At 44.9% G+C, this 59232-nt stretch overlaps 1 protein-coding gene across 1 annotated transcript; it reads right to left on the bottom strand.

Annotated features, from left to right (window-relative positions):
• Positions 1–5458: 5458 nt before the first annotated feature.
• taf1b (TATA box binding protein (Tbp)-associated factor, RNA polymerase I, B) lies at positions 5459–44217 on the bottom strand. The gene is made up of 15 exons (XM_088626581.1): positions 44084–44217; positions 43590–43688; positions 43160–43253; positions 42062–42159; positions 40926–41009; positions 37661–37778; positions 35954–36122; positions 34640–34739; positions 26913–27060; positions 26375–26552; positions 25819–25862; positions 16442–16532; positions 14810–14880; positions 13879–14104; positions 5459–5863 (listed from the first exon to the last, which is right to left on the bottom strand). Exons 1-15 carry the CDS (start codon positions 44099–44101, stop codon positions 5662–5664), a joined length of 1740 nt encoding a protein of 579 aa, XP_088482707.1. The 5' UTR covers positions 44102–44217; the 3' UTR covers positions 5459–5661.
• Between the last annotated feature and the right edge of the window lie 15015 nt (positions 44218–59232).

The raw sequence follows: 59232 nt of genomic DNA, 5'->3' as shown, positions 1-59232 counted from the left end.
TGCCAGGTTAGATTGAAGAAGGCTCCACAGCCGAAACGTTGTCTTCCGTTTCCACTGTTCAGCGCGAAATGAACCTTTACGATATTCATATTACACGGCTATTTGTGTAATTGAATACGGATTCTTTAACCTTTAAATGTCAGTTTCCACAAGTGTTATTGTTATTCATTGTTTATTTTTCCAGTCATAAAACCAAAATGTTATCCAAAGGTTATCAAGCTATTGTAAGTGAAATATTCCTTGGTATCTAGTCCTCGCAAATCTTACCTAGACTACAGCACGCGTTATTGGTAACTATCGGCTATAGTGCTGAAACTCTCTAACACCTTGCTCCTCCTTAAGACAAAAAGTGAGCCCATATACAGCCTTGATGCTCAAAGAGGAAATATGCGTTTTTGACTAGACTGGTAAAATATCATATTTGTCCCCAAACAAGAGGACGCAAGTGGAAAAGTACGTTGAAGTGCATTGAGACTAGAGAGCAGGGGACACTTCTTATCTTTACCCAAAGGGTTGTGGGGTTATGAGAAAGTTGCCCGCCATTTCAGCACATTGATGAAGCCGATACTCTGGCGTTGGGTCAATTAGTTACTATCAAGCATGATGTGCCTGGCCTCTTCATGCGTGTCACTTTTAATATGTGAACTCATTTTAATAAAAAAGAGTCTCGAAATCCGTGACCTTATTTCCAGATGGAAATGCACTGGTTACAGGTGCGTGTTGTTTTAGGGTCGCCCGACGAGCAGGACTGCAATGCCAGACCTTACTAGACCTACTAAAACTGGATACCTTATGGGTGCGTTGTGCGTACTGTAGGTCCTCACATCGATGCTGTCTTGTGAACTTTCTGGACGGGTGCTGTGACCAAGAAATGTTGCTTGAATGGAGATGATTCATCGGCAGGAATTTAAAAATACCACCACACTGGCGTAATGTTGCAGCGTGCGGTGAGTTTTCGAAGATAATCTATAAAACAATCTTAACGTGTCACCTGCACGCCGTTTTAGAATAGCACACGGTGCGCTTTGCGTGCTTCATACGGTATTATAAAATAACCAAAAAATGTCCCTGAATTTACCCGTAGTCCACACACACAACTCCATTTCCCGACCTTGTTTCGCGAAAGGGAATAGGGCCTGGGTTCAATCTGAGTGATTATTAAACACACAATCTTTATCCATGTCCGTCTTAGACTTTGATGATCTGTTTCTAAACGTTTTATATATACTGTATATATATGTTTAAGATTCGCTTTATGCAAAACAAGATGATCGGAACCTATGAGATAAATCAAATGCAGGACAGAACCACAATGTATTATCAGATTTGGCAGTGGAGAACTGTGTGAGATGCAAAGGAACAAGAAGGTAATTATTACATGCTGAAATGTGTGGGAATTAATATCAAATATTGAAAATGTCAAGATACCATGAGGCTACTCTTGAAAACGACATTCCCTATCTCGGAAAGCAGCCTGACTGTACCTTCATTCTCAAGAACACCGTCTCTTTCAAAACAACCCTGATTTAGAATAGATGTTTTGAAACACGACAAGCTTTGGATTCTGCATGTTTGATATTGTTGGAGAAAACTAGCTTTGTTTTCAAATAAAGCATTGTAGGACACATATTTAGTTTTTTTTACTTATAAGTTGTGAAATACGAATTTATCCGGTTGAATAATGGGCTCTACCCAACACTGTATTAATAAATGAACCTTTTGAGTGGAAAGCACACTAAATTGTTGATTTCAATTGTACACCGCCAGATTCTCTTCCACGACACACGTGTCGGCGCGCTTTGCTGGGGATGCTGCCGATACCTGTGCAGCTGGGCCTATTCACTCACAGCCCATTCACCTGCGCGTATCGGGCCTGAAGTGTTTCGGCCATCGAAACCCAGGGGACCCCCAGCCGCCTCGCGCTTTCTCCGGGGTCGGCAGCCTCACAGCTGCAGATGAGGCGCGAACGAGGGCATTTCAATTCAAACTATCAGGCGTCTTAAACCACCCCCTCGGGGTAACTGTGGCCATCCCAACCTAAGGGGATAACGAGCTGTATTAGGACTCGTTTTTACTTTAAACGATGTAATACAATGTATCCCCCCCCTTCTTCGACACCAAAGACGATCAAGTAAGGTACTTTCAAGGGAAAAAAAACACGCTAGTTTTTGAACGTTTGATTCTAGTTTTGTTGATTTAGCTCTGCCTTCGCGTACTCCGTTTTTACTTTTTTAGTCAAAGACGACCTCCACCGTAAACAATCAAAAAATCAAAGGGAGAAACGGTACAGCGGAGGAAGACAAAATTCTCCGTTGATAAAGAAAGAATCGTCGGAAAGAATCGAAAATCGAAAGAATCGAGTTCGCAAAAATATAATTTTCTTTTTAATACTGAAAATATTTGAAACACGTGAAACAAAAAGCTAACATTCTCAGTTTCGTTGTTTAAATAATACAACTTTTGAGGTTTACAAAGCACAGGCTGCCTAGGTTCTTTTTTGTTTGTATTTTGCACCTACACGCCTGTTAACACCTGCTACTGTACGGTAGGTGTTTGAATAATAAGACATTTGCATTTATATAGCGCTTTTCATCCCAAAGCGCTTTACATATGGGAGGCGCTGCAGTAACTGCAGTGCGTGACATGCGGCAGCTTTTAAATATGCCGAATTGATATTTGTTTTTTAAACAAGAAGGAAAACCATAATTTAGCATAATTAGACTTAATAATGCACCTAATCACCCCGTTTACTCTGGTGGTTAGATAAAAAGAATAAGCTCTGCTACTAGTTCAGGCGACACCTGAAGAAGGGTCCACAGCCGAAACGTTGTGTTTTTTCTTATCATTTCAGCATGGAATACACCTATGACTTGTTTCTTTGCAGCCCTGCTATTATTCACCCTGTTCTAAACCGATGAAATAGAACATTTTAAATACTAACACAACCCATTTGACCTTCAACACAAGCAGTGTATAATACACGCAACAATAAAAATAATGCTGGAGAGGGGAAAAAAACGTTTAACCTTTTGGTTCTATATAGCCAGCGATTAAATTATAATTGGCATTGTAACGTATTGTTTCGTGTCCACAATAAGACCAGAGTAGACCTCAATGGATACCGTATAACGACCACAAATGTGTTAATTAAACGGTATTGTAATGTGCTCAAGATCGCACGTTCAGATGTTCTCACTGGGAAACCGCATTCAATTTAATGCTTTCCACAATTTCAGAAGAAGACGGAGGCAAAAGTGTATTTTAGACGGCACAGGACGTTGCAAACTCTCGCCAGCTATGGTGTGCAAAGGTCCCACTGCGGTGATCAAAATAGTATGTCATGACCTACAGAAAAGCAGAAGTCTACCTACTGCCGTTTTGGACCCACGTTAAGATACAAGATAATAAATCGGGCAGAGCAGTGGCTCTGTGGCTCAGGATCTGTGCCTGTGGCTGGAAGTTTGCCGGTTCAAATCCTGCTGCTGCCAGAGGAATCCTACTCTGTTGGGCCCCTGAGCAAAGCCCTCAACCCCAACTGCTCCAGGGGTGCCGTATAAATGGCTGACCCTGTGCTCTGACCCCCTGCTTTTCTCTGTCTGTGTGTGTCTCATGGAGAGCAAGCTGGGGCATGGGAAAAGATGAATTCCTAATACAAATTGTATAGGGCTAATAAAGTGATCTTATCTTAAAAACAATCCAACAGGATGGGCTTGCCTTTCTCACATCTTTTTACAGATTAGGACAATAGGTTCTGGGTCTTTAAACTCTGGGATAAAATAGGTTTAGCCGTAATTATAAAAAAATCTATAGTTTTGGTAGAGCAGAGTTAATGGTAATCTCTCCTCAGTTATAGTGAAATAGGTTTTAGCAGACAGGCTAGATGGGCCAGCAGTCTTCTTTTATTTATAACATTTCTTCTGTTCTCCAACAATGCACCACGGCTTTTTCCACATTTCGTCTTCGGCTAGGTTCATTTCAAACGGGACCGTGTTAGGAATCGGAAATCCTAGTCTGGGTTCTTCTCAACACAGTTGTAAAAGATTCGACTTTTCTTTCAATATTTAATAATTACAATGAAATAAATTGACAGATTTAACCCCCCCCCCCCCCAATAAAATCAAACTCAGCCCTTACTGAACCGACAGCCTGCGCTTGGCTCAATAGACACGAACACGACCGGTGGTTTCTAACGGTCCCAAACAGGTCTGGCAAACAGAAACCTTTTTGTGAGACTGACTGGCAAGACGGCATTAGTCCAGCTACCAATTCTGCAGTAGCCTTGGGTTTCAGTAGGGGCAGTCACAACCCTGGCCTTTGCTACTACAAGCCCTCTTCTGGTAGGGCCCTGGGCACAGCCCAACTGGGACAGTGCCTTCCAGAGGTCTACAGCCACATCCCCCGAGCAGAAAGAGGATCTCACAGAACGATGGTGTTATGATGGATAATGAAATCCCTTATGGGTTTCTGAAACCGTGAACTTCCTTTTTTCTAAATACATGTTTGGGAGAAAGCTGCTCTTGTGAATAGTCACTAAACCAAATCCAGAAACCACATCATCTGCGTTGGCATCGGCAGGTTCCTACTGATCTCCGGTGACCGCGCTGACGACAGACCGATATACTGTAACTTCCCTCTTGCAAGCTCCTTAGGCCTGCGATTCCGTTGTGCCTACGGCACGTTTCAGTACACGAAGATCAGGGCGGCCCACCCACTCAGCACCCGCAGTGGCTGACGGAGCTGGTGGAAAACCGGACACCTGTAAAAGGGGCCAATTTCATTCGGGTCACGCCTCAAAAAAGCATCGCCCTTTCTGCTGCTCAAGGAACCCCTGATGGAAACTGGGCAAGAGAACGGTCAAACTGGAGAGCGGCGAAACCAATGCAGTAACTTTCATCCAGAGTCATAAGTAACATCAGACTCCACATTTTATTCTGCGTCAGCACTGCATCTGCTCATTCACACATGCGTCTCTCAGCTTTTCAGTGGATAAACCCTACACGCGTAAACAGATCTTCCACAAATACATGATGCCTCATTGGACTGGGAGGTCCATTCAGTCAAAAACTAAGAAGATAAGAATCATATCGTGTAATGATGAAACACATGCTTGGGCAGAGAGCCTACAAACCAATACAGTTACGGAACAAACAATTTCCTGTCCTTCAAAATGTTCAGTGCAGACTGTCCCTCCCTCATTCTTCATTGGCTGCACCTGGAAATTAATCTGTATTTTGAACCAGAGGAGGAAATCAATGATTGGTGCCCTGGGTTCAATTACAGACCTGGGGTGCTGTCTGTGTGGAGTTTGCATGTTCTCCCCAGGTTTGTGAGGGTTTCCTCCCACTGTCCAAAGACATACTGGTGGTATAATTGGCTTCTGAGAAAATTGGCCCTGGTGCGAGTGTGTGTGAGTCTGTGTGAGGGGTTAATTAGAATAACAAGGGTCCAGTCAGTAACATCTTGTTCAAAAGCATTTAATTTCAAAAGTCAATTTTCATCTATACACACATATAAAACAACTGCATACAATCCACAGTATTTTATACAACTCAATTAGTCCCATTTTCTGAGCTTCCATAAAACAACAAAATCTCAAGCACTGAAGTTCAGGTAAAACAACTTTAAAGTTGCGTGGAATTATAACAGTACCGTTCGTGGTTTTTACAAGGTATATACTTTCTTCGCCCGGTGTCTTCTAGTCTTTCGTGGGAGATGTTTTTTCAGTAATCTGCTTTCGACCTCGCACACCTCTGCGTGGATTTTAGCCACATCCACCTTCAGCAGGAAGGAGAAGAGACTGAGAACAAACAGGTAGCTTCTGGGCAGAACGGGCTCTTCCATCTCAAAATGAAGACCACATTTTCTGAAAGAAAAACCCAAAACAGACAGAGTTATTTCACGTAAAGCAAGAAAGAATTTAGATAATGAATCAAGAGAGACAGCTCACTGCTACATTTATTACGTACTACATTTGTTGCTGTTTTTTTATATAAAGGTAAGTTTAAGAACAAAGAAATCTAAGAGATTCACATTTTCAGTTGTTAAGCACTTTAGAAGCAGCTACACAATAATCAATAACAAAAATAAAGTTTCACCACTCTGGCGCATCAAAGTCAGAAGACTGATCTTTTTAACTGTAACGTCTGCATCGGGCTGCGTGGTTCAGGTGTCCTACAGGACAAACCGTCCCCATGCTGGAGGAGCTGTTCAGCTGGACTGAGTCTATATTCTCCACTGGGATCGCAATCTTCCACAGGGCACTTCGGAACAGGAAAGATCGAGAGTGGGAAAGAAGGACTACCCGAGCTGAGCTTAGAAGACACTAACAGCCGAATTTGGTTTTTAGGTATTGACACCCTTAAGAAAGATTTCCAGTTCCATTTTCCCATTCCGTACACTCCTTTGACTTGTTTGTTTTACTTCCCAAAGGACCTGTAACTGTAATACCGGGATCTTTGTTTATGTGTAAACTCAGTCGTAGGACAGTGCCTGGTTTTAAAAGGTTAGGGGATCAGAACCTCTTATCCTCTGACAAACACTAATCCAGTGTCTGCTCACCCAAACCAACATCTTAGAATATAAAGGACCAAATTATACTCTCATTTATTAAAGACCACAACACTTGTACCGAGCTGAAGGATGAACCATAGCTTATCTATCATACAATACCGAGGCTTCTGTCTTCATCCGGATAGGTTTTTGTGCAAAATCTAGAACAAAACTGTTCAATTCAATTTGTTATACGGTTTACTGACAACTATGACTTATACGGATGACTGACATTTTGCTTGCAAAACGTTTTCACCACACAAAAAAAGAGACGTAACGCTTTGTTTTGTGAATTACTGTCATAATCAACTTACAAACTGCATTTATTGCTTAAATGTGGGGTTAACAAAACTTATGCATCAATGTTCTTTATAAGTAGAGTTTTGCTATTAAGATCCAACCACATGTACTCTCTAGCATACTGTATACACAAAAGAAAGAAGCTCAGAAAGAAAAGGCTGACAAAAAACTGCCAGCCTATTACAACTTGCTCAGAGCAAATTAGCTCAACCAACACCCAACATGCACATCCAACACACAAGCAGGAACACAAGTGTATACATACACACCTACAAGCCCAGAGTGCCTGGAGCACTGATAGTCATCTTAAACCTGTGTTTTAGTGGAGGGGGATCTCTTGGCAGTTAGAGACCTTTTTTAAACCTTTCTGTCCAAGAGGTATGCTGCAATAAAAAGACTGCCATCAAGTGAAGAGTGTGGTTTTACAGAAACCGTATGCTCTGAGCACACGCAAACAGATTCAAGAAACACCCAGCTAAAACAGTCGCCTGCTTCAGCGGCATGTCCTTCTGGAGAGCGGAGGCACCGACACGATCGCTCGAACCAGATGGCCCGAGAAGAGTTGCAATGATCAACCCTTTTCCCTCTCGGCATCGTCCACAGCTCAGTTAATACAACACGGTGTCTTACTGGCCTCAGACGTCCCACACACAAAGCCACAGCTGATCCCCGAGACGTCTCTATTCTCTCTGCAGGCAGACAGGATTCACCCCACACACGCTCACTCCTGACAAGAGCTTTCCACGCGTCAAGGTGTCTCTCTACTGCACGCATCCAGCTTGAGCTGTGGGCGGAATGAGGGATTCTCCGGGGACACTGGGTTGTGCCAGGAGAATCCCTCATTCCGCCCACAGCTCGATGCGTCTCATCCATCCAGCTCTACGCCTTACACCTCTTGTGCGTGCCTCACCCACGAAACTGTCTCACAAACAGGGTCATTTCACTCTCTGGACATTTGAGGGTCTCAAACCCTGTTCCTGAAGGGCGGCCTTGTGTCCACCTTGAGCAGTTGATTAAACATTTATAAACCTAATTACTTTATTAAGTCATTAAGTCATATTTTTTTCTTATTCTCTTTTACAGTTGTTTACACAGGACGTTCACTTCATTAAAGGTAGATACCTAGAAATCACCGTGTAGACTGGTTAGGAGTATTACAATTAAGTAAACGAATTAAATAATGAGAGATTGTGGTTGGAACGAAAACCACAAGACATCAGGCCCTCTAGAAATGGCCATATCCCCCCTGCTATATCTCTTCTCCTTCTCATGAATGATATAAAGAGAGGTCCCATTAACCAAAAGGTATCGTCCAAGCGATCCAATCAACCTACAATGTCTCAGTTCCTAATAACCTGTTTCTATAGCTCTTACACTCCATTTTTCTTTTTTTCAAACAATGTTAATTGTTTTATTAAGGTACAATAATTTTGTACCTTATAATAACAATTTATTATTATTATTATCATTCAATAATTTAAATATAACAACAATAATAAAACAATAAGATAATAATTGCACCACCCCGAATATACTTATCCCCCACCCCTAATCCCAGAGAAAGAAAGGATTTAACATGATCAAATAATCAAATGTTTTGTAAAATTATTTCTTTAAAGGACAAGAGAAAAAGCCCGAACAAACTGAAATAATTACAAGATGATGTACAGCACACTCTAGTTGTAGTGTTCCTAATATTCAGACTGGTGATATAACTTCCTATCTGACACCTGAAGAAGGCTGAGCAGCCGAAACATTGCGTTTTCGCTCTTCTCTTTTCAGCATGGAATAAACCTATTACTTGTTCCTTTGTAGACCACACATGCTACCAACCTGAACGACTTCCTATCTGCTCTTACTGTCAACGTAAGGTACACACACAGTACCTCACATTACTGCTCTGCATCCACACTGTCTCTACACTGGCCGAACTCTTGCCACATCATTTCATGTGTGCGACATGCACAGTATTTTATTAATCCAGCTTGTGCTCATTTTATTCATTTATTTTGACCAAAATGTATATGCTTGAATTTTTTTTTGTAGCTACATCTAAAGCATAATCTCTGTATTTTCAGTCCCACTTGATAGAGGTTTCCACTAAACGACCTAAGAACAATTACATTAACAATTACACACGGTACTGAAGGAATTTTCTTTTCAATCGACAAACATCCGCATTTATACAGATCATCAGCTGCATTGCCATTTTGCCTAACAGTTAAAAATGTCCTATAGTGTGGGATTACGGACTGTTTGGAGTGTCTGTTTGCCTTTCCTGATCCAGGCGTTTTGTGAGGGAAAAGTTTTTTTCCTCTCCAGGAGATGTGGCCGTTAGTTTACCTGCGTGCACCACACTTTAAGTACACAAACACCACCAGGATGCCATGAAAATGAGATGCAAATAAAAGCCTCTTTTTTCCTCAGACGGCAGTAGTGCTTGTTAGCTATGACTAAAGTATGCTCAAGCTTTAAAAATAAAACATGTTCAAAGCTGTCTTGGGCTTTGTATATACTTTAGGCAACTGAAGGTAGGGGTGCCGTGTTGTTTCTGGCTTTTATTCCAGCTCAACCCTTTGCTGAAACTAAATATTCGTTTCTATGCCAATTTCTTAAATTATAAATCACCTATGAGGTGTGAGATTTTGACCTCCGAAATATTGATGAACTGTAAACCAATTCAAATGCATTGGACTAATTAAGGGCAGGAAAAAGACCCCAACACGTTTGTGGCCTCCAGTCCCAGGACTGGGAACCCCTGTTCGAGGTGAACGGTTCAGTTACACCCCGATCTCCATCCAAACTTCACCAATAGCAAGCTGCTCCCAGACGTTAATGCTCACTGTTGAATTACAGTTGAATTAAAACACTCCTGTATAAACAGATGGTATAAATCACCATTCAAAGAAAACACTTGATGCCAATTATGTCCTCTATACTCTACATTGGTTTGTTATGAATTTGAAACATATTTTACGTGACAACAAGAGAAGAAATCCACCCATTGCAGGCCCTAAAATCGATTCCAGAGAGGATTTCTATCACGGAAGGTTCTCTAACAGCAGGTTAGGCATATTCACTGTATGCGTTTCTGAATTAATTTTAAGAAAAAGCAGTTATATGTGTGTCAATCTTAACTGCACTGTGCCCATTGCTTCACTTAACCTTTATATTTTAAAAATGGATACATGCAGGTGATCTAATACTGCTTTCCTCCCTAACCTATTTTAAACACTGCTTTGCTATCAATATCCCTTATTTAGTTTCTCAGTTTTACAGCAGGGAAACAGGGATTTTCTTAAGAAAACATTTTTTTCCCCCTCAAAACAGGTCACTTCACTGCAGAACTAGAGCAAAGCAATTTCTGGTTTAAAATGTGATATGGGATTTGAACTATGAGCACGTTTACTTAAAAAAAAAAAGAATCCCACAGCTGTAAAATAATGACCCATTCTCCTCTGTTACGAAACTAAGCAATTCCAGCTGGCAGGAATGTATAAAAATACCCGAGGGTGGATTTGTCACCTCCCGCAACACCAAAGCTAAAAAAAAAAAAATGCTGCTTGATTTTTTTTCATTCTTATTGTTAACATTTCAGCTCAACCACATTGGCCCTTCCAGAGATTAAAGTCTAATATTTTATTTAATGCTATTTGTAAAATTGTAATTTAAGTTTTAGGTGGATATTTCTTTTTATAGAACGTATACAGGTTACCATCAAAAGTTTCAGACTGTACTGTTAGATGGTTCGATAATTTGCAATGCATAAATATACCTATTTATGATGTTTAGAAAAGACACGGCGTTTTGTGTTGATGTGACCAGGCAGGTCTTGAACCGGCCAAGGTTCGGTATTCTCAGCCTGCATGATCATGCACATTTAGGGTAAGGCATACCCAGCCCTCAACTCTCCTGCAAGGGTTTAAGTAGTGAGCCAAGCTGATTTACAAACGGCAATTACACATTTAAAACGTGAGGTTCTTTATTCTTTGCCCTTGTGCATATCCCGGCTGTGCAGGGGCTAGATCGCACCAATAAGTCAACAGGCTTTGAGCTGGCCGCGCCTCATGACTCCCAGTCTAACCTCACAAGATCAAGTATCACCGACCCACAAGACGGATCAGCATGATGTATCGTTTACATTTCGACCTAGATGAGAACCTCATGACACCCCCTGAGCAACGTGTGAGGGGCGCAGTGATACAGTACATTCAGTCTTCTCTGCGACCAATGAAACAGAGACAGTGAGGCTCTGGGTGCAGAGCAGCCCAATAGGCCCCTTGGTACAGTGGGTTGGTCAACAGGGCTCTATCCAGCAGATCCGGGTTCCAATTCCCTAAAGGTCCCTCCTGAAAGGCCCGCGTGCTGCAGAGCCCCTGCTAGACAAACGGTGGGCACAGTATTCACAGCCCTGCGCAGGAGAAAGAACGGAGAGGGTATCTGTTCCAGGAAAACACCACCGCCAGTCCAGGGGAGGCGGTCCACCACAAAAAGTACAATGAAAGCGTGCGTGCAGAGTCCGAGATGAACACCTTGGGCCACGAGGACCTACGTGGTGTTCAAAATTGGAGGCACCAGCGTCAGGCAGGAACACTCCAGTTGAAATCGGAGACTTTTTAAACATCTGCTAAATATAATTGAGGCTAGGATATGTATGTACTGGGTTATTGGTAGGAAACATAACTCCAAAGCATGTTTTACTTTATGCCGTTCATCGTCATTATTATGTAGAAACATCCATCCATTTTCTAAGCACTTGGTCTAAAACAACGGTGCGGGGCGCCTGGTGCCTATCCCAGCAAGCAATGGGAGAAAAGCAGGGTGCACCCTGGACAGGACGCCAGTCCACCGCAGGGCAAACAGACACAAACATGCTTTTGTGTGCCACCGCAGGGCAAACAGTGAAACATGCTTTGGAGTTATGTTACCTACCAATAACCCAGTACATACATATCCTAGCCTCAATTATGCACACACTCACTCCAGGGCCAGTTTTCCCAGAAGCCAATTGACCTGCCAGTATGTCTTTGGACTGTGGGAAGAAACTGGAGCTCCAGGGGGAAAGCCCCAGTGAGAACATACAAACTCCACACAGACAGCACCCCAGACCTGAACCCAGAGCCCCAGCATCGAGAGGCAGCAAATGCTGAAAAATGTACACTTTTATATTTTTTACATTCCACTGACCATGCACACCTTCAGAGTGATCTGGGAGAGCTGCACCGATCACACATGTGCCCACTGATACACTAGGTCAGGCCAGCTCAACTCTGCTCTGTTGGTCTAGAACTCCTACGGCCGAGTTCAAGCAGGTGGCTGGATAACGCACTACAGAAAAAGGGCTGTCCTGTGGAAACCCAGCCAGAGACAGATGGTAACCTGAGGTTGTCACAGCTGAGCAATAACCAGCCCTTCCACCAACAGCGCATGGACAAATATGTACCACAGACGTCATCTCCAGCACGCAGCCTGGGTCCTGCCCAGCCACCTCCAGGCACTGAGGTACAGCCTATCCTTCAACAGGAAACTGTGGAGGCAAACACCTGACACTGTTCCTTTGTATCTGTAATCAGAGTTTGGCCTTAACATGACAGCAATCTGTCATGTGGAATCTCTGTATGCTACAAAAGGAAATTCACAAAACAGAATCAAGGAATAACAATATTATCTTACAGTTTCATTATATGCTAGACACAGCTTTGTCCTCCACGAACACACCAATTCAACTAGGTACTTATCCGATACTTTTTTAAATTACCTCACTTTGATATTTCTGGTTTTAGATGGAGTTTTAGTGATTTTATTGTCGTGTTCACTTGGGAGACTGCAATATGACAGATTTCACATCACGGCACTGGAATATATCGATATATCCATAACATTACGGATGTTTGTCTTTTTATTCTTGGCATTTAAGAAAAACATCGGAAAAAAAATCTTTTATATAAGATAGAAATTGCTGGGGAGATATTATCTTTTTTTTAACTGCGTACACTACAAATATTCCCAGGCACAGTGGTTTAAATTGGCCCTCATTCACACAGATAGTTCTTTGTTTTTAACCCTCTTAGGTCACCGGTGTTTCTAGTTGTTCTGGGATCTGAGAGCTTTCCTTGAGAATCTTCTGTAGTTTATATAGCGCTTTAAATTTTATCCTGCAGCTGAGCACATATCCAACAAGCAATTTCTTGGAAGAAACCACGTTGCTAAATGTCGTAGTAAGGAACCAAAAAGATCTCATAATTATTCACACCAAGCAAATGATTTGCCACAATTGCAAAATGCTGGATTAGCATTGCGTCAGACGGTCAAGTCTTCAAAACAAAAAAGAGAAAAAGAGAGCAAAAAGACACAAGAGGAATGTCAAGCCTCAGTAAAATGACATAAATTGCAACTTTTTTTATCATGAATTTTTGTCCCTTGTTACAGAGATTTAGATACATAACCCCAGGCCAAGTGGAGTGAAATTCTGGCTCTGCCAATCCACTTCACTGCAGAAATCTTGTATATCCGGCTTGTTTAAGTACTGTAACACGTTAATTATATAATCAAGCAGCCAGCTATAACAAAGACTTAAAGCTGGAGTGGATTGGCAAGGCCTGTATTTCATAATCCCAAAGTTATCCAAAGTGGACATAATGCTGAACTGCTCACTACCCATCTTGAGCAAGGCAAAACAGGAGTTGATGTTTAGTCTCCACTATGTCTCCAAGCGTGCATAGAAATGCCTAAGTCATTTAAGATTTTTCTGATTTTTTCCAGGCGGTTAGGGGCGAAGAGAAAAAAGAAAGGAGTTAAGAAATGGACACGTCTCCGGGGCAGCGCCACCTGGGTTTGTCCACTTCAGTCGTGTCGGCGGACCAGTGAGGGCGGAGTTCACACTGGCTCCTCACAAACGTGTGTGTGTGTGTGTGTGTGTGTGTGTGTGTGTGTGTGTGTGTGTGTGATTTCAAGCGTTACATGAAGGAAAACGACAAAGACGTGGCTAATCCGTGCCAAGAAATACCCCCCCAAAAAATCAAACCTTACTGGGGTTCACAAGACTTGAGCGCGGTGTGCCAGTACTTGGTGTTGGAGACTCTGGAAGAGTCTGGCCAGTCTCTGATGACGGCGTCCACGCGGTGGCGGTGGAAGCAGGGCTGCTCGGCACTGTCCTCCCCCCACGAAAACACGAAGCTGGAGCCGCCGGGCGCCGGGGGGTCTGGCGCCGGGCCCGACAGCCGCTGGAAATGCTGCTGCAGGTGTTCCACCATACCTGGGGGAGACGAGAGCCCCGCGTCAGCTCCGCCGCGGCAGGAGAAGGGCGCTGTTAAAGCTCACAGACGCGGCCCGTGACTCAGCAACGTCCTGGACCGCAAATCTCCCCTCCGTACTGCTGCTGTGCAAAGATCACTTTAAACAGAGTTACTGCGGCTTCCACTTTTTAAATAAAGGATGAACGTAAACGGAGGTAGAACACTAGAAATGAAGACTCTACAATTATATGTAACACACCTATTTAACAAGGGTATAACAACACACCCGCAATAAGTCTCACTGACTGATAACCTTGTACAAAGAAGGATGTTTCAGTAGTAACTGAATCACCACATGTGATAGTGTTAAGCACACCGAGAAGTCACATAGAGACTAGACCGAAAAGGGACCAGGTGTAAAGAATTCACATTTCATGTTGTCTCTTGTTTTCCAGCTATGATAAATGCAATTGGTATCGCTGTGCGGTTTGGTAATTTCAATACATTGACTTTCCGCGTCGTGCCGTTCCTGCCAGCGCAGGTGTTGTCATTTGCAAACAGAGCCTGCCGAGACATGCCTCTCTCGACAGCCTCTGTCGGGGACGGGCTGAGTGTCGAGTCGAGTCGGCAGCGCCCGTCTTCTCCTGACCTCGTGCCGGTCAACCCCGGAGTGGGTTAAGAAGCTGTAAGCGGGGGGTGGGGTAAGGAGGAAAAATGTCACATACGTCTTCGCTTGAGGACGACTGCTTTCTCTTTCAGGGAGGGGTACAGCGGTTTGTAGGGTTTCCAAGACTGTCTGCGGGAAGAAAAAAAAAGAGGACAACCACCACCGACAGATTAGATTTCCTTACGCCTTGCCGGTTTCACGCTCACAGACATGGCCCGGGAGTCAGCGGCGTCTTGGACCGCAGCCTTCCCTCTGTACAGCGGCAGAGTCGCTTGCCGAGGGACTGGGGTTAGCTGCAGCCGTTGCGGTCTCAGGCCCCGTGCAGCTGGGGGGCCCGGTCTGGCACTGGAATTCCTGCGCTGCTAGAGGCAGAGCCACCCCAAGGGTTACAACCACCCTCGCCACAGGGGGCGCCAGCTGGAAAACTGCTACACAGAAAGGGTTTCAGAGAGGGGGGCGGCACGGGGGCGCAGGGGCGAGCAGTGCTGCCTCGCTCTGCCGGGACCCCGAGTTCAATTCCAGACCTGGGGGGCTATGTGCATGGAGTCTGTATGCTCTCCTTGCGTTCAGCTGGGTTCCCCTCTCGGGGACTCCAGCTTTCTCCCACCGTCCAGAGACGCACTCGGGTGGTCGGCTCATTGGCTTCTGCTAAAATGGGCCCTGGTGTGGGTGCGTGTGTGTCTGTGTCCGTGTGTGCCCTGCGATGGACTGGCGTCCCGTCCAGCGTGTATCCTGCCTTGCACCCACGGCTTGCTGGGATAGGCTTCAGCTTCCCTCCGGACCCCGAATTGGAAGAAGCAGTCAGAAAAAGGGTGGATGGATTTTAGAAAGGGGGGGGGCATTGATACAGTTTCAATATCTTTAATTAACACAGGTTACAATCGCCACTTCTCCAGTCTTGGCCAGCACTTTAAGGATTGTTCTGACCACTCTCTTGTCATTGTGGTGGCTGTTTCGATACACAGACAAAACCAGAGGAAGATCTCATGCACACCCCACCTACACAATACGTGCCTGGTTAGGACTTGCAGCTCTGCTTGTGCTCGTGAAAGAAGGGTTTTGCTTTCAGCACGCGGTTTGTTTTGAAGACCTGTACTTTTTTTGATAACAGGATTGAAGCTGAGCTTCCACAGAGCTGTTAACACAGACCACACACGCGAAGTACCTTCACTGAAAACTGCTTCACAGCACTTCACACAGATATTAACGTTAAAAAGTAAAATCCGGGGGTTGAATCTTTTGGTCATGGTAGAATCAATCTGAAAGAATCATCAAATTATCATCTCTGGCCTTCAAACACCTTTCTAAATAGTAAAATATAATTTTATTAGTGTTCGTGTTTGCAAGGGAGAACAGCTACATACTGTATCTTCCACCTTCTGTGTAGGTGGCACAGACCATAGGTACTCTCTACTTCAGCTGTTCTTGTAAAGGTGTTTCCATTCAAATAAGCCAACAGCAGTTTTCTCACAGCGTAGACAGAAACAAAAACCACAAAATAAAAGCAGGTTAATGATGCAATGGAAAGATAAGGGATGGAGCCAACCATACGTACTCTGCCAGCTGTAAATAACTAAAGTACAAAACACACGGTCTGAGGGAGGAATGTTTGACTTCGCCTTACATTTCCCCATGCAAAAGAAAGACCCAAAGAGACTTTGGAATACAAGTGAAAGTAGACACCCGATACCTGGCCACATCCCGCTCCTCCTTCTCCAGCGCCTCGTCCAGCGTCTGCTTGACCGTCTTGAACCATTTCCGGAAACTGAAGCTCGTTTTTTCTGTCAAGGGAATTTGGTGTGAGGGGGAGTGGGGAGAGAGAGAAAAGGCCTCATCACTTCACCTACCAGATGTGTGAAAAGGCTATGAATATTTTGCCCATGAATGCAAGGGTGTTACCCTTTACGCAAAGGGTGGTGGGAGTGTGGAACAAGCTGCCCAGCCATGTGGTTGAAGCCGATACCCTGGCTTTCTTCATGAAACTGGATGAGATCCTTGGATCAATTAACTGCTAACAACCAAGTGGTCTAGATGGGCCACCCCTCGTTGGTACTGTAATTATGCTCTGATGAGGGCACTGTGGACAGTGCAGGATAGTACTGTCAAGGTGAGCAGCAGCATTGCACCATGGGAAACTGTGGCAGGAGCATCAGGCTTAAACAATAATGGAAAATAACAGCTTGGCAGCCAGCGTCTATCACACTGGCGTTACAGAGAACACGGAACTGAGCCATTACACAAAAATTATTGTTTTTAGAATGAAGTCTTTCAGTAACAGTCTTGTCTACAGACAAGTACAACCACAATTTTACGTTGTGGGTATTAAATTTCTGCTAAGAGTAAAGATATATAAAGAGTTCCTCCTTTACATACACACCAATATGGACAGAAATCATGGTCAGGTTTCAAGTATATTTTAACATGTAAATAAGTTAAAATATCACATAGGACTTCAACTTGCTACCATGAAAACCCTTAGGGTATGACCAGTGGAGAAAAATAAACTAGTCCGTGCACATTAACCTCTGACAGTAAGTTAAGCAGAAAATGTTCCCTGGAAAGGTTTAAGACCTAATTTGACCCTCACACGGCAAACTGTTTCCCCAACACCTGCCAGCGACACACAACTTCAAAAGGTTATGTTTTCACCAATAACACCTCAGCAGGGGGAGAAGGCAGTCAGGACGAAACACTCCCCCCACCTCCACCAACTTATAAGGTTAGCCCCAGAAACCTCAACACAGGCCCGGAGACTGACACAACACTTATGGGATTAATCAGTCATTATTCCTCCTCTGCAGGCTTGGTTTGAGAACCACATAACCGCTTTTTTGCGCCTTGTCTCGCTCTCAGCTGCTGTGATTGCATTCCTTGTACACCCAAGCCAACCGTGCAGCAGCTGCTCTCAGGCAATCAAGCCCTTTAATTGCCCTTCGGACAGAAGCAAGACACCCCTGCGTCCTCAGCACAGAAATAAGTCCGTTAGCGCGACCTCCAGAGAGCACAGGGGAAGCGTCTTTCCTCAAAACGTCAGCTCTGGAGCACGGACGAGGCTTTTTAATACCTCCGCTGTAGCAAGGACTCGCCATGTACAGCCGTGGCAGGAAAAGAAAACACATTTGAACCGGCCATCTTCGAACACCACAAACCTCCCAAACCAGCAGAGTTATAGACCTAAGGGCCTGAGTCGGCAAAAAAAAAGCCCCGATTTACAGCAGGCATCTACCACTAAATCACGGCACATTAAACAAAAGCAGTCTAACTGAATTCCGCCACTTGCTTTTATGTTCTTTAGAGCGAATTCTTTTTTTTTTTTTTTTTTTTTTAAGTTTACCTGTTGTCACAAGTTTTGACATTTCTTACTCAGGAGAACTAAGAAAGGGACGCGTCCTGCAACACTTTCTACAGGCATCTCATCGCCTCTCCATGTCATGCTTATCAGAGGCATAGTCATTATGTGGCGCGTAATAACTATATACGAGTTGATGTCTTTTATGTAGTTTAACTTATTTTTGAAGTAATGTTTATATGTCCTAGTTTTAGTTCTTGGCGTATAAGGCCTAGCTGCTTGTATGCAAGACAAATTTCTGAGAAATCAGACAAAGTATTAACGTCTTTTATCGTAGGCTTAAAACGTTATTTTGATAGAGCTGCACTGCAATTGCATGTTAAAAGTGTTCTGCTACACAAACACGCATGCAAAACCCTGCTGGCTCTAGAATGAAACAGTCGTCCATTAGTAGGTTGACCATCTCCCCCCGTCTTCTCTCAGATAGAAAGGTTTCCAAACCCGGCCATTCTTAACCCTTACCCTGCTAATCCAGTTGGTTTCCTCTCATTACCAAAGCACCTGTGATTGAAGAACAAAGCTAAGCTGTCTGGGTATTTATAGCTTCACATACAGTCATTGACGTGATGTGGAATGCTGCTGAACAGACGCCACAGCATTTTTGTCTTTTCTGAGGCTCTGATTTCAGTGGCGTGCTTACCCAAATCGGGCGTTTGGCTATCAACCTCTGAAGAGATCTGTGATTAGCCTGCTCCACACACACTGGTGCGCTTGCACTGTCATTTCTTACATTTCAGCATCTGCTTATTATAGTTAAAATTTTAGTTTAGCTTATCGGGTAAACATATTGTTGTCTCCCCCCCGAAAGATGTTTGCAGATTATTACTGAACTTCGTGCAGGAATGACAATCTTCCCGGGCAATACTGTTCATTCACTGTACGTTGCAATCCACTCCACTCCCCTCACAACACAAACAATGTTTGAAAATTACCTTCTAAACGTGAAGAATGTAAATTTGTAAAATTGTAAATTGTACAATGTAAATTTTGATTTAAAAAATCGTTTGTTTCTAATTGAAAACAGAACATAAGGATACAGACAGTGTCACATGTAATGGCACAGGACAATCACAGACACATTAACCTTTCATTATTTTTTATTTTGCATGCTCTGCGAAGAATTATAAAGGTGATGGCCCGGGAGACACTTAGACGAGGAAACAGCTAATCAAACCTTTTGAAATCCCAGGGAAGTATTCAAATCCACAAAACCACAGTTCCAGTGCTTGGGACATCATAACGTTTAGGGATAAACTCAATTTGCATACAGGTGCCTTTTTTCTTTTACTTCAACACTCCTGTGTCCGTACGGTGGATGCTCCGCAGTGTCAAAACTTGCCCAATTACAATCCTTCAATTAAAAGGTGTTGCCATGAACGTTTACTTGTTTTTGCGATGATACAGTACTAGTGCTAATAACTAGAAACAGAGTGCAAATCGACGATGTGGGCATCGTTTTCTCTTATACCAAAGACTAAAGAGGCAAATCTAAAAAGCTTACATCCTAGCCTACAGGGCCCCAATAAAAATCTCTCATAGTAGGAGTAATCGCCCCAAAAACCCGAGTCCTGAAAGCTGGGATGAGGCTGAGAGTCATTAAGAATGCCACTGTGTTTGTTTCCTTTTCTCCTGTTGCCGCACTTACAGAAACACACCAAATGAAAGGTGGCGGGTCAGGGCCTGACACTCCTTCAGATTAGTTCTCTGCTTGGCCCAACACGCCCAGCCTCATGCTCAGTCCTGCCTTTAATGCCACCATTAACACCTCACGTCAGCAGCTCATAAGTGCCACCTAAGCCATTCAAAGAAAGGCATTTGTTACTTTTACTTTCCAAGTTCCTGGCTGTTGTCCTGGCTGGACAATTCTTTCCTTTCAAACGCCCGACTCCGTTTTGCAAGTTGGGACTGCTTTCTCAGAGCCCGACACTCAGACACTGAACTGTTCATTAGCTGGAGGCTTCTTCCGCCTGCACGGAGATTCACCTTTCTCCTACCAGCCTCCCCCAGTACCAGTACGGCACAAAAAAAAAAACGATGACGCGCGACTTTAATGCAATGGGGATTTGTACTAGGACCACCTCTCTTCTTAATTTATATCACGAGTATATATTATAGAGTTTGCAGATACCAAAGTTGGAGGTTTGGGAAATGTAAAAGCAGCAGATGAAATTCAGAAAGATTTCAATAAAATTCACAAGTGGACGAACGCCCGTTGGACGACGTTTAAAGTGCTGGGTTTCGCAAGCAAGTAGCAAACATGTAAATTATGAATACGAAATGGAAAACAAGGAGGTGGAAGAGGCTACCTATGACAGAGAACTAGGTATTTAAGCTGATGCATCATTTACATCTTGAGACACCAAGAGGGAACCAATTAAAAAGGCAAACAAAAATGCTAAAATATACTGTATAGTTCAAATTGCATAATTTCAAACAATATTATGCAAAAGTGTATAAAGGACTAGTAAGGCCTGAGTCAGAATACTGTGGACAAATCTGATCACCATGTTACGGACAAGACAGTGCTGCTCTGGAATGGGTCCTGAGAAGAGCAAGCGGATACATTCCAGGGCTCAAGGGAATATCCTACACGGACAAAGGAACTGAACATTTTTAATCTTGAACAGAGGGGACTACAAGGGGACTTGATCCAAGCATTCAAAACGCTCAAAGCCGCTGTCAGAATCAACTCAAGAGGACTTATTCACAATGAACTAACTGGAGGGCACGTGTCGAAACGGCACGAAAGCACATTTAAACCCAAGAACAGGAAGCACTTCTCTGCCCGAAAGGCTGGGGGAGTACGTCAATGCCCTGTTCCAGCTCTGTAATGTTCGTGTTCCAGTGACAGTTGAGAGACACCTACTAATACGGACAGATACCTATTGGAGAATTCTGTTATTTTAGCGCAAAGAACAGCCATTCTGGGCTTTCTTTTAAGGTGATTAACTTGAAGACAGGTTCTGCCTGCTGTAGCCCATCATTACAGCAACAACACTTCTTTGTGTGATGAGAAAAGTCAGTTGAGAGCGAACCGTCCTGCACGCTCATGACCCGGCCCAGAGGCTGTACGATACTGTTCCACAAGAAGACTCAACAAAGTATCTTGGGAAAAACGGTGAATGGCAGGACATAACACAGACAGAAAGACAGAAAAGACGGAGTCTTACAATGACTCCATACGTTCATTTCTTTTTTCATTTCGTCATACCCGTTAAACAAGACATCATATTTTAGGCATAATGTGGTCTAGGTGTACTGTTCCAGCATCAACTAATTTCTGAAGGTTTGGTATCCATGTCAACCCCCTGTTGAACTTCTAAACCACTTGCATTAAACAATGTTCCACTCACGTGGCTGCTAGGAGCTACTGTGACAAGATAGTTCCTGAGTGTCCTGTCTTTGTGGTGAAGGCTGTCAGATTTCCAGGAACAGGGCTCTGCCACCCATGCGGTGAACACATCAAAACTCAAACAAGTGGTTCAAATAACAACATCAGAGGTGCAGACCTTGACAGACATAGGAGTGTAGACCAGTGCCCCATTGCACAAAACTATCTAAGAAACAATGACATTATAATTGTCTTTCTTTGTGTAATTCAAAAAGCAAACCACTGCACTTAGCTGGCACAGAGCTAAATACTTCCAGCAGCAACAGCTAACAGTTAGTTTCGAAAAAGTAGGATTTCAAGGTGAACGAACCACAGCTGCAGTTCCATTTATTCTTCTCAATGTATTTATTCTGGACTGTAAGCTGGTCCCTGACAAAAAAAAACAAGATTAAATGATAAAGAGGAAACAAAGAAGACTTCAAAAGAAAGTCTTTAAAATGGCACTTATGTGGGCCACGTCTAGGTCAGCACAATTAGGCCTCTCCCACTCCCTGGGAAGGCAGATGCGCCAAACCCAAGATGCCCCTGTACCTCTCCTGGTGTAGCACATTGACACCTCAAGAAGTGACGACACCCATTCAGACACTGCTTATCCCCCCCACACACACATTCCTCCATTTCACAGAATGACGGGCCGGTGTGCGGTTTCCATGACCACAGTAACCCCCACCACAACATTACTTTGTGTCGCTAGCTATTGTATAACGCAGTCAAGTACACAAAATAGTCAGTACCGAGACGTGATTATATCGTACTGTATATAAATATATAGTATTTAAAACAGTATCGAGACACATTCTTAAATATTTAAGGCAAAGGGCAGTCTGTGTATTTGGACGAATGGCTGCCATTTTTGTTAAAGATGATGGTTTCATCGGTATTTGCAGAAATGTTCACTCTGTCAGGGTGTTAAACTAGGAAGGAGGTAGGGAACCAGGGCTGTCCACAGCAGTCAGGGAGAAAGATCTTGATAAAAGCTAAAAAAAGCTTAGTCTTGTTTCATTCACATGCTGATCTCTAGGTGTAGAAAACTATACTGACCTGTCAAACATCCGTATAAACAATATTTGGATTGTGTGCTCCTATAAAAATATTTTTTCGTTCACAACGAATGATTTTTTAACTAAAAGTTTAGATTATACTTTGATGATTATATTATCATATTTTGGGGGGGTTTAAACTAAAATAAAAAATAAACATAACCCATTATTTTTTAAATCTTCAAATTAAAAAGCAAAGTTAAAAAACAAAACATTTTACAACCTTACTTTAAAAACTTTGGCAAACGCTCATAACGTTAATAACACTCTTCCAGAAATCGGTCTTCCGAGACAGCGGTTGTTTTCATTGTAAATCTATTTTGGAGTAAAACTGAAACTGCAATTTAAGAGCTTAAGTAACATCAGCCTAGTACTGCCAAGGGCGAGTTTCTTAAAACCTTCTGAAAAAAACAGTGTAAAGCATCAGAGAGAACATCAAGACGCCAACAGATACGGGCGACACAAACAGTCATATTAGAGTTCCTCATACTTGGAATTCTAGAACTATTCCATTGTCTTATATACAGTTTGTGGGGCTGGTGCTCCCCTCTATCAGACACTCACGCTCGGTAAGAGAAAGGGGTACAGCCTGCAGATCACTGGCGTCTCTGCATGTTCGGGTTTAGGTTTGAGCTGAAAAGAAGCCTCTTTTTTTCCCCCCACCGAGCAAGGACCTCCCTCTTTTTCAGCGCTGTTATCTAGCCGAAAAACCATCTAGGAGCTAATGAAGCGATAACGAACAAGCCACAGTACATCGCCAGCACTGGACAGCCGCTATCAGCGTTTGTATTCACGTTATCGCTGTGATCAAGGCAGGCAGTGTTGGCGCTCACTGCTGCTTTGGCGACTGTGAAATTCGGGCTTCACAAGCACTGCTCGCACCCCGGCAAGGTCTGGAGCTTGAAATTCAACAGTCGAGACGACCAACACCTTCCGGGATCATCCGCTTAAAGTCCCCCGGAGGATTTGTGGCTCTGTGCAGGATCCACACACCTGTGCAGTCAGCCCTTACTGCAAACGCTGCCCCACCCCTTAGCCTAAGCCTCGCTGGATCCCTTTTTCGCAGAACCTGTTCGATGACTCCACAGAGAAGCCCATCCCCACTGCAAATGAGCTCATTTCAATATCCTGCTTCTTCATGGAAAGCAGAGTTCCCTAAGGCTCATGGCAGTTGGAGAGCATCCACTCCTGTCATGGGGCAGCGAGGAGACTGGTTCAGTCATGCCCTCTGTGGAATGCGTGCCCAGCTAGGGCTCGCTTCCCCAGCTGCTATATTTCCCCTGGCTATGGACTGCAAGCACTCAACTTCAGGACAGACGCAGAGCTGAGACAAGCCTTTTCAGCATAATCCTTGTCCAAGACCCGAATCAAGAACTCAAAAGAGACTGAATGCTTAACCTGCACTGGGCACCACTGTGAGGGGTGAACTTGTTGAACTCGGGGTATGACTGTCGCATAGGCTGTGACGAGTCCTGGGTTCAAATCCTGAAAAGGCTCATTTGGCCTGGTTGTGGGGGGGCCAGATATGTTGTTAAAGCTGATAACCTTTCAAGAACGAGCTGAATGAGATCCCTGGAACAATGAGCTGCTAACTCCAAAATGGGCTGGATATGCCTCTTCTCATTTTTAACCTATCACATTTTTATGTTCACTGTACACAGCGGTAGTGTCAAAGGCTAATATTTCTCCCTTTGCGTTACTGTGGAACGGCCTGTCTTCATTAAATTGTGAAACCATACAAAATCTAACATTGCAGTCAATGATGCGTCTTCAGTTTCATTGTGCTTTATTTGACAGATTCCAGCCCTGTGTGGGGCAGCCTGCGCGCTCCAGTGCCCCCCGTCCTGACCAGTGGAGCACAGGGGAGGCATCAGCGCAGCTTGGCTCTGGTGCCAGCTGGAGGACAGGTGACGCCCATAGTCGGGTCTGAGATTTGCTTGTCTTGGCAGAGCCCGGCACCACAACCTCCCTCCTAGCGAGAGACGCGCGGACCACGCACGCGCCCTCCGACACGGGCGGCTCTGATCCACACCGCAGACCCACGGGACCGACCGAGCTCTCGCCCAGGACACGGGACACGCCCACGCCGGGCCTGGCACCCTCACACATTCCAGCTCCAATCTGGCGTTCCGGGGAAGGCAGGGCACCTCGCTCAGGTGAGTCACCCTGCGTCGGCGCCGATGGCAACTCGACTTGTTGACAGCTCGAGTTGTTGACAGCTCGGCGGACCGTCCGCTACGCATCTGTGAGTTTTAAGATGGACATCTCCGTGTTCAAAATAAAGTTGCGCTGGCTGGAAGTCTCATAGCTCCCGATGAAATTCTGGGACTGGACCTCGTCCAGTTGCCTCTGATATACCCATCTACGTCTGTACAGCAGTAACTCCTGAGGACCAGCCAAATACATACTGCAAGCACCTCCAGGAACACTCTTTTCAAGACTAAACTTACAACTCACCTTCTTACTACAGCCTATGCTTGACTGCCTTACAGTTTATCCTGCACGTTCGTTTATTTGTTTTTAACTTTCATTGCATTTTTCTTCTTTAGCACTATATACAGCGTCCCTGAGTTTGCACAGGTGCTTTATAAATAAAAGGGTTTTTATTATTATTATTGTAACGCAACGGGGGCTCAGGCGGGCGCCCTTGCCGCATCTGGTCGGCCCCATCCCGACTGGAGGCTCGAACCCGGGACTTCCGCGTCTCTCTGCAGCGACCTAGCCCCGTGAGCCAAAGAGAGATCTCTCCACAGCCCAGTAGCTGTGGTCCTGCTATCACAGGGAAGGGCGGTGACGTCACCCGCTCTGGTACGCCGGCTCTTTCACACACTGCTTGTCGGCCGTAAGCGTTACACTCTCCCCCACTTAAATCGCCGTCCCCGGCGAAGGGCTATCCCGCCCCGCTTCTGACACCAATGTAACGCAACGGGGGCTCAGGCGGGCGCCCTTGCCGCATCTGGTCGGCCCCATCCCGACTGGAGGCTCGAACCCGGGACTTCCGCGTCTCTCTGCAGCGACCTAGCCCCGTGAGCCAAAGAGAGATCTCTCCACAGCCCAGTAGCTGTGGTCCTGCTATCACAGGGAAGGGCGGTGACGTCACCCGCTCTGGTACGCCGGCTCTTACACAGTGCCTGTCGGCCGTAAGCGTTACATTATTATTATTATTATTATTATTATTAAACAACCTGCTCACTGCTCCAGCCCTGGGGTGAAACTCTCTGGAAAATCAACAGCGTACACTTTAAAGGGCAAACCGGAACCATTAAGGTCTACACAAAGTTCTTTACCTGTGTTTATCGTGTTTGCCGCCTGGGCTTTGTTAGACAAAATCCTGAAAAAAAGAGACCAAACGCAAGTTCAAAATCAGAAAGATAAACGTTAAATAATGCCAGCTAAGTTAAGAGACGTCACTTCGTGTGAGAAGGCGCGAGGCTCATGGTGGATGATTTACGAAACCATCTCTTGGTTCCTCTGAGGCGTGCGAACCAGATAGCAATCAAGCACATGGAAATGAAGAGTTCTGTGCAACCCAGGCCTATGCAAATCTTTCCCTCAACAGTTAGCTCACAGTTTTACTTAATTTTATATTAAGAGTGGCTGGAGGGCATATTCAAAGCCGTACACAAAAAGCCTTCTCAAATTAGAGGCTGAAATTAAATGAAAGTCTCTCTTCACCTCTGCAGTCCTGCTGGACGCCACCTCGCTTTTACTTCCTTGTTAATTCGTAATTTGCCCACGGGGCGAATCGGTCAAACACTCGATTTGATCTTCCACCGATAACGATGATAGTACCTTCCGCCCTGTCTGTGAACACGAGCAGCCCGATTATTATTGCGAACTTACCACTCCATCTTGTCATCCAGCTTAAAAAGCAGCTTTAAAGTCACGATGATCAGGGCCGCAGCTTGGATGTCGTAGTTGAGGGGCTGTGTTTTTTTATGCAAGGGGTCATAGGTCAGGAAGGCCTCCTTGCCCATGCCAGTGTGGCTGATCACCCGGCAGACCCAGCTGTGGAGCTCATCTTCCAAGAACGCAAAGAGAAAACAAAAAACGAAACTTAGCGCGGCTTCACAACTCACTGCTATTACAGCAGTTACAGCGCAAAACATAACAACACATTCTGATATCGGTCTGATATTATAAGATATTCCTGACTTTGATACAGATCTCAAAACGTTTTTTCTGCTTCCACTTGAAAGCCTCAAGCCTCACATTAAAAGACACATTTTGGAGGCAGGCTGAAGCGGGCAGGCCTGTGCGCCCTGACAGAAGCAGCGCCTCGGATTGTTTTATTCCACCGACCATCGAGAAGTCCGACCCACCGCAGGGCGCTGCGGCAGGGTCGCCGAAGGGCTCAAGCGCACCGTCTTTCGTCATTCACCTGGTAAGTTGGCCTCCATGAGGTACTTGATGCAAAGCACGCTGGGATGCAGGAAGCAGTCCTCTGTGATTGGTGGAAAGCACGGCAGATCCAGGAACACTGCCACGCGGTGCGCCTCCTTCTGAACGCTCTTATGTGAAGGGATGGACTGCAGGCCAGAACACACGAGAAAGAGCGTCACTCCTTTCACTGTACAGGGGTCGCACACGACAGCTCATCTCAAACCTTTTCTTGACATAAAAAGGAGCGGCGCCGGGGGTAGGTCTCTGGGCGTATGGCTGTTGGGTTGAAGGTTCAAGTCTCAGCTGCAGACGCTGCTGTTGTGCCCTTGATAAGAGGTGCTTCACCCCGATTGCCCCAGTGCTCCCAGTTGCACCAATGGGGGTACGCTCTGTGGTGGACAGGGGCCCCAGTAATGGGGAGAGTCTTGTGCTCTCTGTCCATTTATTGCCATGGAACCTACGATGAGCCCTGCCATGATGAGCCACTGTGTTTGGAAATCACTACATAAAACATGGACTGGGACAAAGCCCATGAGATTTGCGTAATAAAGGAAAAGGGTGTAAATACATAGAAGTTGTCTTTATCGGGACTGCTTGTAAGTGGCACCTAGTGTTATCTGCACCTCTCATTAGAAAAAGAAATGTTTCTGGATCGTTAGATGGGCAGAAAGGCCAATGCAAGTCTGCAGGAATACTAACAGAGGGAAGCAGCACTATTATAATCAGCAGGTTCCTCCAAATGCAGTTCTTGCACCAGAACACGAAGCTCCGTGACCTTCATGTCAGCATCTTTTCAGGATTATTTTGGATTCAACACCAGGTGTTGAAAGGTGTATGCAAAGGAGCGTCATTTCAAAAAGGCTCAAACTAATTTTCAAAATTCCTTCACGGTGTGGCGCCCACGTCTCTTACCAACAGCAAAAATGGACATCAGCTGGAAATTATAGGAAGAAACAACTTCCGAAACTCCAACAAAAGCCAAAAGCTGGCCAAGGAGATGTGAAATGCAACAGGAAATAAAGAACAACAACAACAATAATAATAATAATTCCTACACTTATATAGCGCTTTCCTGGACACTCCACTCAAAGCACTTTACAGGTAATGGGGACTCCCCACAGACCAGCTCTCAGTGGGGAGGAGAACAGAGTGATGAGGCCAGTTCAGAGATGGGGATTATTAGGAGGCCATGACTGGTAAAGGCCAGGGGGGAAATATGGCCAGGACTCCGGGGTTACATCTCTGTTCTTTTCAAGAAACGCCCTGGGATTTTTAATGACCACAGAGAGTCAGGACCTCAATTTTACATCTCATCCAAAGGACGGCATCTTCTTTACAGCACAGTGTCCCCGTCACTATACTTGGGGCATTAGAACCCACATAGACCGAAGGGTGAGTGCCCCCTACAGGCCCCACTTCCAGCAGCAACCTTAGTTTTGCCCAGGAGTCTCCCATGCAGATACGAACCAGGCTCACACCTGCTGAGCTTCAGTGGAGCTGCCAGTTGTGAGCTGCAGGGTGATATGGCTGCTGAATGTGGGTGAATAAAAATCCCTAAGTGAGACACTGCGGTTGTACCCTTGAGCAAGGCACAGCACCCAAATTAATTCAACCTATGGGGTTGTCGCTATAGATGGGTGCATTTACACCGCTGGTACACATGTTAACATCAGCCAAGTAAGGCTGCACCGTCAATCAACGAGAAAATCCTGACAGGCAGGCACACAAGAGCGCGATTATCTCCAAGCCCGGTTACCGCCACTGAGGCACAGCAGGCGGGAGCGCCAGCAGGCGAGGGGACAAACCGGAATGGCGATGATCGAGGGGCGAGTAGGAACAAGCACGAGTTTCTGTTGCACAACACCGCTCCGGCGAGCAGATTACACTCATTCAGTGGGAACCAGAACGGCGCTCACAAGCAATGTGTTCCTGTGCCGCCACTCGCCTCGCGTGGGCGCAGCGCATCGGAGAACGAGAGAGGCGGAGCAGGGAGGGAGACTGGCACAACCCGCGAAGGACGGTCACACAGGGGGGGGTCCCTGCCCGTCTTCCGTCAGGCCGCAGACGCCTGGATTCCGGTGGGCCGAGGTCTCCGAGACCCTGCACTTCTTGTGAAGCTGCTGAGAATTTTCAGGAGTTTATACTATCGAGGTCCGTTTCTGTAGTACCTGGGGCAAGACATCTTTTTCTTAAAAAAAAACCCCAGAGACCACCCTCCCTCCCCCCCAGGTCTGCAGGTTTCAGACGATACTCAAGGTGACCTCCGTTGAGGAGTGAAGTGTGGAAACGTGGAGTTGGCTCAGCAGGAGGAGGTGGGGGGGGGAGGCAGAGACTGTTTTTCTGCTCGCACGTCTCCAGTTACGCCAACAAAAGACCGGGATGACATACTAAATAAGGCTTATTTGTTTTCTTTGAACTCCAAGAGAAACTGTCTTCTTTTTTTTTTCCAGCGCTTGGCATTAACCCCCCCGCCCCGATCTGAAATAATAAACGCCACCGGCTGACAAGCGCAGAATCTGTCAATAGCCCTCGCTGTACGGACTCCCCCCCCACCAGGTCGGGTGAAAGGACTGACCTTGGAACGAAGCGAGACGGCAGTCGCGCCTGGTGTGAAAAGGGTGGCCTGGGGCGGCCTACAAGGTGCCCGTTCTCCTAACCGCTGGGGGCAGACAACCGAACGCGGCGCAGTACACAGAGGTGCCCGCTGCCCTCGCGCTTCTCAAAGAAGAACCGATTGGTGCCGCCCACCTCACCCGGAAAACCGCCCCGCGGCCAGCGGGAAGTCAAGGAGGAGCCCTCGCGAGCGGACGGCTCGCGGCGTCACGTCTCGGCCCGGGAGACGAGAGCAAGAGGCCTGGGCGCGAGGCACTCCCGCGCACGCCCCCCCCCCCCCCCCCAGCGGCGCCTCCTTCTGCCACAAGAGGGAGGCGCTGGGCGGAGTCTGGCGCTCTCCAGCGTGGGACAACTTTGGCCCGGCGTCCTTCCCGATTCAAGTTGGCTTGTTAAAAAAACCTATCACTTCACATGCTGGAATTTGGTAAACGTTGCTCATGTTATGGCTGTACAATGTTTTTATTCATAAAAAAGAAATTAGTTTCAGATATACAACAACTCCCAATGCAGGGTTGCAGCTAATAATTAATTAAAAAAAAAAGTGTCACATAACTGTTAAGAAAGAAAAATTCCAGCATGTCCAGCAGGTGTGTTGCTTCTAAGTAATTTTGCGTTCGTTTGTTATAAACGACCGGTATAAGGTTGCAGAGATTTTTAAAATTCAAAAAACGTTTGTCACCAAGCTCAACACCGATGCCTCCTTCTCTCAGCCTGTAGCCAAAATGTGACAAAAGGTCCATATACTCTTCTAGGCCACTTTGAAAAGCCCCAGCTTTTCACAAGATGTGGGAAAATGCCACGCAAGACAGCGCTATCCAGAAAGAACTAATAACTAATAAAGAGCGAATAACTACAACAGAGTAGCTTCAGCAGAGTACATTCACATGACTACTGGAAAGAAGGTCATCTGACGGGGAATGGGAAATGATCCTGTTTTTCCTGATATTTTAGTGGTAGAGCTGGGCTTTCCAGTCTCAATTCTTCCTCCCCGCCTCGCCCTCACGGAAAACTCCTGCTGTGGACAGAGGGCGGGGGGGGGGGGGGGTTATTGATGTAGAAATGGAGGGGTAAGAGCACAAGGGTGGGGACTTTGAGCTGTATGATAGGCTATTCACCCTCCACTCATGCCCACAACCAGGCTCATTACACTAACAGCACCACGAGGGCCCATTAAAACCCGCGAGATGGCGACCGAACGGGGAACGACCAGACGTTGACCCGAGCGAAACCCGTCTCCGCCACACAAGCCGGGTGATGAGCCCAAAGCGGTCAGTGACAATTATCAGTATAAACAGCTCCTGTCGTTTTAATAACTAGATCTTTCTGGCTTTAGAGCACTTCAAGATGGCCTGACCTCCTGGAACTTACTGTCCTAGAGGAAGTGTATCCAGGGACACACTCTCCCCTCTTCCTGTCAGCTCCTGGGAATCTAGCACCGAATTTGTATATAACCTCACAAACAAACACCAGAACCAAAACCGCATCCCTCTTGTCACACTACTCCTGCAGCAGCAGGTCCGGCTGTACAGTATGTATGTTCCCCCCTCCTCCATGATGAGCTGAAGCAGTATACTTTTTAAAGTTAGGTTATTGCTTCATCTAGAAAGAGCAATAAAAAAAAAAATTGTGTGGGTTTGCACAAAGATTTCATTCGGTCCCTCCTGGCCCTGCACGTATAATTGAGAGCTACAGACAGTGACACATAACCACGCCTTAAATGAGAAATAACAGGTTCTTAGAATTTGCACTAAAACGGCACATAGTGAATAAAAGGAAAACGTTGGCACAAGGCCCCGCAGAAATAATCCTCCCGTGCAGGTTCCACATGAGACGCAACAGCTTCTCTATGTACAGCGATATAACTCGAACTAATCGCACGTCCTACATTGATTCAACAGTGGACACAATTTTAGCTTGGTTCCTAAAGCAGCCATGGATATAATTTACAAACCTCACCCTCAGTATTTCTAAACAAAGCGAAACCAGACAGGAATAACATATTTCTTAACTAAACCAGCACACAAAGCAAATACACTGGGACAAAATGTAATCGCCGCATTGCAATAGCAGTTAGAATGCACTTTGAAGCGTTGCGCTCTTCTGTGCATTTTCAGATCACAAGAACGTCTTAAAAACTCCGGGAACAAACAGTGAAGTGTGGTTTCTCCAGAGTTAACTGCAACACCGAGCACATGACTTCAGCAGAGGCTGAGCCCTTCATCTGTAAACACAAATGCCTCAGGGGTTTCATTTAAGACCATGCAAATGGGTTTTTGTTTCCACCGCAAATATTTAAAGAGCATGTTTTGCATACACAGAAGGATGGCCCTAATTCAAAGTTAAATAAGTTGCATGTAATCGTCTACGTTTACCTTCTCCTTACTGTCCAGAATATGTTATGTGCATTAATGTTGTTGCTTCAGTGTCTGTTTGTCATGCCATCTAGCTCTTCTTGGAATTTTTTTTTCCTGAAAACATTGTACAAAAATACCGCCAGGTCACAGGCAGAAAAAACAAACGATGACGTGCCCTTTCTGTTCCTGAAACAGAATCTCCATCTTTACTACTATTTCCAGGCTATGCCAAAATTGGGAAACTATTGGGAAAATTAAGTGGGTTGATAAAAAAAAAAACCTTTTGATTTCTCCTTTCCCCAGCTACATTTACACCCCAAAGGTTGTGGCTGCACACTGGAACCATTTCTCATCTGCTCGTCGATTCGCTGAACATTAGGTGGGAGTTAGAAAGCTGCTACCAAATCATATGGCTGAAACCGATACCCTGGCTTTTTCAAGAAACAGCTGGATGAGATCCTTGGAGTCAATTCGCTACTACCAAAGGGTCTACCTGAGCCGAATGGCTCCTCTTCTTCAGAGCCCTACCGATGCCCTCATGTTCTTAATGGGATATAGACAAGTCTACCACAGCAAAAGGTCAGCCGGTTTCTTGGTGCAGGAGGTCTGAAGCCATTTCGGAAGATAATAATAATAATTAATAATTGCTTACACTTATATAGCGCTTTCCTGGACATTCCACTCAAAGCGCTTTTCAGGTAATGGGGACTCCTCTCCTCCACCACCAGTGTGCAGCATCCACCTGGATGATGTGACGACAGCCATAGTGCACCAGTACACTCACCACACACCAGCTCTCAGTGGGGAGGAGAACAGAGTGATGAAGCCAGTTCAGAGAGGGGGATTATTAGGAGGCCATGATTGGTAAAGACCAGGGGGAAAGTTGGCCAGGACACGGGGGTCACACCCGTACTCTTTTCAAGAAAAACGCCCTGGGATTTTTAATGACCACAGAGAGTCAGGAGCTCGGTTTTACATTTCATCCGAAGGGCGGGATGAGGGTTACAAACAAGACCAGGCTTTTCAACACCCCCTTCACGCTTGGTCTCTAGCAACCTGAAGTTCTAAGCGATCCATCAATTCCATTCTTACAGGACCTCAACTGGAGATCCAACTACAGGGCCCCTTAAGGTGGTTCCAAAACTCCCACAACCCTCTGTGTAAATGAGCGTCTCAAGTGGCCCCAAACATCATTTCCATTTTGGCCCCTGGGAGGGGCCTGATCTTGGAGAAGTTCCCCCAGTCGGCCTGGTCCATACCTTCCATTCTGAATTAATCCGAAGACCTAAAGCAAGCCCCCCCCCCCCCCGTGAATCTTTATCAGCGGAGTCCGTCCAAAAGCAACATTCCCTTCCAGCCTGGAATAAGTCTGGTTATCTTCCGAGTGTTTGGGAGCAACACATCTGCTACAGTCAGGTGGAGGAGAGGTGTGGGCTGCACATGGCTGCCCACGCTCTCAGGTGGACGCGACCACACCGCATGTGAACAATCGCCATGCACAGCCCACCCGGCCACAGAGGTGGACAGCTGCATTCAGGTGGTCTTAACTACTTGGAGAAACACCCAACATCCCCTGCCTTGCTTCATTATTGGATGCCAACTTTTTTACAAAACCGCGAAGATAAATGGCATCCAGGTTTTTGTGCCCGTTAAAAGTTCTCTTATAGTCAACTAAATGCTGTAACGTTGGCCGGCAGATGAGCCCACTGCAGCACCTAAAGTCTAACCTACTTACTGCACCATGCCAGTGCGCACCTCTGCTTCCTAGCCGAAGATACGTTTTCACATCTTAAAACAGGAAACGGATGCAACCACACGTTAGAATCGTTTTTTAAACATTTCAACAGCAGAGACCCAAGCAAAAAAAAAAGTTTACAAAAAATCACTGAAGCCAGGGATGAATACCAAAAACAATGACCGAGCAAAGAAAGGGACAGAAATGAATTAACATCCTCTTGCTCACCACTGTGTTCCTATAAGGTACTGAAGATGCTTAGTTTTACATAACTTTATTTTAAGTTAAGTTTAATTTAAAGCCCAACACTGAAAATATTTTCAATCTTAGCAAAGTGAGCTCCCGAACATTTACATTTTTGTGAGAAAACCAAAAATGTCTTGTCCCTGAAACACTTCACTGCTGACCAGGGCTGGCTCGCATGTAAATCTACAACAAAAACTGCAAAGGACTCAGACAAGAGCAAAAAATAAGCAGAACTAGTCAAGCAAGGCCTATGTGGATCTGTGGCCAAAAGCATAATGCGGAGCTTGTTTACAAAGAGCAATTATGACTTAATAATGACATAACACTTCATACAGCACAGTGCAAGCTCTAGTTGTCCAGCAGGAAGGTCACAAACTGTGGTGAAGATGTTTCTACACCGTGAAACCTATGAGAGGCCTGTCACTCGCTGGAGACAGCCAATGGGAAAAACACAGGATGGTGTGGCTCCCATTAGCGTAGCAGAATCAAAGCGAAGGGCTGCTAATCTTGTTAAGGCTAGCAACAAAGGGGTAAGCATGCTGTACACTCGTTTAAGCCCTGCTGATTAACCGCTGCTCAGACACTTTGGGTTGGGTAACCCAAAACCACAGTGTGGTTTGTAATTGACCACAAGCCAAGAAAGCAGCACAATGAACAGCCTGAGAGCTCGAGAACCTGTGGGCTTAATTCATCACCTCCTTGACGTTTCAACAAAGCCACCGAAAGCTCTCGGGCACCAACGTTTGGCTTATCTGAGCCGGCCTCAAGTATTCCTACCTCCGTCCGAAATATATGCAGGTCCTGGCCGAACAGTCTCATCTCTTCGGGGAGGATCTGATAGACATTCACGTATGGAATGAGTCCCGCTGCCACAAACCTGCAGAGCACAGCAGTGTTACTTTCAAAAGCTGAAGTGCACCTCCTTTCTGAAAGCAATCAGAAAGATTTTAGCGGTGGAGCCACAGAAATGCAAGGGAGACATCAAGAACGATGAACGATTTACCATGTGTGGAGCTGAAGTTGCAGTAAGCACATATTAGAAAGGTTTTTTCTAAAGCAAATTAATGTTTAGGAAGAGGTGGATGAAAAGTCTTGTTTTTTTTTAAAAAAACCAAATCGAAGGTATTGTTTCTTACACCCCTAAACTAACCCAAAACAAGATAAATAAGAAAACAGTAACGAAGACAGAAGCACAACTGTCCTGGAAGACAGCCCTTGAATCTACACTGCGGTGCAGCATCTGCTTAATTAACAACATTAGTTTACACTAAATCAGAGGAGTTTAACAATAACGACAATGGACCCTCAACAGAAATGTAATTACCCTTGCGCAACATGCATCGTTTTTTCAGAATTAAAGACTTTCCAGAAGATGGTCATCACAAAACTCTGCAGTGTTTGTACGCGTTTAAAACGCAGCTGTTGGGCGACATTAAGTGACACACACACCCTTGATGCCAATCTCTGCACGATGCTACTGCGCTGAAACAAGAAGTCACGGTGCAGTTGAGTGAAGGTTTAATTAGTGACAATCAACGCTATCTCTGGAGGATCCTGGAAAATGACACACAAGGTGCACCCCCCGCAGTGTCCTGAATTCCAGCAGTGTTAGAGAGGTCTATAATCCAGGTACATTTATAAGCGACCATCACTAATGTATTGGAATCAGAGAAAACGTTTTCCTTTATGGTTGTTCCTCATGATGTTACCTCAGTCCCCTTATTGCTGAAAGGTCTACTACAGCAGGTGGTCTGTTCACAATGCGCTCCATTCAGGCCACTGTGAGGAGGTGAACCTTGTGCGTCATCTTCCAGTGTTCTCCAGAAATGGCTTTTTTTTTTTTGGTCACACATTAACTCGTCTCAAACCTTCACTCAACTTGCGCCGTGACTCCTTGCAGCCCTGCAGTAGGATGTTCTGAAGGTGTACCAGCTGTCGCCTTCGCGTATGCAGGCAGGGCATGACCCGGCAGTATTTTTGACACATCTGCCTTCCTGTCTCTCTCTGCCGACATTACTATCTGCCCCCGGTAACGGGCTGAGAGCGGACCCTTTGCCCCCCCCAGAAGAGCGCGCCCGGGGGCGGTCTGACCTGAGGAGGTCGGCCAGCGCCAGCGGCTCCCTCAGCCACAGCAGGGACAGGTGGCAGAAGGCCAGCGTCATGGGCAGGCTCATCAGCATCCCGCAGCGCCGGGCCTTCGACCTGTACTGCCCTCCGTCCAGGGAGCCCGAGCACACCGAGGCCACGTCGCTGGACACCGCTGGAACACACAAGCGCACCGCACTCAGCTACCCGCGCCGAGACGGCGCCGGGCACCGCGCAAAACGGTTTGCCGAAAGCAGATGTGGGGGAAAAAAAAAACACGCACTTGCACACCCACACAAACGGGGTTTGGATGAGACCGGGGAGACGTTCTGGTTCCGGGTGGGCAGTGCCTGTCGGGTTTCATTTCACCACATTTTCACCGGAGTTTGGAGCTCTACCGACACACCCTTTTATACACAAAAAAAAACCCACCAGTTCAGCCCCTGCGAAAATGATGAGCACTCTACCCAATTATATCCATTGCAAACAATATAATAAAACGGTTCTAAAGTGAGACGAGACTCAAATGAACCAATTACATGGGCTCGAGGTTCTCTTTAGCGGCCTCTAGTGGCAGGTGAGTGGAAATGACAGTTCATCTGCGTGAAAACCCGTCACATAACATAACCGTTGCTAACTTACGTGGACAATTTCACAACTTAAATTAGTTCTTAAGGCTTTAAACAATTCATATGGACCTAGAAAATCTAGATATCGAGCTGAGTGCGGCGCTCCGTGATCAGTAATCGGCAGCTCTGGCTGAAATGTGTAGACTTGTACAGGGAGCTGCTATTCTGGAAATGGTTAAGCAACAGGTAATAACTAGGTACCTCTTCAGAGCGCGTAGCTCAAAAGAAGAAACACACTTTTGAACCACATTCAATTTCAGGCCTGTGAATCCATCATGAATCAGAACAATCCGAGGGATATTGAACAGAGACTCTAGATCGGGGGTTGCCAATCCTGGTCCTGGAGAGCACCAGGTAAGCAGTATTTATGGGCAGACATTAAACCATCAGTTTTTTTGAAGGCCTGGAAAAAATGTAAAAAGCTGGTGTGTTCAATTTAGGACTTTAGAGATTACTGGTAGACCTCAATTCACTTCCAGAAAAAAATGACTTGCCCTGTTTAATTGCTTAAACAAGTGTCCCTCCTCTTCAAAAGATATTACAGGTTGAACCATAAGAATAACTGGTTTGGGGCTCACTACGACTGAGGACTTTAGACTCCTGTTCCAGATCTCTGAAACTGAGAGCTTTGAAAAAACTTTCAACAGGTCAACCCTACACCAAATGCAAGCAAGCACGGATCCAGTGAGTTTATACAAACGTGTGCAAACGACCCACCTACCCTTCAAGAGAAAAGAAAAAGACATCCGCAGAAAACTTTCTACTCTCTAGACAAAAGGAGAACCGATTCCTCTGAATCCTGGAATATTTCCGTGCACGTTTGTACAAATCAGATAGAACCGTTTGCTTCTTTTTCCGACACATCTTGAGCTCTCCTGTCGATTGGACTTAATCCGCCTGATTCATATGTGAACTGAAACATAATCTCCAGTGAGAAAGCGGGCAGGAATCAGACCTATATTAACCCTGTTTCTGAGAGGCTGCCTCACATGGCCTGGAGGACAGCAGAGGACACGGGTGCATCATGGGATGCACCCGAGCGATCGTCTCGAAGGGAAGCGGTTGTCGCCAGGGGAACGCCTACCGGAGCTTGGGGACCTGCACCCCGAGACCGAGCCGAGCTCCGTGTCCACCTCGTCGCTCTCAGACCAGCCGCTCAACACGGATCCCGGGGCGCTGTCCGACTCGGAGCAATCCGACACCTGGAAAAGGACGAAGACCTCACCGACCGGGCTACAGGAATGGCACATCCTGCACGGCGAGGGGGCGTTTGCTGGCGCGAAGGTCTCGCGTGGCAGAGGGCCGGCGTCAACAAGCTGGAAGCGTCACGCCAATAGAACCATCGTCAACGATGAAGACACACAGAGTGCCGTGAATATGTCCAGCACAGTTAGGCCCATGACCCATTCAAACAACACAAATCCTATAAAGGCAGCAGGAACACCAGATGTATCCAGCGGCCTCTTCGCAATGAGCACTGAGGAGAACTGCATGAATGGGAACTAAAAAACAAGCTTATCCTAAACTTTCTTGCTTATCTTAAAACTCTTCATTTTTTTTTCGTTGAGAAGATGTAAATAATTCAGGATGGGGGAACACTCACTCTCTTAAAAACTCTTTTGGCACCGAAAAAAACGAGACAGCTCCTGCAGAAATCTGGAGCTGTCATTACCTGACACATATATACAAGACTTGCATTTTTCTAAGGGCATTCTAGTAATTTATATAAACCACATCCGCCCAGGTCCATTAAAACTCTTTTACATGTATACAGTGTGGTGAAAAAGTAACACCCCCTTCAGATTTTATAATGTAACAGATTTAGACATATTTGATTAACCTAATCCTCACCAAGTCCTAACAGTAGACAAAACTAAACTCTTTTGAAAAAATAACACCCCAAAATCCTACATTATTTATTATTTTTTTAAAATCAGTCAGCGGTAGGTTAACCGGCTTCTGGGAAAACTGACCTTTGCTGTTAGTGTGTGCCCTACGGTGGACTGGCGTCCCGTCCAACGTGTACCCCTCCTTGTACCCGCTGCTTGCCCGAGTCAAGAGGGGTACACCTACCTTCACCCCGCTGAAAGTTTAACTGAAATGTGTTGCCAGCTCTGCAGAATTCAGAATTGGGTAAATGAACCTGGCGGACGGCAGGTCTTACTGTGTAAATTACAAGCTGTCAAGTAACCATGGAGATACAGTAAATTATAGGATGGAGACCTCTGCCGTGAGCATCACAGCTCTCCACTATTATGGCATTTTTTCGAGCCATGTGCTCAACTACGGAGGCTTTTGTCGCAACACAAGTGCAACTATACTTACTTCTGGTTTGTCCCTTTTCAAACTGGCATGCTCCAGAGGAATACAGGGACCAATTCAAATTGACAAAGACACACTTTTGCTTTCAAACATTATCAGTACTTTGCAATATTGCAAGTGGGTTCACATTTTGATTTATCCTGGGTCTTTAACTACTTTGGAGGTGAAATATAACAAAAATGCTATCCTAGACCTTATTCTTTTAATTCCATTTCATACAGCAAAATTATACAACTGGTCCAACTTGCAAACTGCTGAAAAAGTGCCATCTAGTGGCTATCCTGACCTGCTGTTTAAGAAATTACACCGGTCATCCAGAATTCACACCAACGCTGTTGAGAATATAATAGGGATAATTTAATCTGTTAAAATGCTAAAAAATCTAAATTCAAAATTGTTATAAAAACATAAGTACGACTTAAAAATAATAAGTCAAATGCCAATATGATATATTATTTAACTTCATGTACAAATAAACACAACAGTTAGATAATCCAATAATATGGAAATATTTTGATAATATAATTACACATATGTATACTGACACTGTAATTCATGCCTTTCAGAGTTGATCCTCTGGGAAAAGGTTGATTACCATGGAAAACACAGTGCTGGATGAAACGATGTTCAAACACAAAGTAATCACTAGAGGGCAGAGCAAGGAAACAATATTAGGACCTTCTGATAATCTGTCCATTGGTGTTGCATCACTTTAGAAAAGGACACTAGTCCTTGGATTGGGACAGATCAAACTGGGGCTACACTGACAGGACCACCATAAATCCCCTCCAGTTGAATTCTGGTAACTTTAAAAACAAACAAAAAGATGGAATGTAGAGGCTAGCAAAAACTAGCTAGTCTGCTGTAAGTAGTTTCTAAAAGTGACTTGTTTAGCATGTCACCATATTACAATTCGCTGATGCTGAATTCGCAGAGGTGACTGACTAAAAAGCATAGATACATTTATGTGCTAACTATGAGACGAAAGTAGTGTTAAGAAGATATACATCCTAAAGATTAATTGTTTGCCAAAAATGCATTTATAAAACATCAATGCTAAAGAATAACCAGAGCAGAAACATTCATCTCATATTCAGGGCGATTCCAACCAGCATATGCTTGCTAGCGGCACAAATTCATATGTGAACAAATACTTTTTTTACCCTACTTGTATGCGTTTCAATGGAGTCACAGAATAATAATAATAATAATAATAATAATAATAATAATAATTGCTTACACTTATATAGCGCTTTTCTGGACACTCCACTCAAAGCGCTTTTACCTCCTGGATGATGCGACGGCAGCCATAGTGCGCCAGAACGCTCACCACACATCAGATATCAGTGGGGAGGAGAGCAGAGGGATGTAGCCAATTCATAGAGGGGGATTATTAGGAGGCCATGATTGATAAGGGCCAATGGGAAATTTGGCCAGGACGCCGGGGTTACACCCCTACTCTTTTCGAGAAACACCCTGGAATTTTTAATGACCACAGAGAGCCAGGACCTCGGTTTTACGTCTCATCCGAAGGACGGCGCCTGTTTACAGTATAGTGTCCCCGTCACTATACTGGGGCATTAGGACCCACATGGACTGCAGGGTGAGCGCCCCCTGCTGGCCCCACTAACACCTCTTCCAGCAGCAACCTTAGTTTTTCCCAGAAGGTCTCCCATCCAGGTACTGAACAGGCTCACACCTGCTGAGCTTCAGTGGGAATGACTGCCATTGGTCCAAATGCGTTTCCACATACTGTTCACGGTATCCTTTTTCGCCCCATTCAGTCTGCAGAATGGCATTGAGCATCTGCCAGAGGCCTGACCACTTCCAGTGTGCTGTCCAAGTACATCTGTGCCCCAGTCGAAGCAAGCAGCCTGTGGCTCCACATAGGAAGCCCCTCTGATAATGTGTGTGGGGGGGGGGGTGGAGATCAAATGACATGACCCAGCCTTTGTAAACATGGATGTCACTCCGGGGGTGTCGAGGGGTGCACACTTCAGAGAACCCCTTTTCCGACACAAACTCACCAGTCTCGCCCGCTCCTTGCGCTTGCTGTAGGCCTGCTGGCTCTTCTGCAGGTATCTCCTCCAGAACGTCAGCAGTACCCCGTCCTTCAGAAACAGAAACAGCCTCTTACTCTGTACACGCCACGACCCCACGTGCGGGCTGCCGCTTAGCCCTGGAAATCAAACTTGCTAGGAAATCTTCCATTTAAGTCACGGTAGACTGCTGCACTGCAAGCGAAATCGGAGAAAACTCGTGTCTAAAATGCTTCAAGATCATGATCACAGATGCTACCCACAAAAAAGGGGCTTTTGTTAATGGAGGGAAGATACATAATTAATCCTCTGAGCTACTGTAAGTGTGTGATGTATTTACAAGTATACTTGAAAACAACACCACAGAGCTGGAGGAATACTGAAATATCTAACAAGTGCTTTTTATTTAATAAATCGGAAGCGTGTTCAGACCCTTTACAAATCTTAAACACCTTTTCTTACAGACTTTATCAAGCGACCATTAACATTTTTAAAAAATAAATATTAATAGTGGGGTTTGGCCCCTCACAGCGAAAGACGAGACATCAATTTTGTAACCCCTGAAATACTTTTTGTCGCTTTTTGTTACTCAAAAAAAGAGACCAAACACAAACTCCACAAGGCAGTTATAAACGTGGCACATGTGACTCTGTATTCTAATTCATGCCAAGTCACGTTCTTGGCCTTGGAAATAATGACAAATTGGAAACAACTGATATCCTTAAATCGGTGGACCATGCAGAGCAGAACTGCCCGTCTGGTCCTAAACATCAGGAAGCACATCCCTTCCATAAGCTGTTGCTCACTACTGAAAAAAAAGGTGGTATAACTTAAGTTTTGGACCACCGCCTCTCCAGAAGCAATACGAATAAACAAGCCAATTCCAGAAAACCGGATTCCAATCCCTCCGTGAGGAAAGGACATGAGCCGGGAGGATGCTGGCTTTGTTAATGCGGTGCGCTTTATCTTGCGGGAATCTGTAGACTTTCCGATTCTGTTTTGGTGCTGCTCTGTAGTGGGAGCAGACGAAAGAGGAGCATCGGCTTCCTGCTCTGCTCGCGCCCCAGGTCCAGCGGCTCTCCGCACCCAGAGGCTCCCCCAGTCCGTGACGTGGAGCCCGGTACCTTGAACTGCGGGTCCACGCCCATCTCCAGGAGAGCGCTGGCTTGCTTCTGCAGGATAAACTGGAAGGCCTCACACACCATCCATTCCCGGCCTCGCTCTGAAATAACCGCCCGGGGGGGGTGGGGAGACAAATATTGCAAATATTGAGCAGTGAAGAAGGGGGATGTAGTGGGCCAAGCAGTTCAGGTCAGTCCCACATCCAGAGCTGCCCACTCAGAATGATTTCAGAAGAGCTGCAACATGACATACGAACCTAGCAATATTTCACAATAATTAAACACAGCGAATCAGAAGCCTTTTGTTTTCATAGATACGGAAATTCTTTGACGTATTTGGTTATTTTACCTCCTCGATTGAAAAGAAATTCTCAATTGCAATGGAGACAGCCTGGAGACCTGTGTATACAGCAGGAGATTTACAGCGGAAATCTGAGTGAAGTCTCTCTCTCTCTCAAGGGCAACAACAGCAGCAGCCCAGCAGCCCACAACTGAAAATTTACTGAAGCTCAGCGGGTGTGAGCCTGGTCGGTACCTGGATGGGAGATCTCCTGGGAAAACTTAGGTTGCTGCTGTTAGTGGGGCCAGTAGGGGGCGCTCACCCTGAGGTCTGCGTGGGTCCTAATGCCCCAGTATAGTAATGGGGACACTATACGGTAGAACAGGTACTACCCTTTGGATGAGATGTAAAACCGTGGTCCTGACTCTGGTCATTAAAAATTCCAGGATGTTTCTCGAAAAGAGTAGGGGCATTACCCCCAGTATCCTGGCCAAATTCCTTCCTGGCCTGTTTTTCCATTTTTAGATTTTAAACTGTCATTTTCTATACCCAGCCCATAGTATTTTAACAGAGCAAAAAGGAGAGATCTGCAGTCACAGCTTTGCCGTAGGTTCCCAGTTGCCGCAGACAACACTCTAGTACGTGAAGTCAGCATCCATCACTTCCCATAAACACAGGTCACGGCTTTCAGTGTGAGAACAACTTCAAATTCCGGATGCAAAATGAATAAAATATTGAGTATCCAGAGAAAGAGCTTTGGAACTGCAGCACATCTTCAAAACTGACATCCAAACCTCTCCTAAGAACAAAGACTAACTAACCTAGTTTTTTCTTCTGCCGTAGACTTTGAGAAAAAGAGGAGATTCTTGAGCTGGAACCACAAAAGACGTCCTCAGGGTCCAATTCTTTGGTTCTCTGTTACAACAAGAACAGTTGTGAGAATTTAAGCATTTGGGAGATAGACAGTCAGACACAAAGGGGCTATATAGTATATGGATTCTAGTCTAGGTTTTTTACTGTGGCTCTGTGAAAGGAAACATAAAAAACACAGGGCAGCAGCAGCAACAACAAATTAAATAACATACAACTTACAAAAAGTAACAAGTAAAGGTTTATGCCATGCTGAAAAGAGAAAAAAAGAGACAACGCCCCGAAGAAGGCTCCCCAGCCCGAAACGTTGTTTCCTTTCTTCTCTTTTCAGCAGGGAATAAACCTTTACTTGTTCTTAATAATCTAACAGGTCTGCCTCACCTCGATGACGTTCTGGCAGGACCTACAGTAGAACTTGCCCTCATCCGTCAGCCCCCAGTCCACCTCGGAGCACACCAGGCAGGGCTCCCGGTAGTCCTTCTGCAAGAGGCAGCACCGCACAAGACATACATCTTTAAACCGTTTTTTTTTCTTTTCTACAATATATATGTTATTTTTATTTTAGCATCTCGTTAATCGGTTCCCCGGTAAGGGTTGAAGGTTTTGATTGGAAAATAGCTATCAACCCATGGTTTGTCTGACCTGTCTCATAGACCAGATTTTTCTTCTCTCCGTTTTCGCATTGGGAGAGTTTTTAAGCGTTATTTAAATACGACCAAACGCAATTGAAGTGTTTTTTCATCAGCTTAAGTGGAAAACGTTTACTTGCTATAATACAACGTCAAAGACAGTTTGGCAGTACAATCGCCCTTGACTATACCTCGCAAAAGCAAAGTCAGTACCGTAACATCATTTTAAATCAGTAAATAACTTACAGTATGTTCATCATCCATGAGATATTAAAAGGTATATACAGTCCACATTCTTCAATGTTTGTAACTACTACAAACATGCGGTACTTCCGGTGTAACACTTAAATGCTGTCGTGTTGCAACCGTGAGCGTCTGTAACAAGGCGTATGCAAAATGCACACATACGTTAGTTATTGATTGGGGCTGTGTATTTTTCTGTGTTTCGTTTTGCTATATGATATGTAGAGAAAGTCAGATAATCTTTTTAAGTTTAAGAATGTATATGAATATTTGAGGGTTTTTGTAGGCGAATGAATCTTTAGCGGTAGCGACCTAGTTTCAGATGATTTCGTTTTATTAAGTTTAGCATCAGATTTTTCAGTTAGCTACCATCACATGACCTTCACTTCACTATTGTGATTCAGATTGCAAGTGTAAAAACGCCAGTAAGAGGATTAAGCGAACTTAGCTGAAAGTTATGTTGCAGATTCAATGGTAGTATCTGTGTAAAAATGGTGTTTTAAAGGGCTGGAGAAAATTATGAGCTGTATTTCTATTCTAAGATCCCGATTAAAAACTTAGAACCCATTGGGGCAGCTTTCCTGTATAGTACTTTAATGACTGCAGAGATTTGTGGTGCAGATATCCTAATCTGGAAATAACCTGCAGATATCTACCTACCGTAGAACTCCAATATCTGCTTCTGTAATACTTTTTGTCTAATGCACACTAGAGTGCCATTTCAGCCATTATATTTCCCACTAGACACTTCTAGTAGAAATAATAAACAAGGTACTTGAAAATAATACACAGGCGCCGCCCCTCTCAGCATCTAATATTCTGAGGTTGGCTCGCAAAAAGTGCACAACACAAATGCTTGAAGAGCTGCGTTTCATTTGATCTCAGCAGACAAAAGGGAAAATAATTCCAATACGTTCTTGTGCCAGTGGGCTTTTAAAACCACATAAACAAATGTCTTGATGCGTTGTTATGGTGGTGGGTATAATCAGCTTACCATCTTTTTTCAAGACTGTTTCAGAACACGAAACAACGTAACTGCGAGTCTGAATAGGCGCACTTGTTAACAGACAGCTGAAAGGGAGAATAAAATAAAATACACAGACCCTAACGCTCAGAGAATAGAGAAGACAAGCGGATAAAATAGTGAAGGGAGTATTGCCAGACGAAACTATATTGACTCTTGATTGACACTCGTATTCTGTACCTAATCATTTCCTGTTTTAGGACGGACGTGACTTATGTGGTTCCACTGCATGTCTGATGAGGGCGCTGGAGATTTCTGGTGCGCTGAGGCCAGAGCATCAAATTGAGAAGGTTGTTTCATAGTCCCCTCAGGAACTATGCCCTAATGACCAGTGGGAGGACTGGGATCTGTAGCATATTTGAGAAAATGTTAAACATACTCTGGCTTTTGAAGAAATGAGTAACAATAATTCACATTATAATTATTACCCGCTTTTATTTCTGTGCCTAGATAGACCTAGAACCTTAAACTGTAGCAGGCTTTTTTTCTGACAGAAAGACTTGAGAAAACTCCGCAAGAGAATCAATATCCGTAGATCATGAGAAACAGCAATATTTAAGTCCTGCATCCACACTAAAATCATTTGTCATTACTCTTATTCTATTTACCTGGATGTACTTCAGCGATTCCCGAGTGGTATTTGTGATAAACCATGACCTTTTGTTTGCTGCTACCACTCGGCAGCGTCCTGCACTAATTTGACTCTGCACTGCGAGTCAGGATGTGCCCAGAGCACTATTGTCAATTCAAGGTGCTTTATTAGCATGACCGATGGGTACAATCAGTGTTGCACTATCTATCTCCCTAAACTCTGTCCAGGCAGTGCGCTGTGCTGTGGGTGTCCGGCCCCTCCTCTCGTAGCTACTGACAAGGAAAGCCCCTCTCTCGGCTTTCTGCGGACTCCCTCCGCCGCACACAGCTACAGGCGCTGAATTGGCTGTGCCCGCCGGCTGGCTCCGAACAGAATTGCCCCCAGATTGCTTTGCCTCACACTTGTCATGTCTGCCAAGGTTAGATGAGTCGAATTTATCTGCAGTAAAAAAAAAGGCACTACGGTTTGACAGCCGCCTTCTACGTGTCTGTATTACAGAGTACATTTTTTTTTCTCTGGCCACAGAGGGGCGCCTTTCTCCCGGCCTGTCCAGACGCTCGAAGAGGGGTCGTGCCAGTCGCAGCCAGTGTGTGATTCATTTTTCACCGTGGTTGTACTTTGTTCTGCTTAAATTGCTTCTTCCTTGAATATAGTTTGTGTGTCTGCCCTCATGAAAAATTATTAGGTTTGTATAATTGCATCACAATTTCACACTGCTTTCCTTGGTGTTTCCTGTATGCCTTGTACCATCTTACTAGAATTCCCCTATGCTTTTAATGAACAATGTTTTATTAATTTTTATTATACAATATAACCATGGCTCCCCATAGTCCATGATTCAGAGTAACTGTGCACTAGTGTTAACGATTTACACCTGATATCTCTTCATCTAAAGAGTGTCTTTATGAAGTGTTAAATCGTGGCGTTTAACAGTCTAGAGTAGTGGAATACAGTGAAAACAAGACAGGCATATTAAAGCTAGTTGGAAGTAAGGCACGTTTGTGTAAAATGTGAGAAAACGTGAGGGCAAAAGTGTGAATTTAATTTACCGTCACATTCACCAGTGTGAACTGCCATATGTTTCCAGCTGGAAATACTTTTCAACCAAGCAGCTGCTTGCTGATAATTAGTGTGTTTTTAATCGTCGTGAATCTGCAGGACGTCTTAACACCGCTTCATCATAAACCCCGCGAAGCAACAGGTAGGTCCCCGAATCAGCTGTGCTCTCGGCAAAGAGGTCGCAATAGACTCGCACCCCGGACATTTAAATACGAAACTCATATCTGAACGTGCGTTTGGTGAACTGCTGATTTAAAGCAATATCTTAAAACGGGCTGTTTAGTGATGCTGTTCGCTTGAGTACTCCCGTTTACTTATCATCTCTTGATGCCGTTATGAAAAATCTGCTGTTGTTCAGACTTCACTCGCTCTTTTATGCGATATCATGATTTGGTGTCGCTCGTTTTCTTTCTCTGGCGCGCCCTGTATCACTTGGGTTTGGTTTAAAAATGAAAGACAAGCATGTCCGCCTGCCGTAATATGAAGAGCCACTACTCTCTGGCAATCCCAAATCTGTCTTAACCGCCGACAGGGTCTGATCGCATGTTACGCAGGAAAAGTGTTTTACCGGAGCGTTGTGAACAAACAGGGCGGCTCTTTCCGAGCCTGTTTGAAACGGGTAGTTCAGGTTTGTAGAAAAAGAAGCAGAGTCCATATTGTGGTTCAGTGCTCCTGTGCCGACTCCTCTTGTTATGCAAGCGGCTGGTATAAGCCCTCTTGTCTATGTAAATCAGTTACAGTTCATAACCGCCGGTCCGCTTGTCACAAAGGAGCCCTGTTTGAACTGCAGCCTTTCATGCGTTGCGATGTACTTCACACAGAGGGGAGGGGGGGTTCACGTCTGTAAAACTTAAAAGGAAAAGATAACACGACTAGGTCTCTCAACTCATAAATGTTTCACCCGTTCATTCTCTTCTCGGCCGCGCTGAACGGCGCTGCTTGAATTCGTAATGGAAATGCTTTTGTTGACGACGAGCTCGCCGCGGTTCAAACGCACTTGCTGTCGACGACGCTGCCTTTGATCTCCAGACATACGAGGGGTGCGGGTACTTTCAAGGCTCATGGGCTCCAGTTTTCAGATCGTCCCCAACTGATCCGAGAAGACGTGATTACAAGGCTGGCGAAGCCGACGTCCTCACGCCTATAATCAATGGTGCCGTGAATAAATCTGCTGAATGTAAAGGAGGGGAGGTTTTATTGACAGAGGCTTATTTTTCTTTATTTAGGGACTAAATAAACACGTTGCCCAGTCATATGTTTGAACCCAATACTTCAGTTTCCTTTAAGAACGGGCTGAATGAGATCCTCGGATCAATTAACTTTACTTTGCAGGAGCAATAGTAAATATATATATATATTTTAGCAGATTCCAGTGCAACATAAAATAACGAGAACCCCTGTGCTGAGATATGCACTTAAACTACGCGATTCCCTGCAATGTTTTTGAGGGCCGTCAATCTTTTTTATTTTTCCTGAGGAAACAATAGACGATGCAAAAAGTAAAGCGGAATCTGGGAGAGGGCTGTTGCCAGCTGTCACAACCGTAGTTAAAACATTAAACTTTAACTTTAAAAAGAAACTTTAAACACACACACACACAAATGTCTAGAGAAGACGTGCTGTCAGACTCTGCAGAAGCGTATCGCTCACAGTGTTCCTGCGTTAGCAGGGCGATGCTGAGGGATTTTGAGAGAGAGGCGCCGGGCCAGCGCGCCTTAGCATTTTCCCCGGCGCTGTCTCCCCGCCTGTCGTGTGGCCGTGGGAGGCGGGGTGTGCGCTTCAATAGACGACGAGGCGATTGATCAAGTGGAGGAGTGCGAGCGAGTGCCCGAACAGCAGGCGGGTTTGGGGAAAAACAACAACATTAGGAGTGACGTTATGTCCCCACCCTGCCCTTCACGCAAGTCGTAATAAACGACACACCGTTCTGCTGAGGAAGAAAGGAAAACTGCGCCACAAATACCAGCTTCTTTTTTATGTCCACCTGGCGGCTTGTTGGAAGTTTTGTGAGTCCGTTGTGGCCTGTTCCTTAGCTGCCTGCGCGGTTGTGTCACACAGCCGTTACAGGTCTTCGGACGGCGCAAAGGAAGACGAAGTGAGGAGGTGGGGCCACATGTAAACACCAGGGAGTCATTCTCCTCCTGGCATTGAACCCAGGGCCCTGGAGCAGTGAGGCCCGCAGTGACCACCAGCACAGCCCCATCGTTACAGTGAGGTTCCACAGCGTGACTGACTGGGCTGCAGCTCACGGGGCCTCTCGCACTCCAGGACAGCTCACAGTTTAGGTGCCTGCCTCCCTATCCAGCTGCACTTAAATTAGTAGCCCAGGTAAATAAAAGAGTTTGTCAGCTACCCCACCAAAGCACAGTGAAAGCTGATGCGATGTGATGTGTATGTGCCAAATTTCCTGTTCATTCCGAGCTTCCCATACATTTCTCCTGTACATTTAGGATGAAACTGCAAAAGAAAGGGCTCCTTGCTATTAACAGGAGGATGTAATATCAACTGATGTCCAAGAAGCTCTAGCTTATCGGCCATAACTGTGATTTCTGTCCCTCTTAATCTCTTCATTACACATTTCTGAGTATTTAAAGGTTTGTTTTCAGACTAATGCAGGCACGCAGCTACATGCCCAGTTTCTCACTGCATTGTCCAATACAAGCAACGGCCAGAAGGTGGGATACACAGGGCACAGGCAGACACGCAAGCACACACACTCACGCCAGGGCCAGTTTTCCCAGACACCAATTAACCTACCAGCAGGTCCCTGGACTGTGGGAGGAAACCAGAGCGCCTGGAGGAAACACCAATATGGGGGGAGAACGTGCAAACTCCACACAGACAGCACCCCAGGAATTTAACTCGGGGTCCCAGTGCTGCAAGACAGGTACATTTCTGCCCGCCAAATCATATGGGTTTCATAGCCACAGGGAAACATGTCCAGATCATCAAAAAATGCCTACGATAAAGGGAAAGGTTACTGTAGGTCTTTAATCAAACCTTTTATTCCCCTTTCCTACATTCTCAGTCAGAGGCACTTCTGAGTGTCTCCTACCTGCTTTCAGCCACCATAGATTATAGCGCAGCTTCTGAGTGCCCGTCTCCATGGAAACCCATTTGCTCTGTGACTCTGGGAAACCCTGTTTGTCATTGTTTCTGTTCAAGAGATTTAATCATTTCGCTGATTATACCCGTCTGACAGACATCGGGCATAAGTGTGCATCAATCAGTTTTGTCTGCCACTCTTCGATTTGGTGTAATGCTCAATGTATAAAACCTTAAAATAAAATTAAAATGAATAGTAAATGTATTTTTTTTTTCTGTTTCTTGGGACGGGCTGGGAGTCCTTCCAAGATGGCAGCAACTAAAGTGCTGTTCATCTTAATTTGAAAGCAGTGGTATCAAAAGGGCCCAGGTCTCTTCTTATGTGATCGCTCAGGGATGTGAAAAGACAGTGAAAATTCTGTTCTGGCATGTTGCTGCATCCAACAGCAAATGCCTTCCTTGTAACCTTGATTCCTCTGCCACCTAGACAAGAACAAACACTAATGATGGGTGTCTGATTGTCACCTACAGTGTGATTTACTGTACAGGGGGCTCTTTTGTGACTGGACTGGCAACACACTAAATAGTAAGAAATTCATCATACAGGATAAATGCACGGATGTTACACAAGGGGGGCGCTCAGTGTAAGTGTCACTTAATCCTGTAGTAGACATGGGCTGTCCTAACAGCAAAAGCATGTAGATCCTGTAATGTCTTTTACTCCACATTCACAGAGCAACTGCTTCTGAAATGCAAATAATCTTGGCAATACGTCTCCCAATTTAAAGATGGGTGACTTCAAAATGCACTCAGGCCAGTGTCTGAAGCCTGACAAATGCAGGCTTGGACACTGGCAAAATTGACTGGTTCTTACCTGCCAGTGTAACCAGATCACCTTATTAACACACACACAAAGCAATATTCCACTGACAGCCATGTGGATGAAGTGTTTTCCACTGGGGGTGGGGGGTGGGGGGTGGATATGACCGTTTCCTCTGACATGGGAGAACCTCCTCGGGTCCTGGAGTCAGCAGGTGAGACCAAAGCATGCAGTAGCAGTGGTATTCTGGCACATGTGATCAGAAGTGCTAGGTATTGGGGAGATATTGTCTCTCTGAGTGTGTGTTTACAGAGCTGCATGATAATAATCATCCAGTGGCTGGGTGGAGTGGCGAGCAGATGGCACGACAATTTATGAGAATAGAATTTCCAGGTGTCTAACCAGCCAAGCTTGTGTGGCTAACATTACACTTAAAAAGGTACAGTAGAACAAAGAGAAGAATATAGTTGGAGAGGTCAGAAATGTTAAGATGGGAGAGAAAGACTGCAGGCATTGCTCAATCTTCAGCACTTACATTCTGTGTTGATGAACAGGGCCTGTGAGGGATTTATCAGATTACAGTTATGGCAAGGAGCTGTATTTTCCAAATCCATGGAAGTATTTAAGTTTCAGTCTTCTTTATTTGGATGCAATTGCCCCAAAGGCTGTCTCCATTTAGCACTGATTTTGAGTACAAGTTCGTTCATGAAGTTTTATTGTTTTGTGGAAACATCCTTGCTTTTTCCCAAACGGAGGTTTTGCTGCCCACTCGTTTCTCCACCATCAAATAGTTGACAAAGTAATTAAAGACACCACATATCCTTGCCTTGTGGGTATTAGGTGGAGTATTTCATTATTTTAATTTGATTAGATCTGTTGCTCTCAGCCTGGTTTCAGGACTCATGTTGCACTGTAGGAACAAGCAGAGGTTTGTTCCACACTGAAATATTGCAAGAAAAGTTACAGCTGTGAAGGCTTCTTCACACCTGAAGAAACAGTGGGTAAGCAATAAAAAACGCAAACAACATATTAGGATATAGTGGCAAGCCAGCATTATTGATGAGTTTCAGTTGACCCGCCAATAGAGGTAGTTTGGGCCTGTCATGCGTACATAAATTCACGTGGGCTGAAGTACTTCATTAATTAGATAATGGGTTTAAGGTCACATTCTCACATGGGTTTCATTTAGCCCAGGTGTGGTATATAAAGGGTTTCACGGGGTTGGGTTGTTAGATCTGGTTTTTCTTGTGTCTTGAGTATAGCCTTGAATTGATCCTTGTATTGCAGTGGTTTCTCCATGTCCTTGCTTGAGCTATCAGAAGAATGGTAGGACTGTCACAGATACGGTATACAGTCAAAAGGGTTGAATTCAAATCAAGGGGTGGTATGTTAAAATTGCATCATACACTAAAAATAGTACAGTTTTGGCCATGGTGTCGCCAGAGAAGGTCAACCAAGATCTATTCTAGGGCTCAAAGGAATAAACCCAGAAGCGCAAACCAGAAGGCACAAGTGGAAATTATTTGGAAGCACGTTTAAAATCCAGAACAGACCTCCTCTAATTTGTCATCTTTATTATGTTCTGAAGAAGCCTCCACAACCAAAACATGTATTCTCTCTCTGCTTTCCAGAGAGGAATTGATCTCTGCTTGTTAATTTGCAGCTCTCATACCAGCACCATGACCCTAGTGAGCCTACTGTTTCACTATTTCTCTTAATCTTCCCACTTTCAATAACAATAGATATATTCTGCTTCATCTCAATAATGCAACGGTAAGTTTTGGGTAAGTCATAACACTTTTTTTGTAGGGTCAGGTTTGACTTTTTGGCATCAGACACCAGCAAAGCTACTGTACTGTATATTGCTGGCTGTGCCCCTGGCTGAAGAGGATGAAAGCCCCGGTATCTGAGATTTAAATACACACTCCAGTTAAAGTGAGGTGGACACCTCAGTGTTGTGCTTTCAATGATGTATGTACCAAACTGTGGATGTGGCTGGGTAGGCTGGGCCAGTTCCCTGCTGTTTTGGGCTGTGGGTTCAGGGATATGGAATTGTATAAACACAGCACTGGACAAACACTTGGCTAATTATGTTTAATGCAGATGACTGTGTGCAGGGTTTTATTTAAAAGGAGCAAAAAGATAAACTATTAATGCAAAACGGGAAGCATTCAGATAAAAGAGGCTACTTACAAAAGACGTAGGTGTTCATGTTGACACATCGTTGACATCTTCTACACAATGTGAGGAAGGAGTTAAAAAGACAATCATTATGCTAGGACTTAGTTCAAAGCATAGAATTAAATTAAACAATGTCATGTTTAAGATGAACAATGCACTAGTAAAGTCTTAATTACAATATTGTGTGCTGTTTTGTACACTTTATAGAAAATATGCTCTAAAATCCAACCAGAGAAGAGGAACATGATACACTGAAAGGCTGAATAAACCCTTTCAGACCTGAACAGAGAAGATTGAGTTGAGTCTTGATGCAAGTACTGAAAATTCTCAAAGACACTGACAAAGTCAACCCAGAGGCTTTTTTTCAGAATGAACAGTGAAACAGGAACCCGAGGGCACAAGTGGAAACCATATGGAAGTGCATTTAGTACCAAAACCTGGAGGCACTTCTTTACCCAAAGGGTGGTGGGGGCTTGGAACAAGCTACACAGCCTCCTAGTTGAAGCCAACTCCCTTGCTTCTTTCAAGAAACAGGTGGATGAGGCCCCGTGACCTATTCTCTACTAACTAGTAGGGTCTAGTCTCCAGCCCCAATGTTGTATCCGGCCTGTGGAAAACTTCGGAACCAAAACATCCGAAAAGGAGAGAGCCTGTCGATTCCAGGGAAGAGTGGCAGAAGAGTAAGGCTCCTTCTGCTGTGTTACATGCAAGCCAAATTTATTTTTTGTGAAACAGATGCAATTAAAAAAAGAAACAACATATATCCATCTCGCAACACAAAAACGTCAGCCAGGTGGGTGTGACCCTGTTCAGTCAGTGCTTAGATGGGCTCAGTTTTACACTGAACACGGCTGTGATGGCAGACAGAGAGAATGCAATGCAGACACTAGAAAGAATACAATGCCAGTTACTTGTCCCGAGGTGCCAGAACATTCGTTCGCACCTCCTGGATTCAAAAACTAAGGGAAATAATCAGAGAAAGCTGGAGCGCTGCAATATTCTCCAGCATACTAACGTTCTGCCTTCTGCATCTCCTCAGCCTCTGTTTCCCACTTCCTTAAGGCTGCTTTTCCGATCACAGCCTGTCCAGGGGTTTTCCAGTGTTGTCATTCGATGGCCCAAGAGACGTGACACTCAGACCTCGGTGTGACAAGAGGGCGGGGCAGATGAAGAGAAGGACGTTTCTCCAAGCTGGAAGCAAGTCAGCACCTGGCAGGCTGAGCTCCTCATGACCGCTGAGCCCTGCCCGGTCCCCTCCCCCAGGGCGCTGACTCACTCTTTCACAGATTACCTGGGGGTCTGCCAGGACAGGCCTCTGCGCCGGCGCTGGCGGGGGGCAGTGAGCACACAGGCTCCCTGGCCTCCTCCCACAGCCCCGGAACAAATGACCTCATCCCCATGAGTCACTCAGCGCCAATCACAGGGCTCTGTGTTTTTATCTCCACCGCGGTCTGACATGCGGCCTCCCTCGTGCGCGGCAGGATTCTAATCTGAAAAGCCGGACTGGATCTGTGCAGACGGACATTCTTCCCTGATCTAGTCCCAGAATTCCCACACCTTGCCAGATTCCGGACAACTTCCAATCCTACGGGAGGCGGAAACACGACAGACCTGGCAGTCTTGCCTGTGATCTCCTGTCACAGCCTGAGGAACAGAGCGGGAGCCTGTCTCACAATAATGCGTTTTATCTGTTGTATATAAATTTCCTATTCCTAATTTTGCTATACTGTAGGTATACTCGGAGGTAAACCGCCTGTTTTTCTATAGATTTCTGAACGGATCCCACATGGTCCTGGAACAGCAAACAATCTTTCAAACAAAAAAAAAATCAAATTGTGGAATTGAACCTGTTTTTTTTAACAAGCAATTCATTTCAGTGATGCAATTTAGCAATGCCAATTTAATAACAAAAGACAGGAGAAAAAGGAATTGTGAATGTGAATCACATCAGACAGTAAACATATCCATAGTGCTATTATTAAGAGAGTAAGTAAAAATACATTATACTTAAAATTCCTCAACAAAGTATAATGTCAAGTGTTGTTTGTCTTGCAGCATTGATATTATTGTATTTATATCTAGTATTTTGGATAATTTTGTTCCAAAACTACTATAACAAAAACAAGTATTGGCTTTGTTAAGATCCTTGTTTTTGTAATTTAAACATACAGGAATATATTATTTATTCTCTGCTATTTAGATAATTTTGGTCATTCTTTTTATCTTATTAGATCCGATTTTTTAAAATCCCAGTTTACTCTTCGATGAAACATTGACTTGCTTCTCTCCAGATGCCTGGATGAAATGATTAAATGAGTGTAATGGGAGGCAACCACAGAGTAAAACGTGGTTTACTCAGATATATTACTTTTCTAACTGTGGTTAAAAAGGGGACAAGTGCCGGGAAAAGTTCAGTCTGTTTTTGGCATTAGCTGTATGGCACAAGAACCGGAGCACACAAGTGGAAACTATTTAAAACCAACAACTGCAGCCTTTCTTCATGCAAAGGGTTATGGGAGTTTGGAAGGAGCTGCCCTGCTGTGTAGCTGAAGGCATTACATTGGCTTCTTTCAAGAACAGGCTGGATGACCATCTTGGGTCCCTCGACCTCCTCTTGATAGTCACTGCTCTTATGTTCTTGTGTACAGGATAAAGAAAAGATTCATATAGTTGTAAGTAAGTGTGAACTAATAAAAAGGTAAAGCATGAGAAAACTACTCAGCAGAAAGGTTTTTACACTTGTGGATATATCATATAGGCACACTATTGATTGGCTTTGTCATATTTACATCTCATGGGCTCATTCGCATGAAACAGTGGCTGGTCATCTCAGGTGTCCTGTGAGGAGAGGCGGATGTTCACCGTAAATATGACCAACAGTTCTGTAACTCTTCTCCTGCACTTATTTCTTATTATTGTACTTATTACAAAACTGAAATAAGAAAATGATGGCCCAGTTCTTTAAAGCAGCAAAAATAAGAATTAGGTTGCCTGATTGACATATCCCAGCAGCTTTGGCCAGCAGCTATGTCACCCTGCAACTCAACATCTGGGAGGCCACTGAAGCTCAGCAGGTGTGAGTCTGGCCAGTACCTGGATAAGAGATCTCCTGGGAAAGCTAAGGTTACTCTTGGAAGAGGTGTTAGTGGGGCCAGTAGGTTGCTTCATCCCTGTGGACTACGTGGGTCCTAATGCCCCAGTATAGTGATGGGGACACTGTACTGTAAAAAAGACGCCTTCCTTTGGATGAGATGTAAAACTGAGGTCCTGACTCTCTGTGGTCATTAAAAATTCCAGGGTGTTTCTCAAAAAGAGCAGGGGTGTTACCCGGGCATGCTGGCCAAATTTCTCCCTGGACTTTACCAATCATGGCCTCCTAATAATCCTCATCTATGAACTGGCTTAATCACACTGAGATCTGATGTGTGGTGAGCAGAGTGGTGTATTTTGGCTGCTGTCACATCATCCAGGTGGGGCTGCACACTGGTGGTGGAGGAGGGGAGTCCCCATTACCTGTAAAGTGCTGCGAGTGGAGTGTCCAGAAAAGTGCTATATAAGTGAAAGGATTATTTATTTCTCCCACTGTCTTTATTCAGTTGAAGAAATTGAATAAGAATTTCCTTGGTTCAGCAAGCTGAGAGTGGTACATTATTTTTACAAGCCCTCTGAAAGCCACTACAGTACATCATTAAAGACTCAAAACACATTTTGAGTCATTAGGTTCTTTTTTTTCCCTTTTCAAAAATCAAGCTGTTGAAATCCTTAAAGATTTCCCAGGGATCAGCCCTCGCAGTTCCTCCCTTTGTATTTCACTATTGACCGGAGCTCAAGACTGAGGTGAAGATAAAGCGACATCAGACTGAAAAGAGCAATAAAGAAGCATGAATGTCAGTCCCAGCATCCATAACAGGTTCTGAAAGCTCGTTCCAGGAACTCATCATTCTTTCATCACAATTTACTTCATTCAAGCCTGCTGCTGTCACTGTAAACGTGCTCAGCATTTCTGTAGCTCTTCATGCGTGACTGTGGCAGTGTCATGATACAATAGGAGATATTGCTCATTGTCTTTCTTTTGAGCCATTTCTTTTTAATGTTTTTCCCCAAACAAAATACATTGATTTAAAGATATACTTTCCTCCCAACTCCACAGAAAACTCCATCTCCCCTCCTCCTGCCACCTCAGTACTAAATCCCTTCCAGTCTGTTCATTGTTAAATTGCTGTTTTTGCATTCTGTAGACTCGCAATTTTACATTAAAATTCTGCTTGAATTGCTTGAATCCAATTTTCATACATTTCAGCATCTAATATTGTTTTTGCTGAAATAAATAATAAAATGTGTATCTTGTGGTACATTTTTGCTGTTCATAGATTTTGAAAGACTGAGGCTTGCTCATTTTGTGTCATTGCAAGACATCTTGCTGAACATAAACTTAATTTATTGAAAGATTCCCCTTGAATGCATCACATTTGCTGGTAGGATTACTTTATTGAATAGACACTGAATGTCAAAAATGTAATTTTCAATCAGAAAATGAAAGATGTGGCATTTCTGACAAAGTATTATAGGGCTTTTAGATCAATTACAAAGAAACGCATTAGGTTCACTTGGAACAGAGGAACAGTATGATTTACTGTACCATCATCACATCAGTAAGCACAACGTATATCAGTATGTATACATATGTATACTGATGAAAAAAAGAAACGCATCATTTTCTGGAATGAGAATACTAAAGTTATAGCTTATGTACTTTCACAAAACGTTGTCAATTTGTTTTAAGACCTCTGACCAGCAATACAGCTTGTGTAGTGAGGCATTGCAACAAATCACACAAAAGCTCGTTAGGTGCACTCTTACCCAACGAGGTCCAGGTGGAACAATGCCGGATCAGGTCACCTTTAAAAAGGCCCTAATTCAAAGCTTAGGTCACTGCAAGAAAAAGGCCACACTTCCATAATGCCTCGAATGTCACCAGAAGCAAGGGAGAGGGCCATTGGCATGCTGCAGGCAGGCATGTCATGTGCCAGCGTTGCCAGACACTATGGAGTAAGCCAACCCACTGTGTCCCGACTGCAGAGAAGGTTTCAGCAGACTGGCAGTACAGATGACCGAGTAAGATCCAGTCACCCTTGACTGACCACACCAGAGCAGGACCGACACATCAGACTGGTCCATCTGAGAGATCGTTTCAGATCTGCCACCTGTCCTGCTGCTGAGACTGCCGGCAGACACAATGCCCGCATCAGTGACAGGACAGTGAGGCTCCATGCTGCTGGCCTTAGAGCAAGGCGACCTGTCAGAGGCCCTCTGCTCACACCTCCTAGACGTCACACACGACTGGCTTGGGCCAGACAGAGGCTGCGATGGACTCGTCAGCAGTGGCATCAGGTCCTCTTCACGGATGAGTCACTCTTCAGCCTGTTCCACGCAGACGGGAGGGCCAGAGTGTGGAGGAGGAGGTGTTGCGTTTCTTTTTTACATCAGTATATATGTATATCAGTATCAATATGTATTTATCAGTTTTGGTAGCATGGTAGTGCTGTGGTTAGCATTGTTGCCTCCCAGCCCTAGGATCCTGGGTTCAATTCTAGGCCTGGGGTGCTTTCTGTGTGGAATTTGTATGTTGTCTTTGCGTCAGTTTCCCCCTTTCCTCCCTCAGTCCGAAGACATGCTGGTAGGTTAACTGGCTTCTGGGAAAATGCAGCCTGGTGTGAGTGTATGTGTGTCTGTCTGTCTGCCCTGCGATGGACTGGCACCTTGTGCCTGATGCTTGCTGGGATAGGCTCTGGCTCCCCCCCAACCCTGAACTGGATGATGCAGTTACAGGAGAAAATGGGTGGTTGGATCAAATCAGTTTTTCTATTCTCTGTTGCCATCTTATCTGCTCTAGTCACTAGACATCGATTCTTCAGAAGCTGAAATGTTGAGAGTGAAGAAGCTAGTCTCTTTTTAAATGCTTATCAGATCAGGTCTTGAGTCCTGCATTACAATTCCAGGGATTCCTTCAGCCTCCAGCTCAGTGAGAATCCCTCACATCTCAGATCCATCAGCTCGGTGCTATTTCCCAGAGGGCTCATGAAAGAGCATCTCACAGAATAGAGAGTTTCCTTTTCCACTGTCTCTCGTGTAGAGGTCCAGCATGGACTTCAGCCACAACATGGGGTGAGCACTCCTACTCTTAAAACATGATTGTACCCAGCTGGTTAACAGATGGAAGAGTAACGGATGGATCTGAAGTTCAGAGGATCTGAATTTCAATCAGCTCCGAATTACCGAACGGGTCAGGAGCACCAGCAATCACAGGGCAAGTAGACACTTACCAGGACCTGACAATACTAAATGACTTGTGACTTTGGCAGGTTGTGTCACAACGATACATCTTTGAACTGTGCTGTTGACTTTTGTCTGTTGTGTCATAAAGATGGGCA

This window comes from Lepisosteus platostomus, chromosome 3 (assembly GCF_059453375.1).
Source record: "Lepisosteus platostomus isolate fLepPlt1 chromosome 3, fLepPlt1.hap1, whole genome shotgun sequence".
Lineage (NCBI taxonomy): Eukaryota > Metazoa > Chordata > Actinopteri > Semionotiformes > Lepisosteidae > Lepisosteus > Lepisosteus platostomus.
This window is presented reverse-complemented; position numbering and strand designations above follow the sequence as displayed.

What these genes read in the sequence shown, in the direction of transcription:
- taf1b (XM_088626581.1), bottom strand. An exon ending in ACGGCAGAAGAAAAAACTAG is followed by an intron (nt 42,160 to 43,159) that starts GTTAGTTAGTCT and finishes CGGTTATTTCAG; the next exon opens with AGCGAGGCCGGGAATGGATG. An exon ending in GCGTGGACCCGCAGTTCAAG is followed by an intron (nt 41,010 to 42,061) that starts GTACCGGGCTCC and finishes CTGTTTCTGAAG; the next exon opens with GACGGGGTACTGCTGACGTT.